Raw genomic sequence first — 72,089 nt, forward strand, 5'->3', positions numbered from 1 at the left:
TGGGAGTCACTAAATGATGCGTGAGCATCTTTCCTATCTTTTCCTAGTGAATTTGCATTTGAATTTGTAAGTTTAATCAAGATTTAAATACTTTTTAGCCACTATGAATGCTACTTTGAGTTGTGTGCAATTCTGTTTATTTCAGGTAGCATTTAGATGGATTTGACGGAGTTTTATAGAAGAAGAGAAGAAAGTGAATGATGCTGTCAACCCTGACCTTCTTGCACTCCAACGAGAATAACTTGAGTTACAGAGGTTCAGAGGTTCAATTGACTTGATTTTAGTGGCATTGAAAAGCTAACTTTCAGAGCTTTCAAACGATGTATAATAGTATATACTTCTTCTCCAACCTATACGGCTATATTGGCACCTAACTTGGAGAATCCCAAATTAGGCGCCGGAGGAAGACAAAAGCTTATAATGAGTGCTACCAAGGCAGCGCCTTCCCAAGTTAGGCGCCAGGAAGAACTTACGCATAATTTCATTCGGCCAAGGCAGCACCTAACTTCACTTTCTTGAAGTTAGGTGCTAGTTCAAAGACAAGCCATGGTCCCCACATCCATCAAGCATTGGCACGAGGATTTTAATTAATATTTTATTAAAACTTTTTTTATTATAAATAGAAAAAAATATTATTTGGTTTTAAAAAATTTATTTCACATTAATTAGGATTAGATACAAAAGGAGAAGAGATCTTGACCTAGGTTCTCTCTGAATTTTCATTCCACACTTTCATACTTTTCTCTACTAGGGTTTATTTTCTCCATGAAGAACCAAGCCTCCATTGTTAAGGTTAGGAGCTCTATTTACTTTGATGGATTAATAATTATTTGTTCATCTACTCTTGATTAATATTTTGATTATTGTTTAAGAATTAGTTTCGTTCTTCATCCCAAGAATTAGTGATTTTTGGGAAATAACTCTAATTCAACTTGAATTCTATTTGAATCTTGGAAAAGTTATATCATTAGAATTACATCTTGAAATAAATTTATCGCAACTCTCTATTTATCTAGATTTAACGCGATACATGACATATAATCGTCTTAATTTTGGGTATCTAGGGTTTGTGTGGCTCAAAAACTAGAATTAAACTTAATCTTCTAATTCAATCAAGTGACCAAGGAATTGGTGATTGATTGAGTTAGAGGAGATTAAATTACTAAGGAGTTAGGTTTAATCACCTAAGGTTTTCCATGAACATAATCTTTGCATGATCATGGTAGTTAACATTGAATATTGATCCCGAAATTTAAATATCTCTGACACCTTAACTATTTTTATCATATTATTTTCTTAACCAATTTTAGTTTGCTCTTATTTAATTTTCTGTTTTTATTTTATTTGCTATTGAAACCCTAAATTTTGATAAATTTTGATTGTCTGACTAGAATAATCAATTGACTATTGTTGCTTGATCTATTAATCCTCGTGGGATCGACCCTCACTCACCTGAGGTATTACTTGGTACGACCCAGTGCACTTGCCAGTTCAGTTGTGGTATTCTAATTCCACACCAAGTTTTTGGTGCCGTTACCGGGGATTAATTATGATTAACAACTACCAGTTGATTGATTACCTAGATTAGACTTTTTCTTTGTTTAATTCTCTTATTTTATTTTTACATTATATTTTTTTCTTTTTCGAAATTTTTTTATATTAAAAAATGATTTTTTTAAAAAAAGAAAAAAATTAATATCTTTTTTTGTTCTTTCTTCTTAGCTTTTATGTTTACCACATGGTGCGTTTAATTTTATTTGGTGTTTTGTGCTAAGGAAAAATAATGGAGAGAGATCACATGGTTTACCACTCACACCCAAGGAGTGATTCATATTACTGTGGATGGAGGAACTACTCGAATTTTGGTTGGAAAAGTCAAGACCAAAGGAACTTCAGTGCTCCATGTTCCAACTATCAAGAACCACCATCTCCATATTCATACCAAGAACCACCACCTCTCTATCCATATCAAGAACCATCATCTTTCTACTTATATCAAGAGCCACCATCTCCCTATTTATACCAAGAACCATCCTCTTTTTGCTCTTATCAAGAACCATCATCTCCTTTTTATTTATATCAAGAGCCACCATATCCTTATTCATATCAAGAACCATCAGCTCTTGAGCTTGTCATGAAAGAATGCATACATGATATAAGGATGAGTTTCAAAAATATAGAGAAATATGTGGTGTTGATTATCAAGCCCCAGGAAAAGAAACAAGCAAATTCCTTCCCAAGAGATACAATGCAAGCTCCTATGGAAGAAAGTGAGGAAATCAATAAAAGGAGTTCATACTCCAGTGAATTAGAGAACTCTCCACCCTCATACATGGAAGAAGAGGAAGATGCACAAACAAAGGAGGTTGTAAGGGTTGAAAACAATTATGGGAATCTACACTCCATTGAAGCAGAGAGTGGCATAGAGGGTGAGTTTATTAAACCACCAATTCAAGAAGTTCTTGACGAAGGGTACACTCCAACCATCACACAACACCCAACAACGTGGAGCAACACAACAATGTAGAGCAAAAGAAAAGAAACAAAAACTCACAACGCTAAAAGTAACAACCTTTAGTCATCTCCGGCATTGCCATCAACAACCATAGGGTTCACCACCGATCTACTCATCGTAACTTGTAAAGGATCTATTAATAATATCCACTACACTTGAACCTTGATTTTTGAAGATTCTATCATTTCTTTCTAGCCAAATTGTCCAGATGACCACAAAAAAGCCAACCAACCACCGCTTCCGTTCCATCTTTCTCGCTGATATATCCGTCCAACTTTTATAATGTTGCTTGAGCATACCTGGAATAGTCCATATCCTTCCAAGAGTGAACAATCCAGCACACTACACCTGCCAAGTGAGCTTACAACCAATGAACAAGTGAAAAGCAGTTTTAATAGACTTATGACATAAAACACACATGTTATCATTCTGGCCAATAACACCTAATCTACACAGTCTTTTCCTTGTATTCACCCTACCAACCAGTGCAAACCAAGTAAACAACTCAACCATTGGTGGGACGAATCATCTCCAAATAGTACTAGTGAAGCTATAGCTTGTGATATCCGCCAAAAGTACCTCTACCTGCAATACATGCACAAAGGAGTTAGTAGAATAAACATCTTTTTTTATCAAATTTCTAGACCACTATGTCCTCTTTCTCAGTTGTCAGCTTCACTGATTGTAGAACTGCATGAAGCTAGTTTACTAGTTCTAGCTCCCATTGAAATAACTCTCGTCGCCACTGGAAATTCCAAATCCACTCTAACCCATTCCAGAACCCACAATCCCCTATGACAGATCCTTGAAGATTTGAGACCGAGAAAAATCTTGGAAAAGTAACTTTCAGAGCACCACAAGGTAACCAGCTATCCTCCCAAAAATGGATTATCCTGCCATCCTCTAGTTCCATAGCCTAGCCTCTGATCATCTTCTCTCTCACTTGTGGCTCCTTGATTTGTAGTTGACAAATATCCTTCCAAGGACCCCCTCTTGTAGGTACAGGTTGATCACAAATCATCTCAGAAGGAATCATGTTATTATAGGAACATACAATTTTCTTCCAAAATGGACAATCCTCTTTCGAAAATCTTGACCACTACTTGAACAGGAGTGCTATATTCCGAATTACCGCGTCACCAACTCCCAAACCTCCTGCCTTTTTGGGGGCCCGTGCAACTTTTCATTTCACTAGAGGCATCCCGTCCCTCCCGTCTTCCTTACTCCAAAAAGCATCTCTGTAAGGATATTATTTTTTCTGCTACTGCCTTTGGCATTTTGTACAAGCTGAGATAGTAAATAGGCAGGCTATTAAAAATAGATTTAATGAGAACCAGCTTACCCGCTTTATTCAGAGACTTTGATTTTCACAAACTTAGCTTTTCCTCTACCTTGTCAATCACTAGTTTCCATGTCTTGACCAGCCTCGGATTTGCCCCCAGAGAAATGCCAAGATATTTGACAGTAAATATGCCTCTTTACACCCCAACAGTCGACACATCTGTCGTGCCGAACTCTGCTTACAATTAACCAGGATCAAGCTGGACTTGTCAAAATTAATACTCAGCCCTGACATCATCTCAAAGCAACGCAACAACCGCTTATAGTTTCTGATCGTCTCTTCTTCAGAAGGGCAAAAAAGTATAGTATCATCCGCAAACTGCAAATGTGACAACTTAATGTTATCCCTTCTAGCCAACAACCGAGTAATGCGTCCATTCCGCACCGCCTCTCTAATCATCCTATGTAGAACATCCACAACAAGCACAAATAGAAAAGGAGAAAGAGGATCCCCTTGTCATAGACCCCTTTCCATTTTGAAGGACTTAGAAGGAGAACCATTTATTAGGACCGATATAGACGCAGAACACACACACTCCTTCATCTACTCCCTCCATCTATGGCCAAATCCCATCTTCTGCAAAACAATATCCATAAAACTCCACTTGAATCAATCATAAGCCTTTTGGAAGTCTAGTTTAATAATTTTCGAGGTCGTTTTCCCCAACTTCAGCTACTGCACAGTTTCACACGCAATCAAAGCCCCATCATGTATCTTCCTACCCTGCACAAAAGTATTCTGTGTTTCTCCTACCAACCCTGGCTTTATCTTCTGCATCTTCTGAACTAGGATCTTTGATATAACCTTATAAACACAACCCACCATACTAATCGGCCTAAGGTCCTTGATTTCTTTAGCTCCGACAAACTTTGGCGCTAAAGCCACCCAAGTAACATTCGCATCCCTAGGTAAAACAACTGACTGAAAGAATTCCATCACAACTATAGTGAACTCCCCACCAACATCCTCCCAACACTTCTTAATGAAATTCATATTATATCTATCACTGCGTGGTGCCTTATTTGACTCACAATCCCAAACTGCATCCTTAATTTCCTCATTAGACGGCATCCATTCTAACTCTGCTGCCTCCTCCTCAGTTATCCAATTAACCAGCCCATCACGGAACCCTATCACCGGCAAGGTCTCCTGATGATATAAATTCTTATAAAAGTCTCTGATAGCAACCTTAATCCTTGCTTGATTTCTCACTATCCTCCCATGAATCAGTAAGGACTTAATCCGATTGTTTCTCCTTCGAGCTGAGGCTAGATTGTGAAAATAGTGGGTGTTCTTATCCATCTCCTTGGCATGCCTGGATCGCGACATCTGCTTCCAATGTAATTCTTTTCTGATATACCATTTCTTACAAGAGCTTACCAACGCCCTCCTTCTTGCTTCCACAGTTCCATCATCAACCCCATTGCTAACCATATCATCTACTTTCTTTATCCCTTCTTCAAACTTCATAATTTTCATATCCATATCCCTAAAATTCTCATTATGCCATTAACCCAGTGGGACCGTCAAAGCCTTTAGCTTGTTAATGAATTGTACATCGCCCAAATTCCTCTATTCCTCCTTCAACATCCTCAAGAAACCCTCATGAGTAAACCAAACATCCAAGCTCTGAAAAGGTCTCGGCCCCCCTCCCAATCATGTGATATCCACAATCAATGGACAGTGGTCTGATAAACCTCTCGGACCTCCTCTAAGCCTTGTTTTAGGAAACTCTTCCAACCACTCCAAGCTAACCAGAACTCTATCAATGCGGCTACACGACTGACCCTTAAACCATGTGAACATACGATCAGTAAGTGCAAGGTCCAAAAGCTCCATATCTTGAATCCAAGATTTGAACTCAGCTGCAGTCACTGTCAAAGTGGTAGCTCCTTTCCTCTCTTCCACTTGAACAACCTCGTTAAAGTCTCCCAAATAACAAAAAGGTACTTGACAAAACCCAGATAAAAAGGTCACCTCTTTCCACACGACAAGCTTCTCTTCCCTTTAGTATGCACCATACACTAAACAAAAAGCATACTTAAAATTATTTTTTAGCACCACGCCATCCACACACAACCATCTCTCCCCTTTATAACAGTTGCTCCTCTGAAAAATCGTTTCATCCCACATCAATAACAGCCCACCAGAAACACCTTTCGACCCCACATACTTCCATCCTAGCACATTTTTCCCCACAGTTGCACTATATCATATTTGGTTACTACCTCTTTCTTTGTCTCTATTAAACCTAACATATTCAACTGAAATTTTCTCCTAAAACTCTTCACCATACTCAATTTTTCAACTCCCCCCAAACCCCTAACATTCCAAGAACTAAAAATTATTTTAAACCAATTGTGCACACCTTTTTGCGATTTTTTGGCCGACTTCTTCTTGCCTTTTCTTTCTGTTTAGCTTGCTTTTTCTTCTGCGCAATTGCCTCATTCTGTGCTTAGAGTATAACCATAATACCATATTCCTTATTATACTGAACTGCTCCAGATTCCACTACCAACTTCCATGCCTTCCTGTTTTCCTGCATTCATTATCCCATTTAGTTTTAGAGGATTCAGTCTCAGCTTCGCTGCCTTCAGATATTCTTGCATCTTCCAAGTCTTCTGTAGCCCTCCCAGTTTCACCAGTCCCTCCCTCCTCCCTATCAAGCCGTCCTTATGTCGCATCTACCTCTTGGCCATCATCTTTTATCTCATTAGCCAATTCAACATTTTCTAAACAACAACCTGGACAACTTTCCTTCGAATGTTCATCCCCATTATTCCTTGCCTAAACTCCTGCACGATACCCCTTCTCCCATATGCCTTCCTTCAATCACATCACAAGCATCGTACTCAGCTACAGAACCCACTCCCAATCTGTCTTCTACCAAAGTTCCAGTTGTCCACAGAGAATTAGCGTCTACAACCCCACGTTTGCCCCTCCTACTATTGCTATTAATTTCCACCTCAACCACCATTCTGGTCTTACCATAATCCCAGGATTTAGTTCTATCCAAATTAGCATCCTCATTACTTGCTGCATTGATCAGCCCTCAACACACCAGAATTGATTGACCTAACTGTTGTTCTTGTTGTTTTCAAATTTAAAAAATCATTTTTCCACTCATTCAAATCCTCATGTTGAATTACAATTTTCCCTTGTTGTTGATCCTCCTCCCTAACCGTCATCGCCATCAAATCTGCTACTGCATCCCATTCTGACAGCTGCGTATTACTGCTATTACCTCCCTCGTGATTTCCAGGATCTCCTATAGCACATTTTCCTCCCATAGAGAACCCATCAGTGCCTTCCAACACATCCTTCATCACACAAGGCAGTAAGCCATCGACTTCAATTCTCGCTTTCTTTACGAAGACATCGAATCCAACCGTGCCTATAGTAATGTGTACGCATTCATGAATGGCCTCGAACATGCATGTGTCAATCTGCACTCGTCCAACACTAAAAGACTGACATGATTTTGTTGCATTGTCACAATTCACCACCTCACCCCCACTATTCACCAATTGTACGGAACGCAGCTTCTGACCAAGCATGTAACGGTACTCCGAAGCACTCGAGCCACACCCTTCTAGTTTTGCATCGTTCATTCTCCTCCCACCTCCACATCCTATGGAAAAACTTCAACAGGCCATTCCCATTAAGTGTGAGCGCCACTTCCATACTGCGAATGCTATCAAACGTCAGTAAGGCTTTGTATGCCCCCATCTCACAAACCTTGACCACGTGAGGCCACTCCTAACGAGCTGTCGCGTTCAAAAAAACGAAGCCTATAGCTGTCATCATGTGTAACCAGCTCAAATTAAGCTGTGCCATAGAGACGTCTATCATTTTCGTCCCACACTTTCCATGCATATCCTTACCAGTGTCCATGTTTTTCCGTTCTTTTATTTGTTCCCCTCCCAGAGCACTAGTTTTCCGACATTCCACAACCCCATCATCAGTCCGCTTAATCGTAGTGTCCACAACCACCACCTTCTTCCCCTGGCCAGTATCCCGTCTACACCTCTCCTATCCCACAAAAATTTCCTGACCTTGCAATCACGTTCAATTCATTTCTGAAGTTTCTTTCAAAGCTCCATGATAAACCACTATTTTATGATATATTTTGGACTGAATTGAGTGGGTTTTGTCAACTATTCTCACACTTATTCATGTAAATTGCATGTTTTTAAGTTTCCTTCCCAATTTTGTGCTATGATGAAAAACATGTTTTCTAGGCCTTAAAATTGTGAATTTTTAATTCTCCTTTATTACCATTGGATACCGTGATGTGTTTGTTAAGTGTTTTCAGGTTTACAGGGCATAAATGGCTTAAAGGATGAAGATGAAGCATGTTAAAGTGGAAGGAGGACAAGAAAATGTGAGAAGCAAGGAGCGACGCGCACGCATGGCTGACGCGTGCGTATGACCAGGAGCATCGTTCAGCGACGCATACACATGATTGACGCATACATGTGGCCAGGTGCAAGGTTCAGCGATGCGTACATGTGACCGACGCGTACGCGTGATAGAGCGTCATGTGCTACACTTAACAGAACTCGCTGGGGGCGATTTCTGGGCTGGTTTGGACCCAGATTCACGCCCGAAAACGCAGACTAGAGTCAGGGATGGAGCTAAGACTGAGGACACTTCACTTTCACTTTAGTTTTAGATTAGTTTTGAATTCTAGAGAGAAAAATACCTACTTTTCTCTAGGGTTTTTGATGTTCTTAATTTTGTTTGGATTTAGATCTTGATAGAGTTGCTGATATCTTCAATAGGAGTCATTTTTCTTATAACTTTCTTCTTTAATTTCATTCCCTTAATGCTCTTTTCTATTTGGTTATTGAATTATGTTTGGATATTGTTACTCCTAAATTTGATTAATGCATTAAATTATTTTTATGTTTATTTTTATTGCTTGTCTGGTTATTGTTAATCATTGTTAGTGGTAATTCTAATTTAATTACTCCCTTGTAATTATCATGTCTTTTATTTACGCCCACCATGTGTTTATGAAAATGGCATTCATGTTAATGGAGTAGATCTTCCAACTTGGTTTGGGGGTTGATTAATTGGAAACCCTTGAGTTGTGATACTCAAGAATTAATCTATAATTGGGAATTGCTGGCTAACTCAATTCTCACCAACTCTAGTCCTTCCCCATGAAGTGACTAAGACTTGTGAGCTAGAGTTAATGATACCCACTTGACTTTCCTTCAATTGCTAGAGGATAACTAAGTGGAAGCAAAGAATATTTACTATTATACTTGGGAAAGACAACAAGGATAGAAACTCCAATTCTCTCCCCTGACCAAGGCCTTTTATTTTGAATACATATCACCTCTTGTTATTCATTGCTTTAATTTCTAGCCATTTATTTTTCCGATCTCAATTTCAAAAATATTCAGGAAAATCCTAACCAATAATTTGCATCTTGTGTCAACTCTTAGGGAAACGACCCGGAATTCTACTCCTGGTTTTTTATTATTAATTGTGACACAATTTAAATTGATAGTGGAAATTTCATTGGTTAAGACTGTACTTGCAACGCTATTTTTATCAGAAATTATTAACCGGCATTTTTCCACCCATCCATTTTTGGCGCCGTTACCGGGGAGTTGCATATGTGTGCTGTTATTGGTTGGTGTAAATATATTTATATTTACATAATTGCATCTTTTGTTTGTGTTTTTTTATTAGTAGTAATTATTATTTATTTTGCTTAGTATATTTTGTTTCCATGAGCTCTATGTTTCTTTCATTGAATGACGCATTCATTACCGGATCCGAGCCTAGCCGCATTTGATCCTGAAATTAAAAAAACTATTTCACATATTAGGCGAGCTCGGCGTCGGTTAGCCTCCGAGGGTGGTGAAGGGGTTTCGCCCAATTCACCAACCTTACCCGAGGTTGAGTCTAAAGCGCCATTTGAGGAAGAAACTAACTCCTCTCCTACTCAGTCTATTGACATCTCTTCTGTTGATTTAGGTGCAGATACTATTGCAGCTCCTCGAAGGATTACTCTCAAGGAAGCGGGAGCCCCGGATTTTACTCTACAACCATTTCAAGTGCGTCATCCAAATTTGACTGCTAATTTTAAACTGAAGACCAGTTTACCTGCTCAAGAGCCTATCAAGCACCTTAGAGACTTTCAAACAGCTTGTTCAACTACTAAGCGGCATGGTGCGGATGGGATTGCTGTTTGGCTATATGCCTTCCCATTTTCTCTTGAGGAAAAGGCAAAGGAGTGGTTCTACACTCAACCCAAAGCTATTGTTACTAATTGGAATTTGCTTAGAAGGAAATTCTTGGACAAGTTCTTTCCACCGGAGGTCACAGATAGATTGAGGAAGGAAATTTCCTGCGTCATTCAAGGTGAATCAGATACTCTCTATGAGTATTGGGAATGCTTTAGGAATATCCTTGACTCGTGCGCCTATCACATGATTAACCAGTTGGTGTTAATTAGCTACTTCTGCCAAGGCATGAAGCCTCGAGACAAGACCCTCTTGGATGCTGCGAGTAATAGCTCTCTGACAAAGTACAAGACGGCGACAGAAGCATGGCAACTGATCACCGATTTAGCCGAGTCTACTCAACATGCAAGGCAAAGGAATAATCATCCCAAGGCTATTACGGAAATTTCTTCTGGTAGTGAGACCGCCGCTCTCACCAAGACTTTGGGAGAGATGACCAATATACTCAAGCAACTCCAACTCAATCAATAACAACTTCCACCTCCTCCACAACAACACTGTCAACAGTTAGTCCCTCAGAGAGTATGTGGAATTTTCACTTGATATTCTCACTATACTGATGAATGTCTACAACTCCAAGAGAACAACACCTTGGCGACTACCAATACTTATTACAACCGTCCGAATCAAGGGTACTATCAACAAGGCGGTAACTATAATCAAGGTGGTAACTACAATCAAGGTTGGCAAGACAATCCCAACCAAGGATGGAGAGACAACTACAACCAAGGAGGCAGAGACAATGGTGGAAATCAAAGGTGGAATAATAACTACCAACAAAACCGGTATCAACAAAACCCTCGGTACCAACAACAAAATCAAGGCCAAAGATACCAACCACCTCACCAAAGGTAAGCTCAAGCACCTCAACTCAACCAACCACAAGCCCCCCAAATTACATACCATCCCTCTTCCTCCAACGATGAGATACTTCACTCTCTTATGCAAGGACAAAAAGAGCTTCAAGCCACAGTTGCCTCTAGCATCACCAGTCTTATCTCTACCATCCAAGCTCTTCTATCTTGTATGGACCCGCCCTCTACCTCCAAACTCAATCTTCAAGCTCTAGTGCACTCCCTTCTCAACCTTTATCCAGTCCCAAGGGTGGAATCAATGCCATCACTTTAAGGTCCGGCACTACATTACAAGAGAGGAGTCCCGAAGAGCCAAGCTCAAGAAAAGACATTCAAAATGAAGAAGTTGTTGAGGTAGAAAATATTGAAAACGAGGATGAGGTATAAGAGACAGTTGAAGAAGAAGTTGCTCAACCAAGGGGTGGAGTATCTAAGGAAGACAATGTTTTGAAAGAAGCCATTCCCATTTCTTTTCCACACCTAGCTAGAAGGACTAAAAAGTAAGTAGAGCTAGACCCTAAGATGGTGGATATCTTCAAAAAGGTTGAGGTAACTATTTTCCTTTTTGATGTTATTCGCCAGGTTCCTAAGTATGCTAAGTTTCTAAAGGATTTGTGCATGAATAAGGAAAAGATTTATGATTTAGAAACTATTCCTTTGGGTAGCTCAATTTCTGCTCTGATGGGTGCTATACCAGAGAAATGTGGTGATCCCGGTCCGTGTATGGTTACTTGCACTATAGGTGGTGTACAGTTTGTTGATTGCATGTGTGACTTAGGTGCATGTGTTAGCATTATGCCATTATCTGTATATGATGCTTTGAAGCTTCCACCATTGAGAAGGTCGGCAGCCCGTTTTGTGTTGGCAGATAAAAGCATAATCTCAGTGGTTGGCATAGCGGAAGACGTCTTGGTGAGCATTAAGGGGTTGATTTTTTCTATTGATTTCTACATTCTAGAGATGTCCCCCTAATGACTCAGGAAGACCATCATCTATCTTGCTTGAAAGGCTATTCTTGAAGACCTCTCGGTTTAAATTACATGCCTTCTCGGATACTACTCCTTTGAGATAGATGGAAGAGTAGTGAGCTTCAACCTTGATGAAGCTATGAAGCATCCACCAGAAGACCACTCTATCTTCCAGTGTGATATTATTGATGAAACTGTGGCTAAAGTTCACCAAGAGATAGTTGATAAGAAGAACATGGTTCAAGGTTCAAGTGTGGAAAAGCCCCTTGAGTATACTAAAGACACCTTGCCACTTCCAATGGTTCCAAATGATTAAGTGCCAAGCCATGAGCTGAAGATGGAGTTTAAGCCTCTTCCACCTCACTTCAAGTATGCTTATCTTGAAGACAATCAGAAGCTCACAGTGATTATTGCAAAGGAGCTTACTTCCCAACAAGAGGAGCGTCTGCTTAATGTAATGAGAAGACACAAGAAAGATATTAGGTGGAGTTTGGCTGACATAGTAGGTATAAGTCCTCGAGTTTGTGAGCACCGCATTTTTCTAGAAGAGGGAACCAAGCCTATCCATCAACCTCAAAGGTGGTTGAACCCACAATTCTGGAAGTTGTGAAGAAGGAAGTGACCCGACTGCTTGAAGCCGATATTATCTATCCAATCTCAGATAGTGAGTAGGTTAGTCTAGTACAAGTGGTTTCGAAGAAGTCCAGAGTCACAATAGTGAAGAATGAGAATGGGGAACTCATGACTACAAGGGTGCAGAATTCCTGGAGAGTGTGCATCGACTACAGGCGCTTGAACTTGGCCACTCGCAAGGATCACTATCCACTACCTTTCATCGATCAAATGCTCGATCACCTGTCAGGTAAGTCACACTATTGCTTTCTAGATGGTTATACTAGTTATTTTCAGATCCATATTGCTCCAGAAGATCAGAAGAAAACAACTTTTACATGTCCCTTTGGAACGTATGCATATAAGAGAATGCATTTTGGTTTATGTAATGCATCGGCTACATTCAAAGGTGCATGATGAGTATCTTCTCAGATCTTCTTGAGCATTGTATGGAAGTGTTTATGGATGACTTTAGTGTCTATGGTGATTCTTTCAATCTTTGTTTGGATAATCTTGCTAGAGTATTAGAAAGATGTGCTAGTTCAAACCTTGTGCTTAATTTTGAAAAGTGTCATTTTATGGTAAAGCAAGGTATTGTTTGAGGCCGTGTTGTTTTTAATACTAGTATATCTGTTGATCCTGCAAAGGTTGATGTTATTTCTGGGTTACCTTATCCCTCCTCTGTGAGGAAAGTCTATTCTTTTCTTGGTCATGCAGGTTTCTACCAGCGTTTTATCAAGGACTTCAGTAAGGTTGCACTATCCCTTTCCCGTCTACTGCAGAAAGACGTAGAGTTTGACTTGAGTGAAGACTGCATGGAAGCATTTGACAAGCTGAAGATTGCCTTGATCCAAGCTCCTATTGTGAGAGGGCCTGACTGGAGTAGGTTATTCGAAATCATGTGCGATGAATCTAACTATGCGGTAGGAGCGGCGTTGGCTCAGCACGAAGGTAAGGATCCATATATTATTGCTTATGCTTCTAAAACTTTAGATGGTGCCCAGTCTAATTCTACTACCACTGAAAAGGAACTGTTAGCCATTGTTTTTGCTTTGGATAAATTACGGGATTATTTACTTGGAACAAAAGTGGTAGTATATTCAGACCATGCGGCTTTGAAATACTTGTTAGCTAAGAAAGAGTCTAAACCAAGGTTAATCCATTGGATATTGTTATTGCAAGAGTTTGATTTAGAAATCAAAGATAGGAGTGGTTCCCAAAATTTAGTGGCGGATCACTTGAGTCGCCTAAAACATATTAAAAGTGACTCCACTCCTATCAATGATGCATTTCCACTTGATAGCTTGCAAGCAATATTTGAGGTGGTTCCTTGGTATGCACCCATAGCTAATTACTTGGTTAGTCGAACCTTTCCTCCAAATTTTTCTAAACATCAAAAGGACAAGCTCAAGAGTGAGTCTAAGTATTACATATGGGATGACCCATATTTGTGGAGATGTGGTGCTGACCAAATAATTAGAAGGTGTGTTCCACAATCCGAAATCCAGTCTATTTTAAAGGCATGCCACTCTTCTGAGAGTGGTGGACACTTTGGTTCTCAAAGAACTGCAAGAAAAATTTTAGACTGCGGATTTTGGTGGCCCACACTTTTTAAGGATGCCAATATTTTCTGTGACTCTTGCCACCAATGCCAAAGGTTTGAAAACATATCCAAGAGGGATGAAATGCCCCAACAACTCATGTTGTTTTGTGAAATTTTTTATGTTTGGGGTATTGACTTCATGGGTCCATTTCCAAACTCCAATGGTTTCTTATATATTTTGTTAGCTGTTGATTATGTTTCTAAGTGGGTGGAAGCAATTCCTACCCGTACTGATGATGCTAACGTGGTTGTTTCTTTTGTTAGTAATAATATTATTTTTCACTTTGGATCACCACGAGTAATCGTGAGTGATCAAGGCACTCATTTTTGTAACAGAAGAATGACATGTTTGTTGAAGAAACATGGCATCATTCACAAGGTGGCGACGGCTTACCATCGCCAAACAAATGGCCAAGCTAAGGTGTCAAATAGAGAGATTAAGCGCATACTCGAGAAGATTGTTAAACCTCATCGAAGGGACTGGAGCTCTAGGCTTGGAGATATGCTATGGGCTTATCGGACAGCTTACAAGACACCCATCGGTATGAGTCCGTTCTGCCTAGTCTACAGAAAGGCTTGTCACCTTCCGGTAGAGGTAGAACACAAAGCTTACTGGGTTGTGAAGGAATGCAACTCAGGATTGGGAGGAGATGGAATTGAGAGAAAATTACAGCTGGAGGAATTGGAGTGCCTTCGGCTAGAAGCGTATGAAAACTCAAGGCTCTACAAAGAAAAGGTGAAGGCGGTGCATGATAAGAACATCAAGAGGAGAAAGTTTAGAGCTGGGGATCAAGTCTTTCTCTACAACTCAAGGTTGAGGTTAATATCGGGAAAATTGAGGTCAAGGTGGGATGGACCCTACATGGTGGAGAAGGTGGAACCGGATGGAGTTGTCCACCTAAGTCACCCCTCAAGCCCTACCTTCTTCAAGGTTAATGGCCACCGTTTAAAGCTGTATCATGGTGCGAAAGTGAAGAACAACAAGGATCTAGAGATCTTCCCCTTGAAGGATCCAGCAAAGGAAGAGGACTAAGCCTATGGATCGTCCAACTTAAATACGTTAAAGAAAAGTGTTAGGTGGGAGGCAGCCCACCATGGTATGATCTTTCTTTTTATAGTTCTATTTTATTTATTTGCTTATGTTTGTTTCATTAGTTGTATTTGTTAATTTTCAATTTAGCATGTTTCCCTTTTGTTCTGAGTATTATAAAAAAATAAAAAATAAAAAATAAAAAGAGAAAGCATCCCATGCGTAAGTGTCAGCGACGCGCACGCGTCGCAGGAATGCTGGCACTCTCCGGTACATTTTCCCGAGAGTTGGGCTGGAACTGTGCGCGTGGGGTGCCTAGCACACAACCCACCCCACGTGTACACGTGCCCCACGCGTACGCGTGCCCCGCGTCGCCAGCAATTTCATCATCTCAAGCGTGTATGTGAGCGACGCGTACGCGTCGTATGTAATTTCGGCGCACTCTGGTACAAAAACCCAAGACTTGTGCCGGCACTATGCTAGAATCATGCGTCTAGCACGACAAGTGATCACGCATACACGTGACCGACACTTATGCGTCACTGAGATCTCTGTTTACCCACGCATACGCGTAAGCGATGCGCACGTGTCACAGCAATCCAATTGAATCCGCGCGGCACTTAGACCCCTTTCTTCTTTAATCCCTGTTTTCTTTTTCTAATCCTAATTCTTTTCTCTTCTTCCTTCCTTCTTACATCTTTCTTCTTCCCCCCCCCCCCCCCTTCCACCACCACCGTCGGACCATCACCTCCGGCAGCCACAATTTCCTTTCCTTTTCTTTTTCTCTTCCTACCCTTCTTCTCTCATTCTTACTCCTATTTATTTCCCCCTTTCTATCTTCTTTCAAGGTTTCTTTTCTTACTTTCGCCTACTCTTTAATTCTTCTTTTGTTTCTTGCATTCAAATATTTTAATTATTTTCAATTGCATCTTAATTTTGTTATTTGTAATTTCTTTTTATTTCTTTTCTCCTCTTGCATTTTTATTTTGGTGTTGGAATTTTATTTGGTGGATTGTTTTGATATTTCTTAACATGTTTGTGTTATAAGGTGTGCTTTGACGATTGACATTCTATTTTTGGACTACTATACACTTGGATTGATTACCTTACATCCTATTTTTACTGGCAGGATTTTACCCCTCTTATATCTAGTGTTAGTGATATGCCTTCATGCTTTAATGTATGTCTTATGTGCATGTTGTAGCTACCATGTATTTAAGATACTTTCTTTCTCTCTGGCATACATTATCACTTGCACTTTCTTACTTCTGGTGTTTATTTTTCTAAGTTTCATGTTCCTTCTTTTTCTTCCTTTTTCAGGATGGCCATCAAGAGAGGAAAAGAGAAGGCTTCTACCAAGACACCGGCGAAGAAGGGAACTAAAAGAGCACCGGTTAAGGCACAACCATCTTCAAAGGTCAAGCCACCTACTAAGTGGGTGAAGAGGACCATCCGAGTTGATAAAGCGGAGAAGGAATTTTTCATCTGGGACTCCGCAAAATTCACTAACCGCTATTGTGAGCGGATGTTTCCCGTCTTAGTAGAGCGAAACTACCACAATGAGCACCTCCTCATTCTTCCAGAGCACTTCGTTGATTTTGTGGTGCCCCGTATTGAAAGAAGACAGTGGGGACTCTTAAAGAGTCAGCCGCGGAAAACTAATCTCTCTTGGGTAAGTGAATTCTACGCCAACTATCACTCGCCTACCCTTTAGTCAGTCTTTGTGCACCAAAAGCAAGTCCCTATCTCAGAAGGTGCTATTCAGAAAGCACTTAATCTTTTACCTAGTTCAGATGGGTTGGATGCTTATCAAGAGGCACAGCTTGAGTGCCAGACATTCCAGTTTGACTGGAACCTCGTCCATAGATTCATCGCCCAGCCCGAAAACGACTGCATCTATGGGCAATACTGGACTCAACCCAAGAGCATCTCCGCCAAGACCTTACTATGGAGGCTCGAGTGTAGGCACAGATCATGTCTCACTACATCTTTTCGAGCACTCATGTGTCCACTTTTACTGCCAACATGGTCGTTCTTGTCTGGTGCATCATCACAGAGAAACCTTTCAACTTGCCACGAATGATCCGACAAGCTATGGGCCGAGTGCAGATAGCGGGCAACCTATCTTTTCCCGCATTGGTCACAGACTTAGTGTCTACGGCGGGAGTTTTATCTCTGGCCGGGGATGTGAAGACCATGATTCCTAGGGATGACGAAAATGTCCCGAATGGGAAATATATTAGGCCTCCAGCATCACCTATGGGCCGAAATGAAGACCCGTAGTTTGATGTCCCTTCATCCTCTGCAACACCATCATCGACACCACATGCACCACCATTATCCACCCACCAGTTGTTACTTGAGCTCATCGAGAAGGTAGACCAACAATTCCAGAGAATTGAGCAGATGGAGTGACGCAACAGACGCCGCTATGACTACTTGAAGGAATTCATTGGGTGTTCTAACCCACCTATGGAGGAACCTGACACCTCGGCCTCTACTTCCGTTGATGGCAAGGCGACCGATCCAGATATTGGAAGTGGCAATCCCAGACCCACCTTGCGGATCACTGATGGCACGGAGGACCTTGCCAAGCATTAAGTGTGGGGAGGTCGGTAACTGACTCCCGAAGGTAATAACTCTCTCTCAACACCAATATTTTAATTTTCTTGTTTTACATAGGATAACTTGCATGAGTAGTTAGTTTCTTGCATTTAGGTACTACTTGGTTGAAGTGATAAATTCTTTTACAAGACACTGCTTTACAGCATTTCACTAATTTGAAAAAACTTTGTGTTGAACTTGTTTGAAAGAATTTATATTTGGAACATGGTTTTAGAGCTCGAACACACAAAACCAGTGAGATTTTGAACCTATTTGATTAGTTGCATGTTATCAACCAATGTTTTATTTTGGTGTGTGTTGTTCTCTCTAAAATTGTGATCTTTGTCTTGCTTGATTTTATATTTCCATTTTTTGATGTATGCATGCACTTACGTGATTGAGACCTTGTTTCACTATAGCTCACATATCCATATGGCCTTACCCTCTCATTTTCCTTTGCAACCTAATATTGAGCCTATTTTACCCCATTTATTCATCATTTTAGCACATCATTAACTCTAAGCAGAAAATAATAAATGTCCCTAATTTGAATCCTTGGTTAGTTTAGACTAGTGAGTGTGCATATGAACTAAGTGTGGGGAATTTGGATTTGGGAATTACTTGGTTAGAAAATTGGGTATTTTATATTCTTATATGAAATTGTGAAAATAGTTTGGGCACTTGTTCATGCATCTAGCACATTAATCACATGCATTAACTCACTAAAAAAAAAAAGAAAAAAATATATGAATAATAAGGAAAAGAAAAGAAAAAGAGAAGCAATAAAAAGGGGACAAAATGCCCCAAGCCTAATAAGTGAATTAATGCATATGATTTATACTCAAAAGATATCAAGGTTCATGGATTTGTGAAAAAATAGTTAATGCCTTAATGGGTGGCTAGGCTTTGCATTATGATAACATGGAATGTCTTAAGCTAGGTGGAAAGTTTAGGTTAATCAAAAATTTGGATTTTAGTCCACTTAACCAAATACATTCCTACCTTGACCCTAACCCCATTATAACCCTTGAAAAGACCTCTTGATATGTGTATTTGTGCATTAAATTTTTGTTGATTGTTAGAAGAAGAGCAAGTCTTAGAAAGCCAGCTTAGTAGAGAACCGAGAGAATCGACCCTTAAACACTAGAGTGATTAGAGTGTATACACTTCCAGTGAGGGTTCGATGCTCGATTCTTTGTTCCTGATTTTTATGAGCTTTCTTCTTACAAGTTTACTTGTCCTTTATTGTGTGATTTGAATTAGTGGAATCCAATTATATTTGTCTTGGAGAATTTGTTTACTTTTACCCAAGTAGGTAGAAGCATTTAGCATGTAGTTGCATTCTTATAGATAAATTGCATTGCATAAGTCTCACCATTTTTCGTTCACTCCTTTGTCTCACCTGAGCTTAGCATGAGGACATGCTAATGTTTAAGTGTGGGGAGATTTGATAAACCACTATTTTATGATATATTTTGGACTGAATTGAGTGGGTTTTGTCAACTATTCTCACACTTATTCATGTAAATCGCATGTTTTTAAGTTTCCTTCCCAATTTTGTGCTATGATTGAAAACATGTTTCCTAGGCCTTAAAATTGTTAATTTTTAATTCTCCTTCTTTACCATTCAATGATGTGATGTGTTTGTTAAGTGTTTTCAGGTTTACAGGGCATAAATGGCTTAAAGGATGAACATGAAGCATGTTAAAGTAGAAGGAGCACAAGAAATTGAAGACTTGAGAAGCGAGGAGCGATGCGCATGCATGGCCGATGCGTGCGCATGACCAGGAGCGTCGTTTAGTGATGCGTACGCGTGGCCAGGTGCAAGGTTCAGCGACGTGTACGCGTGACCGACACGTACGCGTGACAGAGCATCACGTGCTGCACTTAACAAAACTCGCTGGGGGCGATTTCTGGGCTGATTTGGACCCAGATTCAAGCCCGAAAATGCATACTAGAGTCAAGGATGGAGCTGAGACTGAGGACACTTCACTTTCACTTTAGTTTTAGATTAGTTTTTATTCTAAAGAAAAAAACACCTACTATCTCTAGGGTTTTCGATGTTCTTAGTTTTGCTTGGATTTGGATCTTGAGAGAGTTACTGATATCTTCAATAGGAGTCATTTTTCTTATAACTTTCTTTTTTAATTTCATTCCCTTAATGCTCTTTTCCATTTGGTTATTGAATTTATGTTTGGATATTGTTACTCTTGAATTTCATTAATGCATTGAATTATTTTTATGTTTATTTTTATTGCTTGTCTGGTTATTGTTAATCATTGTTAGTGGTAATTCTGATTTAATTACTCCCTTATAATTATCATGTCTTTTATTTACGCCCACCATGTGTTTATGAAAATGGCATTCATATTAATGGAGTAGATCTTCCAACTTGGCTTGGGGGTTGATTAATTGGAAACCCTTGAGTTGTGATACTCAAGTATTAATTTGTAATTGGGAATTGCTGGCTAACTCATTTCTCACCAACTCTAGTCCTTCCCATGAAGTGACTAGGACTTGTGAGCTAGAGTTAGTGATACCCACTTGACTTTCCTTCAATTGCAAGAGAATAACTAAGTGGAAACAATGAACATTTACTATTATACTTGGGAAAGACAACAAGGATAGAAACTCCAATTCTCTCCCCTGACCAAGGCCTTTTATTTTGAATACATATCACCTCTTGTTATTTATTTATTGCTTTAATTTCTAGCCATTTATTTTTCCGTTCTCAATTTCAAAAATATTCAGGAAAATTCTAACCAATAATTTGCATCTTGTGTCAACTCTTAGGGAAACGACCCGGAATTCTACTCCTGGCTTTTTATTATTAATTGTGACACAATTTAAATTGATAGTAGAAATTTCGTTGGTTAGGACTGTACTTGCAACGCTATTTTTATCAGAAATTCTTAATTGGCATTTTTCAACCCATCACTCCTCCCTTTGTGGTGTATCGTACGAAAGCAAAAAGGTATACTGCACCATTTCTCATATTCCTTGATAGATATATGTCAATGATCTGCCCTGTCCACGAAAACAAGCCAAACAATTCACGTTTCGATATATCTTCTGGTAACCCATCCACAAAAATGCTAAAGGATTCCTCCTCCAAACGGATGTACTCTTGTCGGTTCCAAAGCCTTGGATCTTTGACTTTGGATCGTGACGACCTAGACCTACCCCAACTTGTGTTTCCCCAACCCACTCTCTCTTGCTCTCTCATGATCAGAGTACCTAAAGAGTATCTAACCCTATTTTTCAAAAATCACAATAAACAATTATTTGCAGAAGTAAAGAATTATCCCCTCCACCCCCCTCCACCCCCACATACTAGATAAAATAAAAAAAAGAAAAAATCACACACGGTCCCTGACAATTATTTTGAAAGACAATGAGACCTCAACAGAAAAATGCTTTTTTCAGCCCTGATCTTTAGTCCCTCTGTTAATATTTTTTATTTGTATTAACAGAATAAACCTGCATGGCATGTTAAACTGTTAATTTATCCATTACAAACCAATTAGGATTAACTAATTCTTTTTTTTTTTGTTGGAAATCTCCTTGTCTTTTAAGGATAATTATCAAAACTGTTTAGTTTTATTATCTTTTTTAAATACATTAACTAAATTTACTGTATAAAACTAAAAAATATTAGTAATTTTTAAATTACTTTTACTTATAAAAATTAAATAAAAGATATATTAATAATTAATATGTCACATAAATATATTTTGAAGAGAGATTATTAAAACAAAGACTATCCAACCTCACAAAGTTAAAAATTAAAAACCAAAAAAGATATTTTTGTTTGAAAACTTCGTAGTCATTCAAAAAAATTATAAGGAGCCGAATCGGGTATTCACTCGTAAAAACAATGAAAGTCATTTGCTATACTAATAACATGGGCAATTTACCCATTTAAATAAACAAGGAACCAATATTACCAGAATACACATTATGCAAACTAGAGAGAATTTGAACCCAGAGAGAATCATTAGTACATAGAGAATCGATAAACAACTACAACTTCACTTAACAGTAAACACGACTAAAACAAAAGAAGAACACAAACAAGGAGAGAAAAATGCAACTTAATCCTGACGACCTAAAGACAACTATGCCTCGGCACTGGAGGCGGATCCTCGCTGAGGGCAAGTCCTACGAGTGTGTCCTGTCTGTCTGCATAGCCCACATCGCTTCGGCCAACCAGTATCAGCCTCATCCATGGTGTTACGAATTCTTGTTGACCTTGGTCGCCCTTCTCTGGCACGTCTTATGTTAGGATCAGGGATGATAGTAGGACCGGCGTATGGTGGCCAGAGACCCTCCGGAATAGGTGGCAAAAATCCCATCCGGTATACGCTGAACACCTTACTCATGGTATAAACCTCATGGACGTACGTAGCCTAGTCTAACCGGAACTGAGCACAGCATGCAATCGCATGGCAGCAAGGGTAATGGAGAGCTTGAAAGTACCTGCATTCACAAGTGCGATTTCTGAGGGAAACCCGATACGTCCCAAGCGAGAAGTTCCCGTAGGAGTCGTCTCAGCCATGGTATACTCAGACTGATGTCTGTCGAACAGAGTAACCGTGAAGCACCTCGCATCTTTCAGGTTGCGCTCAATCGCCTTGACCAGGGCCTGGCAAAACCGTTGGCCTGATCCCAACTGTGCCTCTGCTGTTTGTCCTCAGATAACAAAAAGCTCTGCTAATCTCCCATATGTGGATTTCACAAGTGCAGTTACCGGAAGATTCCGTGTCCCCTTCAGTACAGAGTTAACACACTCGGATATGTTCGTCGTCATGTGGCCGAACCATCTGCCTCCATCCTGGTGTTGGGTCCACTTATCGTACTCCAGCCGGTTGGCCCATTCACACATGCCCGGATTCTCAATCCTCATAATATCAAACCAGTAGTCAAACTCGGCTTCAGTCTTCGCATACGCCGCATTCACGAGCATCCGCCTCGCATCCTAACCCATGAAATTGAGAGCAAAATTGGCTGCAACGTGTCGAATGCAATACGCTCGATATGTATGAGGCGGTTTCCAACCACTGTCCGGTGCCTCCAGTGCAGCCTTAATGCCGTTGTGTCTGTCAGAAATCACCAGAATCCCTTCCTGTGGGGTCACATGTTGACGCAAGTGGGATAAGAAAAAAGCCCACGACTCAGCATTCTCCCCCTCAACAAGTGCAAACGCAACTGGCAATTTATTGGAGTTTCCATCTTGGGCAATAGCCATTTCCAAACTCCTTGCATCTCCCAACATACTTCAGATGATCAGATTCCATAACCCGATACTGAACTCCACGACGAATGCTATAATCCTTAACACTCATCACAGCTTCCTCCTTAGTCTGGAAAGATTGACCAATCACAAATTTGGCAGAAGCATTGCCCTCGTGTAATCCTTGGTAGCCGAAGGTGTGTCGATCATCTGGTTGTTGGCTCACTGCTTCCAGATTGAGCGTCGAGAAATGCGGCGGTTGTTGGTGCGACCCAGAACTGGATGGCCCCTGAGGTGCAAGTGGGGGCACTGGAGTCTCGTCCTCACTATCCCCTGATATGTGATCGGGCTCATCGTCCGAATCATAGTCCCGCATCGCGTCCTCATAGTGATCCGGCTCACCACTCCCAACAAGACCAGTAATCAAACTAGGAGACCTATCTGCCGGTGCTAGAACAGGTGGAGGTGCAGGTAGGAGACACCTGGGTGCAACGACAGGCATCAAAGTAGAAGCACCCCCCACCGTCGTCGACTGAGGATTTGGCGCTAAAGCCCAGGAACTGTCCACTCGGTCTTCCAACTTGGCAAACAACTCGTGTATTCTCACCTCCGAAAAACTCTGCCAACAATGAAACAACAACCCCATGTCTTCATCTGACCCTATGCAAATGTTTCATACTGCACACCACTCGACACGACCGCCATCGGAATCTTGTAGAACACCTTATTCACCGACTTGGCCCCAGCTAACCCTGCCTTCTGCAATATGTTCCTCTTCAGATCCGACAAAGTATCAGTCAAATGGATAAAAATGCTCAGCGGTTCTTTATCCGTGAACTTAACACCATGCCTGTTACTTTTTTTAATTTTACCAGAACAGTGGACTAGAATCATCAAACTTTCCTCTCTATCCATTTGTAAAAGTATGAAAATGACTCTCTTCAAATAACTCACTCCCTGTAGCGGTTTATGCACGTATCACAAACACACATAAACCGCGACACTCCTGTAACGGTTTATGTGATGGTTTAACGCCAACGTAATCCGCGGCACTCCTGTAACAGATTACGTTCATATTGTAAACCACAATACCTATCGCAGTTTACATAATTTTGGAAAAAAATACATTTCAGTATCCAGTTTGCATATGTGTAATCTAGTAATATTGGTTACCTGTTTATTTAAATGGGTAAATTGCCCTAATAACATCTTTGAAAACACTCATAGCAAACGCAAAAGATTGTGTTTAGATTACCAAAATTTGCTATAACGTGAAATCACATTGATGCACAGATTAGCTTTTGTGCTCTAAACAATTGATAATCATATATGTTGCAAGTCATCTCGATCTCGTTTGATTGACCAAACATGATTACTTTTTCTTGGAAATCGTGTTCAGACTTTTAACGCAAATGCGGAGTATTCGTTCGAACCGTGCAGCTACTTGACCAGCTGTATATCAATTATGAACGAATTAAACACTAAACCACGATTAATGGAACTCAACCTATTATGATTCCACTAAGTTTCCAGCAAAACGTCACAAAGAATAACCCTCTTGTAGTTTGAACAAAATTATTATACTTTAAGTTTGGCATCACAACATCCACCAATGATAAGTTTCAAGCATAACACACCCCACAAAATTCGTGAAGCATGCACAAATTTAAGTAACAAAACCTAATCGGCATATATTTCAGTTTCATCACAATTTCACCAATATATTGCCTCTAATTATAAGTTCATAACAAATCTTAACTAAAATCAAGCCACACAAATTTATCCTCAAAAACCTAATTCGCAGAAATTCTTCAGTTCCACTAAACCAGTATTAAGTTCAAACATAAGATAACATTACTTTTCCCCCAAATTAAAAACCCTAATATCGATAATACAATTCCAAAACAGAGAAAAACTGTCTGTTTTCTCAGTACCTCCTCTGAGCACCACCGAATCCAGCGCCAGGGCGACCAAACGGGATCTGCTGAACAGGAACGGGATCGACCTGAGTGATTCCAGGGATGTCAGACATACCTAGAGACTGAAGCATGTCAATGGTTTCCTTGTCGACCTCGATGTGTTGAGTGTCAATGGCGGACACATCAGGAACGAAGTCCATGCGACGCTCCCTCTCCTCCTCTTGAAGCTTGAGGGAGATGCCTCTGACGGGTCCCTTCTGGATCCGCTTCATGAGGTGAGTGGAGAAGCCTGCGATCTTGTTGCGGAGCCTCTTGGAAGGGATGAGGGCAACTTCTTCTAGAACCTTCTTGTTGGTGTGGAAGTCAAGAGTCATGCGAGAGTAGTACCTCTCAATCACTTGGCGTGAAGATTTCTTCACTGTCTTGGTTCTCACGCGGCCCATTCTCTCTCTGTTTTTTCTTTCTTTCTTCTTCTTCTTCTTCTGCTCAACACGAGAGCGGAGAGTCGGGGGAGGCAGGGTATCATATGGGGCATTAGGGTTTTGCTAAGTTTGATCATGCTGGGCCGGGTTTAGGCCAACCCGGCTCGAATTACCTTAGTTCAGCAAAATGGAACCATTAATAGGAATAAAAAATAATCATGACAAAAAAACCCAAAAACATAATCTACATAGTTTGGATACAAAAACAAAATCTACATGGTTTGTGTATCCAAAAAACACAAAAAAAAAAAAAACAGCTACATTTCTAGTTTTCTACCAAATAATAATAATAATAATAATCTATATCTATACTATATATATGAGAATATCTATGTCTATATTTCTATATACTTACTATATATAATGAGAATACCGGAATAATTATATGCAAAGAGTAATACTAGGTAGACAAAAAAAAAAACAGCCAGAACTTGCCTTATTTAGCATTAATTAATTGTCGCAACAATTAATGAATGCTAAATAAGACAAGTTATGGCTGTTCGATTTTCTTTGGTTACCAAACATTTTCGATATGCAAATATGATCATATGTCTAAAATAAGTCCAACTATTTTGTGTGCATTAAATACGCCATCTTTTATGAACCATTAGATTTTACTATATAAAAATTAAAAGATATTATGAAAGAAGAGTATTAATTGACTTTATAAATATAGAATATATTAATATATACATACATAAATATATTTTAATATAGAATATTTTAAAAATAATAAATACAATCTTTTACTTTAAAATAAATAAATATAAAATATATAAATACATACAAAAATATTTTTTATTCATTAAGATTAATTATTATATAGTACTATTTTTAATTACATTTATATTACTAAAAAATAATTAGTTTATTCTAAAAAAAATTAAAAAACATGGTAATAGTTAATTTTGTTAAAACACGTTATTGTATAATACAATTTTTTTATCTAAATATTTGTAAACATGTATTTTATTTAAAATATTATATATAATATATGAAAATGTTATTTTTTTTATTTTTTCACACTTTTGAGCGAACATTTTTTAATTTCTTTATTTACACTCTTAAAAAATAGAAATAGAAAATAAACACAATTTTTACTTTTTTAAATAAAGATAAAAATTTATTTCTACACAACAAACAAAATCTATAAAATGACATGAAAATTATATAATTATAATTTACATTTTTATATAATTAAAACATGTTCACTTATTTTTTTATTTGTTATAAATATTATTCATTGTTACTCATTTGAGATTTAACAGATACATACAATTATTATACATGAACCTATGAAAATCATAAATTAGTGTATATATATGTATAAAAGTTCCTATCGATAAGTGCATTATATATGTAATCTTTAAAAATAAATTTTTGCTTATATTTAAAAAAATAATGTTGTTTATTTTTTTTATTTTTTAAGAATATAAATAAAAAATTAAAAAATGTTTGTTTCAAAAGTGTGAAAAATAAAAAAAAAATCAACATTTTTACATATTATATATAATATTTTAAAACATATATTAATATTAAAGGTATAAATTTTCTTTTTCTAACAACGTTGTCGTGGTTGTGGTGCCAATTATTACAAGAACATGGAGCAAAAAAAGTAGAATAGACTATAAACTTTAAAAGTGTCAATTGTTGAAGGAGTCAAATGCTTTGATTTCAGAGGTATATAAAATTGTGGCGTTATACAGTACTATTTTTAATTACATATTATAAAAAATTAAATTATTTTATATTACTTGAAAATAATTAAAAGATTTTATATTATTTAAAAATAATTAGATTATTCATTAAAAATATTTATTAATAGTTAATTTTATTAAAAATATATTATTATATAACATAAATTTTTATTCAGATATTTGTAAATATATATTTTATTCAAAATAGTAGATATAATATTATTTTAACAAAATTAGTTATTATATAATAATATATTTTTTAATATCACTGGATAATTTTAAAGCAAAAAAAAAGAGACAAAGACACCATTTTCTGTATAATTTATGTCAAGTTGCTTCTTATACAGTATTATTTTTAGTTACATATTATAAAAAATTAAATTATTTTATATTACTTGAAAATAATTAAAATATTTTATATTATTTAAAAATAATTAGATTATTCATTAAAAAATATTTGTTAATAGTTAATTTTATTAAAAATATATTATTATATAACATAAATTTTTATTCAAATATTTGTAAATACATATTTTCTCCAAAATAGTATATATAATATTATTTTAACAAAATTAATTATTATATAATAATATATTTTCTAATATTATTGGATAATTTTAAAGCAAAAAAGAGAAAAGACAAAGCGGCCATTTTAATTTATGTCAAATTGTTTCACCACACTGCAATTTTATATACCTCTAAAACCATAGCATTTGGCTCCTTCAACAATTGACACCTTCAAAGTCTATAGTCTGTTCTACTTTTTTGCTCCTTATAGAGTTAATAGTCAAAATCGTCCCTGAAAGATACCTCGATCTCCATTTTTGTCCCCGAAAGATAAAATTAATCAAAATTGTCCTTCAAAGATACCGTACCTGGTCACATTCGTCCTTCCGTTATCTCCGTAGCTGAGTTGGCAAACGTCCGCTGACGTGGACCGTTAACTGCCAAAGTGGCAAACGCCAAGCTGTAGCATGTTGTTGATGACAAGATAAGTCTTGTTTAAGACGTCAAATTAGTCTTTGGAGTAGATAAACCCTAATCCCAATTTCAACGATAAATACAACGTCGTGAACACTTTCGGTGGCAGTAGAGCTAAGTAGGAGCTGTAATTCTTGGCTGGCTAACTGGATGGAGATAGGAAATGGTAGTTGTGGTGGCGGTTTGTCGCATGCATCGCACGACAGTCATGGATCTAGTGCTTCGATGCGAAGGAGGAGGCTGAATTCTCATGACGGATCATGTTTCTGTGGGCTGAAGACTGTGATTAAGAAATATGGGACAGCAGAGAATCCGAATAGATTGTTCCATGCATGTCTAAGGTACCGGGTGAGTGATGTTAAAAGAAGTTAAAGTTTTTTTATCTTGTTCTATGCTGTTGGGTGTTCTTTGATTTTTTTTGTTTACTCCTTTCTGAAATTGTAGAAGGGCAGTCACTGCAATTATTTTAAGTGGGTTGATGATGATGAATTTGAAGCAGTGGATGTATGTGGTACAAAGAAAGATGCAGGAACTAATATGGAGGTTGAAGGTGACTATGATGAATGGAGGGTGAAAGTGGCATGGAAGTTGGGCAGCTTTAAAGCTGAAGTTAGAGTTCTAAAACTACTAATGATTTTGATGTTTGGAGTAGTTGTTATCCTCTGTGAACATGTAATGGTGTATTGAATTTTTTGACTTGAATGGGAGTAGTTATTTGAAGTTGGAAGCAATTCCCAGTTAATTGTGGATAATTTTATAAAATTTGGCGAAAAATTCTCTGTCGCTGTTCATATAAATTATGTTGAGGCATAAACAAAATCATTGTTCATATGAATTATGTTGAGCCATAAACAAAATAAGCAACAAAGTAAGTAATCTTAGTAATAACTTATCATTGAAGGCTAATTGTCACATTGTCTTAACAGAGAAATTCCACAACAAAGTTATAAAGTTCTGATGTCACCACAATACATTGTCTTTAGACTTAAATACCATACAAAAAAATAACAAACAGAATGTTGTCTCATACACAAAAAGAGTCAACCACAACACATTCCTAACAAATCAAATTTTGTCATCATTCTTTCTTGGAGCCTTGAAGCCTGGAGTAGGCACAAAAGTCATGAAGTTGGCCAGCCTCTTAGCAGTTTCAGAACTTGTCCCTTTAATGGTCTCAGCAGAAACAACCACAGATCCAGTTGCAGTAGGCTTAGGGGAGGACGTTAACCTTGCTTTTCTTTTAATCACTTGTAACTTAGGTGGCCTAGCTACCAATTGATCCTGTATAATCCAGTACCAAATGAATTTGTTAGATGATTAGGCGAATGTAAAATTTTTTAGGAGTGAGGAGTGATGATACTACTTTTCTTGCCATTGTTTGAAGGTTCCACAACTTCAGAAGATTCTAATACCTTCATAATTAACACTTAACAGAGTTACTACTTGCTAAGAATCATATAGCAGCATTCAATTTTCCTTAATTCTTTCAGGCATTATTGAGGCATACTAGATGGATTTTCTAACTCACCTCATCTACCTGTTGATTTATAAACTTCCTATATGGATCAAGAGCAAATTTATCAAGTTGAAGATCTTCCTCCAATAGCCGACGAAGAACAGCCATTGTAATAATCCTGCAATTAGCAAGTGAAAAGTGCCCAACGTCATATCTTATTAAAGGTCCCTAGTGTTCATTGTAACCAAGAGAGATCAAAATGCTAAGTTTATCGAAAGAGTCAGCAGCATACTCAAAATTAGCCTTGATGAAGGAAGACCTTTCGGTAATAGCTTTCTTAATCAATGCTTCCCTTTGAACTACCTTCCCTCCATAGTCCTTAGCTTCCTTGTTCTTAGCTTCCTTTACTTCAGTTGCAAATTTAACTCGTTGTTGCAAGTTTTTCGCTTTCTTGCCACCTGCAGGGTAAATATCCTCTACATCTTTTGATTGACATTCTCTGTTTGGTTCTTCTGTTTCTTGTGTACTTGCAACTTTATCCCCCAACCTTCGCTGATGACTTTGGGGCATCATAATCATAACCAGCCTCTTCTAAGCACTACCAGTTGTGCAGGATAAAAATACACATCAATAAATTTACAAGGACATGTCATAAAATACAAGCTTTCTTCATCACATAAAGCTTCACAAATCAACATATGCAAATATATTGTAAAGAAAATGGTTGTGATCACAAGTCACAATAAGCAATTATTGCATAGTTTAATTTCTAAAAGCCAAAACCTCCATGCATGGCACAATTTGGATACTATATTAGTTCAACAATCAACACCATACACTAATGTGATCAACAATCAGAAAGTGGAAGTGTAGCCGTAAGAAACAATTATATTGCATGCTAGGAAGAGATTAAAACTATGATTGCGAAGCGAGATTTGGTTTTGGAGGGAAATGGAAGTCAAAACTCGCAAACAAACAGTAAAAGCATCTTAACAAATAAAATAAAATAAAAAAGGAGGTACCTTGACCAAATAATTGTTAATAAAAGTCTTATGAGGGTCCAATAAAAATTGCTGTAAGACCAAACTTTTCTCAAGCAATCTACGAACCCCTTCAAAAGTCAAAGAACTGCATGCAAAAGAAAAACATATGTAGTGAGTAGTGAGTAGTGAGAGTAATGCAGAGAGCAGAGAGAGTGATTCAGTGTACTGACTCAGAATGTTGCTTGAAATGAGAAAGGCGAGAGCGGATAGCATTCTGAATCTCGGAATTTTTTCTCCCATGAATCCCTCTTCTGAAGACAAAACAGTGACGTTTCAAGGCTAGGAGAGCCTTCTACTGAAACGGCGTCGTTTTTGTTCTCTGCCACCTTGGCAGTTAACAGCCCAGCCACATCAGTGGACGTTTGCCAACTCAGCTACAGAGATGACGGAAGGACGAACGTGATCAGTTATGATATCTTTGGAGGACGATTTTGATTAATTTTATCTTTTGGGGACAAAAATAGAGATCGAAATATATTTCAAGGACGAAATTGACTATTAACTCATTCTTGTAATAATTGGCACTACAACCACCACGACGTTGTTAGAAAAAGAAAATCCATATCCTTTGATATTAATATATGTTTTAAAATATTATATATAATATGTAAAAATGTTGATTTTTATTATTTTTCACATTTTGAAACAAACATTTTTTTTATTTATATTCTTAAAAAATAAAATAAAAAATAAACAACATTGTTTTTTTAAATATAAGTAAAACTCTATTTTTAAAGATTACATATATAATGCACTTATCGTTAGGAACTTTTATACATACATATATATATATATATATATATATATATACTAATTTATGATTTTCATAGGTTCATGTATAATAATTTTATGTATTTGTTAAATTTCAAATGAGTAACAATAAATAATATTTATAACAAATAAAAAAAAATAAGTGAACACGTTTTAATTATATAAAAATGTTAATTATAATTATATAATTTTCATGTCATTTTATAGATTTTGTTTGTTGTGTAGAAATAAATTTTTATCTTTATTTAAAAAATTAAAAATGTATTTATTTCTATTTCTATTTTTTAAGAGTGTAAATAAAGAAATTCAAAAATGTTTGCTTAAAAGTGTGAAAAAATAAAAAAAATAATATTTTCATATATTATATATAATATTTTAAATAAAATACATGTTTACAAATATTTAGATAAAAAATTGTATTATACAATAACATGTTTTTAACAAAATTAACTATTAAAATATTTTTTAATTTTTTTATGAATAAACTAATTATTTTTTAGTAATATAAAATAAATTATTTTATATTATATAATTAAAAATAGTACTGTATAATAATTAATCTTAATAAATTAAAAATATTTTTGTATGTATTTATATATTTTAGATTTATTTATTTCAAAATAAAAAATTGTACTTGTTATTTTTAAAATATTCTGTATTAAAATGTATTTATGTATGTATATATTAATATATTCTATATTTATAAAGTTTATCAATACTCCTCTTTCATAATATCCTTTGATTTTCAATTAATAAAATCTAATGGTTCATAAAAGGTGACGCATCTAATACACACAAAATAGTTAGGCTCATTTTAGACATACCCGTCATTGCCTGCCACGACGAAATTACTTTGGCAACCACTTTTGTATATTTTGCTTTAATTATGTTGCACTTAAACATTTTATACAATCGGGTAATCACATTTGTCTTTTGAGATAATCATATATATAATCAATAAAAATAGTAATTATTTTATGATATAATGTTATATAATTTAATACACGTATAAAATTAATTTATATTAATAATGCATCAAAATTAAATTCAATTTGTATTTACAACCATACGTTTTTTAGATTAGGATATTCATTATAATATAATTTTTGTAACACCCTATTACCCCTAAACTTTACCTCATGCCGTAAAACAAAAGATAACAAAGTGTCACGACAGTTCTAAAGCTCGTACAATAATATATAGAAGAAAATAATAATACTAGAAGTCCGATGAAGAATTAAAACTCAAAACAAAAATACAAGAGCGCGAAGCATTCACACGAACTAACTAAAAGCGCGCGTAATGGCACAAGATACAACAGGATAAAGATATAAGATCACAAGGTGTGTGTGTGTGTGTGTGTGTGTTGTGTGTGTAATAGCCAAAAGAATACTAGCCGCAGCCTGTGGAGTTTAGGCCGATTAGTTAATACAGACATAGAAGAGTTTTTCAAATAAAATGGCAGCATCCTAACTCTCAAAGTAAGCCTCTAAGGCAACAAAGTACAATAACAAAAGTGAGAGTATCTACATCAAAATAATCCAAAATACAAAATAAGATAACAAGAGATCCTCCACTCTTTCAATATCGATGATGTAATGGTAAAATCGATTTCTGTGGGTCAGTACATAGACCATTTAAGAAAGGCATTCCTTACTATGAGGAAGAAAGGATTAAAAATGAATCCTTTGAAATGTACTTTCGGGGTATCAACTGGAAACTTTTTAGGCTTTGTTGTTCATAAAAAGGGGATAGCTATTGATAAAAATAAAGCAGATGTGATATTAGCATTATCTGCACCCAAATCGAAGAAGGAAGTACAATCGTTTTTGGAAAAAGTAAATTATGTTAGGAGATTCATCTCGAATCTTTCGGATCGAACTAGGGTATTCGCGCCTTTGGTGAAATTAAAGAATGGTTCGAAATTCAAATGGACCACAGAACATCAATCGACGTTTGATTCGATTAAGTCATATTTATCAAAAGCTCCAATTATGGCGAATGTGCGTCTATCTGAACCTTTTATATATTGCAGCATCTGAAAACACTATAGGGTGTAAGTTAGCCCAGGATGATGAAAATGGGCATGAACGAGCGGTTTATTACCTTAGTCGAGTTCTAACTGATATCGAGACAAGGTATTCTCCGATTGAAAAATTATGCTTGTCGCTATATCATGCTTGTATGAAGTTAAAATGTTATATGGTGGCTAAATCGGTGAAAGTAATAGCACAAACCAATCTTATTAAATATATGCTAAGTTTTCCTATGTTAAGAGGACGTTTGGAAAAATGGATACTGGCATTAACAGAATTTGATTTACAATATGTCCCGGCTAAGACTGTGAAAGGATAGGTCATTGCAGATTTTCTTGTAGACAATTCGAAAGATCTGAATGACCAGGGGACAAATATATTCGATGTAGAAGTTAATTATTGGAAATTGTATTTCAATGGATCCAAACATAAAGATGGCGCCGGGGTTAGAATCCTTATTATCTCACCAGAGGGTATTCCATCAGAATTCTTGTTCGAATTAAAGTATCCTTGTTCCAATAATGTAGCCGAATATGAGGATTTGATTCTGGGTCTAGAAATTTTAATCGACAAAGGAGCTTTAGAAGTTCAAATTCTGGGGGATTCACAGTTAGTTTTAAAGCAGTTGTCGAAGGAGTTTAAGTGTAATAATGAGACGTTACAAAAATATTTAGTAACTGCTTGGGAGTTATTGACGTCTTTTCGAAAAGTTTCTTTGGTGTATATCCCTCGAATTCATAATGAGATTTCTAATGAGTTAGCCCAAATTGCTTCGAAGTATTGGATTGGTCCGGAAACTATTAAGAAATTATCTACTATCCATCAAATTTTGGTACCAGCAAATGAGAGAGAGGTGCTATGCATGAGCGAATGGGATGATTCCAATTGGAGAAAACCTATTGCTCGATATTTGAAAGATTCCAATATTACAATTGATAGAAAACTAAAGTTAAAAGCAATGAACTTCGTTTTATTGGCCGGTGAGTTATACAAAAAAGGGATCGATGGAAGTTTGTTGAGATGCTTGAGTCGAGAATATCAAAATATTGCTTTGGGGGAAGTTTATAATGGAATATGTGGTGCTCATCAGGCAGGAAAGAAAATGAGATGGGTGTTATATCGTAATCATGTATTTTGGCCATCTATGATAAAAACATTGTATTGATTATGCAAAGGCATATCAAGAATGTCAAAAATATGGTTCGATACAACAGATTCCAGCGGCTAAATTACATTCGATAATAAAGCCATGGCTATTTAGAGGTTGGACTTTAGATTTAGTTGGATTAATTCACCCCCTTCATCGAAGCAGCATAAATTTATTTTAGTGGTCATTGATTATTTCACGAAATGGGTTGAAGCAGTTCCTTTGATAGAAGTTGGTCAAACAGAGATAATTAATTTGTCGAGGAAAATATTATTCATCGATTTGAAATTCCTCAGACGCTAAGTACTGACCAAGGAACTATGTTTACTGGCCAGCGAATTAAAAATTTTGCGGCTTCAAGAAACATTAGTATGGTTACTTCAACTCCTTATTATGCACAGGAAAATGGGCAAGTGAAGGCAGCAAATAAGATATTGATTGGCTTGATTAAAAAGCATATCAGGAATAGGCCTCGAACATGGCATGAGACTTTAAGTCAAGTGTTATGGGCTTATCGGAATTCACCAAGAGGTTCGATAGGAACTTCACCTTATAAGTTGGTGTATGGTCATGCTGCAGTACTACCATTGGAAATTAATTTGAATACCCTAAGAGTATCAAAACAGAGTGAGTTGCCAGTCGATGACTATTGGAATGCCATGTTTGATGAATTATATGAGTTAGATTCAGAGCGAATTCTAGCACTTGATAATGTAATTCGACAAAAAGAAAGTATTGCTCGAAGTTATAATCGTCGAATTAAGGAGAAATCTTTCAAGATAGGTGAGTTAGTTTTGAAAGTTATTTTACCAATGGAAAAGAAATCAAAATTTCTTGGTAAATGGTCTCATAACTGGGAAGGTCCCTTTCAACTGATAGGGGTATTTTCTGGAAATGCCTATCAGATTAAAGACATTGAGTCAGGAAAAGTGGTTAATTCGATTAATGGGAAATATCTGAAATATTTCTATTGCTGGGAAATATAGAAATTCAACAGGAATAAGTTCAGAAAAGGAAATAGTCATTACAAAAGTAAAAAAAAAAAAAAGAGTTCAAGATGCCAATAGCTTCGCCAAATCAGAGCGCAACTTTGTCCTTTTATTTTCCAGAATCATAAGCATTTCAATTTGCTTGAACTTATCAGTTTGAATCTTCTCAAGTTGTTTTTCATACTCTCCCCGCTCGGTGTCGATTGAGACAAGTTTCTGGATAAGGAGATGTTGCTCTTGTTGGACTGCAGCCAGAGGTTTAGCTAGGGTGGCTCTATCTTGGCGTATAGTGGCAAGTTATTTTTGAAGTTGAGCCAATTCTGCTTCGAGTCTTGCTTCTTCTTGATCATGAAACGCCTGAACGGAAATAGCATGAGAGATTCTCACATCAAATTTCTCACGAGAGGATTGGATTGGTTGAGCAGTTGCAAGACAGTTTTCTATTTTAGATTTGGCTGTAGCTTCTTCATTTTCAGTTTTTTGAAGTTGAAACTGAGATGCAACGCTATCATTAAGAAGTTGTTTGAATTCTTGGATTGAAGCAGAATATGGTGTGTTGTTTGGGAATTCAAAAGAAGAATTCAAGCAGTCCTCCAGGAGTTTGTTGAGGATTAGATCATTAACCCATGAAGTAGGTGGATGATCCAAAAGTTTGATGAGTAATCGAAGTTGTTCCCGAGTGTCAGGCTTTAATTCGATTGGAGGTCTTGGTGTGGCAGACCTTGAGATTTTTGGAACAGGGACTGGTACTTTCTTTTCTTTGAAAATTTTATTCAAAACAGAAATCAGGTCATCCAAGGTAGCACTACTTGGAGTGGTAGGAATATTCGATGTCCCTGGTCTTGGTCCTAGAGGGGTTTGGAGTGAAGGATCAGGTTGTAACTCTGGAGGGGTCTCAGAAATCTTGGATCGAAAGGAATCTGAATTAGTGGTGTCAGCGGCTTTAGAAGCAGAATTGGAGTCTGGAACCGTTTGGTTCTCTTCAATTAGTGCAGCTTAATTGTTGAGTGAGGTTGATTCAAGTTGATGGGTTCCTTCTGGAGATTGCTGCAGAGGATTTTCTGTCAGATTGATCACTTGTGTTGTGTGAAGAAGAGGTGGACGAGCAGCAGAAATTGATTATAGAGATCCTGTGAATTGAATTGAATCATGCGATGTAGAGTGCTCTGGGTCATTTTGTTGCTGAGGGATTAGTTGATCGAGAGCTCCAGTGAAAAAAGTAGCCTGGGCAACATTAATGGGCTAATATAAAAGGTACACAATTATGAGTTTAGGATTTATTTTAAACTAAGTAAGAAGTGTATAGTGATGGGTGTGTTAGCTGAGGAATTCTGGATCTTAGTATTAGCTGAGTGCTAGGATCAGAATCGGCTGCATCTTCTGATTGAGAGAAAGCAGCAAGAGAATCTTTGTTGGTTGGTTCACTCTCATCCTCACTTTCGCTTGATGATTGCAAAATTAGCTGTTAAAAGTCCAAGATCAATTATGTTTTGAAAAAATACATAAGAGTAGTATTCGAAGGATATTTTGAATTTGAAAGTAGAGTTATGAATAGAAGAATTACTCTACGAGAAGTTCTGGTAGGAGTCCTTCTGATCTTATGTGGTGGTGGTCGAGCAGCCTCAGCTCTCCTTTTGTGTGTTCTTTTTGGAGAGTTTTCAGTAACAGTTGTTCGAATAGCAGTTTGCTAGATGTCTTCAAAGGTACGGGTGTACCTCGAGTAATAAGCAGTCCACCATTCAAGACAGGATTTGGTGATAAATGAACTATGTTCATAAATCAAGAAGTTGAAGCGGTCTCTTCGTTTTTGATTTTTTAAGAGACAAGTGTTGAAATCCTCTTGAGAGGTCAGAGTAATTTGACAAAATGGTTCACTGTGTCGAGGTTGAAGAGTTGGGATAGCCTGAGAGAATCCCAATTGTCTTGCGATTAAATGGGGAGCATACAAGGTTATTTTGAACCTTTCCTTCTTATACTGTGGTAGCCCTATTGGTATTACTTGAACTGCCAATAGATGTGCCCAAGTTCGATTTGCAATTTTGCTTTTCTCATTAGTGTTTGGAAAGAGCAAATGATTGAGCCAGGCAGGACTGCAGTTGCGGTACAAAAAGGGAGTGAAATTGAGTTGATCATTATCAGAATTTCTGCAAGAATGAAAAAGAGAAAAAACAGACCAAAATTTGTCTTCATCCGATTGGGTGTTGCCCCCTACAGGTTTTATCATGTAGTTTTCAAAAATGGCATTCAGCCATAATTGAAGAAGCCAAAGTGGGCCTCCTGTGTTGTTTATTTTGTTGTCCTGGAGGTCACAGACAAGTAAGCCAAGTTCTTTGAAAATGTGTCCGAGAAGAAGCTTGGCCAAGTTGAGATTTTTCCACTCATGTAAAAGAGCAGCTAGGGGAAGGAAGAGTTTTGACATCTGAACACTTCGAGAATAGAACAAAATTGTATTTAGCCAGTAGAATAAAAAGGCTACATGTTCATCATTAGTGATTTATGTACCATCTTCGCCCATATTATGAGCGATGAAGTCACTATAAGGGGTGTTGAAAGTGACATTGTATTGATGCTGAGGTTGCATGTCAGGAGTGCAGTCTGGAGAATTTATCGGGAGCCCTATAATAGCAGCTACATCTAGGAGAGACATTCCGATCATTCCACAAGGAAGGTGAAAATTATTGGTAGTTCTGTTCCAGAAACAGGCCACTGCTCCAATCATCCAAGGATGTGTGGTGAGTGAAAAGTGAGAAAGCCTTAACAGTTCTTGTATTCCTAAGGTTCCCTAGGAAGCACCCTTTGTGGGTTCAAGGTGTTGATACTAAGTTGTAAAATCAAACCCTCGAGGTTTAATTTTTGGGTTGTTTCGAAAAGGTTTCTGGTTGATGAAGTTAGAAATGTTGAAAGCTTGGTTTATCAGTAAATCTTCTCCTTCAGCATTTAGGAAGAACGAAAGCTTTTTGTTTGCCTTTTCAAGAGTTTCAATCGGCCTGAGGAAGCAATGTGTATCTGCACCGATTATAAAGGGGATGAGAATCCTGTTATCGTTGATTTGAAGATGGGGTCATCAATGATTTCATCATTGATTTGATTAAGGATGTGAAGAGCTGGCGGAGATGGTGGTGCTGTTGCATGGCCTTTACCTTTATCTTGAGTAGTGGCACGAGAGGAAGAACCAGCCATTGTCAAGGAGAATTGAAGGTTGGAGATTTTGTGAGAAAGTTTTGATGCGAAGGAAGTTCAGAGAATAATGAATTCAAGAGATGCGAATAAAGAAGGAAGGGTGAAATTTAAAAGTATCACTGTAGCCGTTACTGTGGAAGAGATACAGATAGAGGTAACTTTGTGAAGAAGATGAAGTGGTACAAAGAGAAAGTGCAAGTCTCGGAAGACGTGTCGAATGGATTAGTAATAATGGGGAGTTTTAATGACAATTATTATTAGTTTGAAAACTGACGTCTTTTAGATTAAGTGTTTTTTTTATTCGATAATAATATCAAAGCCAACCACATTAATCCAAGGGGGCAATTTATTGATCGAAAAAGTATTTTCGATAAAAGTGGGTCAAATCGAAATAAGCTAAGTGTGGTGTTTCAAGAAGACGCATGCGCGCGAGCTTAAAGTTGGAAGTAATCGGTGCTAATGTGGATTTCGATTGTGTTGTCAATCGAATAAGCTAAATCGAAGAGAAGATTTGATTCGAAGGGTTAAATAAGGCCTTCGAAAGAACTAATCGATTAGTAGTAAAAGTGGGAAGTTAATGACTTTTATTGCATGAGGAGTTCATGGAGAATAGCTACAATCATGCGGCGGGAACGGTTACCAAGAGAGACTGCGCTTCAAATTTGAAATGTCATATTTAATTGTAATTAATTATAAATTAATAGGCAGTTATGTAGGATTAGCCTATAAATACTAGGAAATCTTAGTGAATAAGGGTTGGAACTTTTATGCAGAAAAAATACTCTAACACTCTCACATCCCAATGAATCCCTGAGTTTGCAATCGAGTTACATTTTCTGTAGGGTTTCTTCCATCCTCTTCTTTCTTTCAGTTTATTTTTCCTGTAAACTTAACATTTCAATCAAGTTTATTTATCAATTATTCTTTACTTTCATGGTTCAATTTATTTTTCTGCCTTTAAGTTTTTCATGATTAAAGTCCTTGAATTAAATCGAAGGCATCTTATTGATTTTCCTTTAATTTCTTTATAAACCTTTCTATTTTATTACCTATTTGGATTTCAAAACTTCAATTTATAAGTTCTTTTAATTAATTTACAGATTTATCTTGTGGAATCTATTTTGTTAGAGAAAATAAATTATAAATAAATATCTTATATGATGTTTTAAGACACAATAAAACATCAATTAAATTAAATTAAATAATTACATTATAAATTTTGGATTTATCAATTACTTATTAACCAATCAAGTATTGACTAACCAGCCTTATATCTTTATTTTTACTGCATATTCAGAGTTCAGGATTATTGAAATTCAGACCAACAAGATGCAATAGATATAGCCATTTAGGTCTTTTTACTAGCATGCCACATTTAGTCATTTAGTTCATTTCCCAATCACATTTCGATATCAATGCATCACAGCTGAAATCATGTTCAGAAAAATAAAAAATTGCAGTTCCAATAATTGCACTATGCTGGATCTCTAATCTTCCACTGAAAAGATAATAATTCATCTTCTTTTGGGCTATGTTTAGTTGGAAGGAAGTGGAAGAAAAATAAAAAGGAGAAAAGTGTGGTAAGTTTTATGAAAAAAAAAAAATTTACATGCGTGGGCGCATGGCTGAAGAAAAATATTTGCATATTTTTATAATATATTTAATTAGTATTTTCGGAATAATTATATATACTTGCTTAATGTTTGTAGATATTAGTTATTTAGTTACTCATAATATATAAATATAAATGTGCTCTAAGATAAGGAAAATATATAAATAAAATTTCATACCAAGATAAATAGATAATGCATTTCAGTTCTACTATGTATTCAACTGTAATATATAAATACAAAAAAAAATGGTCGCTCATACAGAGATACATATAGGAATATAAATAACTACATATTTAGATTCACATTTATAATCAAACTTTATAAGAAATATAACAAAAAAATAATAAATAATATAATTAAACTTAATTCACACTCAAAATAAAAATTTATATATAATCGATACTAGAATTATACTTATAATAAAAATACGAAAATAATAATAATAATAATAATTAAATTTTTGTATTCACTAAAAGTTTGATTATACTTTGAAAAAATTTGATTTTTTTTGTCATAAAAAATTGATTAATTTTACAATTAATTATTTTACTAAAAAATCTACAAAATAATATACATAAATATATAATAATTAATTTGATGACTAATTATTAATAGTTATGGAGCATTTTTGTTTTTTATATCTTCTCATTTCAATGCAACTAAATACATTTGTACCCTATCCCCAAACACAACTTTATTGAACATAATCTTCAGATTGCTTCAATAAAAAGGTCACATGGGAAGAGGGACAATCCTCACATGTTAGAAACATGGGCCTTCATTGCTGTGCTTCCTGAATTCGAAGCAATCCCACTTTAGTTTTTCCTACAATTCTTCCAATCACATTTTCTTCTCCTTGTCCTCTTCTTGGTCTATATTGGCCAAGGCTATTTTATCCTTCAATTTTTTCCTTATTTCTTTTAGTCTCTCCTTAATTAGTAGTTGATAGCCCCCATATATGGGGCCAGCCTTTTGCATAACTGAAATCCAATGTGCAAGCATTTGTTTGTCCCAATAATAAAAAGCAAGAGAGGACCATTAATCTTCCTTGCAAATGGGCCCTTCCATAGAGGGTAGGGTATTGTAGGTTCCACAGATTTCACATGGATGGGTATAATACTTGAGTTGTTATCTCACTTATTTACTTGAACAATTATCCAAAGATTTGAATTCTTCATTGTGTAAGTAGTATTAACCCATTTTTTAGCGGCAAGCTCTTGAATAGAATTTAAATACGTGATAGATTAATTTTTAACCTATCGAATAGAATAATACTGTAAAAATCTAAAAATAAAAAATCACATGATACAATTAAAATTTTGTATTACCATAATTTTAAGAATCAGACCAAATCGACCAAATCAACCGTTTCAATCAGAACTTAGAACCTATCATCCAACTGGTTCGATTTAGATAAAAAAATCGATTGACAACAAATTGGTTAAAGAACTAGTTAACCTGTTTAAAATAATAAAACATAAAAATAATTACTTTTTGAAAATATATATATTATTTATATATAAATATAACCTTTTGGATGACTTCCACAATAATTTGTGTAAACTTTGTTATATTTTTTCCAGTTATATTTAATTTTTTTTATCCAAATTAAAGAGTATTCAATGTTGAAAAGGCCATGGCTAATCTCCTATTATATTCTCCTCAGAATGCAAGTAGAGATTTTTCATAGAGAGGATAATGGACGTACTAGCATACCACACACCTGATTGTTGTCTTGTGTTTTATTACCAAATGAATAATTGCCAAAAGCCCAAAACAGTGACCCACACTCCCACATTGTTGTTTTCTCTTGTTATCCAAATAATGATAGAGGCAATTCCATGATTGGCATTTACCACCTAAACAAACTTACAATTGTACCATCACCCATGAGGCCATTGTAGTTAATTCATTGCTTTTGGATATATACTTCAAATTTGAAATATCTATATATTGATCAATATAATAGATTATCCTAACTAATTCTCAGTCATTGGATTCCCTATTATTGTTTATTCTTGGTCCGAATGAACATTATTTTTATTTTAATAATTTAATCTAACTTCACAGTGGAATCTCTCAGATGCAAAATCTATTTTGCAATAATTTCATTCTGATCAAGAACAGAAAGGACTAATCCATCACATGGTTGATTTCCTCACATTTATTGAAAATTCAATTAGGATTAGAACTAACACTTTATGTAAAATGCTCCTAGTTCAGCTCTTAGAATGATATATAATTTGAAAACCATGCGATTGAGAATATGTGTGATATCAGGTTAGTTCCTAAATAAAAAACATCTATATGATATTAATTTAATTCTCAAAAGATACACAGGGTATATATTTAGTTCTTAAAAGATGAATGTGAAAACTATCTAAATCTCTTTTTCTTCAAATTACTTGATATCGTACATATTTTTTAAAAATTAAATAAATAACACATATTACATAGGGGCTAAATTAATGACATATTTCTTTTAGGAATTAAGTAGATGCAACGTATTTTCTTTTACAAATTAAATTAATGTCACATTTTTTTAATTATATGCATCTTTAAGTAGAAATAAGTTAGTTTTTACCAAAAACGAATATTTCGTTACATTATTGCATTATATCTACTACTTATCGGTCACATTTTAAATATGATATTTAATTAGCATTTGTTCTATTCACGTATTTTTTTGTATTCAACTATGTCTTAATAAAAATAAAAAATATATTTTTTTAAATACATATGTCTTATCAAATTCAGACAGAATCGATCGGTTCGACCAAAAAACTGATAAATCAAATCCTAAATTGATCTTGGCTAACATTTTAACCGGACTAGTAAACAAATCAGTCAAATTCGGAAAATCCGGTTAAATTCGGTCTAAACCGAAACTCGAATCGGACCGGTTGACCCGCTGATGTCAGCATCACTCAATTTCAAAAATTCAGAATATATACTAAGTGCTGCTGGAGTTCGAACTGGGACAAGTTATATCTTTGTATTATATAATATCTTTTACTAAATATATTACTAACTATTAGACATATCCTAATTAATAATTTGTATATTAATTCTTTTAGTAATGTAAATTTAAGATATTTTTTATCATTTTATTCTAATGAATAATATTCATATTAATTTAATTTATTTTTTATTTTATACTTATTTTTTTAAAAATGAATTATTTTTTAATTATATATAATTATTAAAATAAAAATTAAACTTTTTTAAATATCTTTAAATTAAAAAAAATAAGCAAAAAATTTTTATTTAATCAATGACATATTGAACATCTATTAATATTAATATTTTTAACATATATTTAAATAATGTAATAGATACTAATTAATTAATGAATTAGAAAATAAGTTAATTTGATATAAAAAAAATAAATTTTATATAATTATTTAATTATGACCGGGTTAACCGGTTGAACCTATGACTCACCGGTTGAACCAGTGACCCAATGACTTGGACGAATCGATTGCCGGGTCGGTTCTGATAACTATGAAGACACAACTAAATACAATTTACGGATCAATGTGTCAAATTTTATTCTTAATCTATATATTGTTAATAAAAAAATATTATCTAAAATATACTTAATTTAATTTGTATTTTAATATCAATAAAAAATTTAAAAAACTATCTAAAAAATTCTTTATATTATATTATATATATATATATATATATGCACATGTTGGTTTGTTTATTCGTCTTTCATTTATCATTTTGAGGATTGGCATCTAAACCTAGGTAGGATGGTACCAAATGTTTCAACTTGAAAACATTTTATGGATTGTGGAGACATTATTTTCTTCAACTATACTTAAAGTGAAATATCATGACACAAGCTAGGAATAACGAGTTGCATATTCAAAAAAAATTATGTTATCTTAGGAAAAGAGTAAAATTTACTATTGTGTACACTTTCATCAATATCCCCATAGTGTTTCAACCAAAGTGATAGCTTGCTTGTGGAACAATCCTCCCTTAATAATATAGTAGTACTAGTCATAATATACAAAATTGAAATTAAAAAAAAAATGTTCCAACAAAAACTTGAGTTGTTAATGGCGTAATTCAACCTTGTCCTCTAACCCTTCTTCCCACCTAATAAGCTAATTTGATCAACAAATTATTAATTCAACCGCCACATTATTGCTATTAATGAAAAAGACTCATTCACTTCCTTTAACCCATTTTGCCTTGCCCCTTTTGTATATATAATTGTATAATACAAAGTACAATTCACATGTGATTTTGACCAATTAACTAACTCTTTGTATATATATTCATCAACCCATTCTTCATTCCTACTATTTTATTTTCTTTTTTTTTTTCCCTAAAATAAAGAAATCGTATCGCCTACTAAACTCAAATAAATAATTGACAAACTCATTATTCCGACTTCAAAATGAAGATAACCATAATAATGATAATTAGCAAAATTAAATGGCTCTTCTTCTCTGGCATTTGATTGTGCAAGCTACTCTGGCATATTCTAAAGCTTGGTCCACTATGAATTTTCTTTTCATAAATAAAGAAAAAAGGAGGCTTTCTTTCCATGCCTCTCTTAATCTGTAAAGTATATTTATTAAGCTTAAATCCTAATAATGTTGTAGTCAATTAATTAAACAAAATGTAAGAGTTGATCGTCCACTGGGTTTATAGTATGATGAGTTTTTCGCTGGAGTGTACAAAATTGCTTCAACAACACATTCTATATACTTTTTCTATATTTATGAGTTTAATATTAGCATGGGCTGAGTGCATAATTATTTTATAATGTTTGCCAATCAAATTCAAGAATTCAACTAATGAATAAGAGAATTGAGTGTAGTAATTATTGTTGTAGCAGTATATAATTAATTGCCCATCACTACTAAAAAACGATAGATTAGTTACAAATTTTATTGTAAATTTTGATCAAAATTGGTAAATGTTCGGTAGGTCGGTTACCGGGCGGTTCGGGTCAGGACCCAGGGTGAAGAAAAGGGTTCGTCTGGTCACGGTCTTCCAGTCCGGATTGGGGAGGTCCCGAGCACGTCGTGAGAGAGAGAGGGGGGTGCCACCTGCAAAGACACTCCGACGCTCTTGTCAGAATATGTGCAGGCGAAATGAGGGTGGTGTAGGGATGTGACGTACCTCGGGGGAAGAGCCATTCTTCCCCTTATATACATGTCAGCCCTGGATCCCTCTGGAGGCCAGGCCCATATTTTCAGGGACGCTGTCCCATAGCTGTGTGTGAGCTGTATGGGACGCGTGTCCGGGTCGGTTGAAGGGCGCGTAGCCGAACCGGGTGGAGCTCGGGTCGGGTTGACCCGCAGGAGTCCTGGGCTGGGCCGTAACAGTAAATAAGTTTGTTTCTTGTAATTTTTACTGCGAATTTAAATCTGCAGTATATAAATTCGTGGATAACTATTATGTTAGGCTGCTTTTGTTTATAAAGATAGGAGACTGAGATAGGAATACATAGACACAAAATTGTATTTGACAGAGAAAATATGGACATAAATATTGTATATTTTGTGTCCATTCTGATAGAAAGGACACAGAGATACTAACAAATGACACAACTTATTTTTTATTTTTTCTTTTATTATTTTTATTAATTTTTTATAATTATATTTTTTATTATTATATTTTTGTCTCAAATTGTTTGAATGAAAAAAAAATGAGAATAAATTAAATTTTTATAATTTATTCTAATTTATCACTAAATAGACTAAAATACAAGAACACAAAATTTTGTGTCTCTATCTTTTATATCTTATTTTTAGTATCTTGTCTTTGTCTTGACTTATTCTCAAAAACAAACTAAGCCTTATATCTTGTCTTTTATATCTATTTTGTATTGAATTTTGTCAATATAGTTAAGACCTAAACTCAACAACATTAGTTAAGAAATTAAAATAATTATTATATATCTTATGTTGAATCCCGTAATTATGACTAAATATAACGCACTAAACAAAGAAAATAGTGGTAGGAATGGTTAGTAATATATAATGCGCCTCCCCCTTAGCCACATATAGTAGATACCAAGTGCATAGAGTTGTGAAACATATAGACACAACTAATTATTGTTATTATTATTAGGATTAGTACACCAACTTTTGAAGAATAATGATAATATCATTATGTAGTTGTTAGAGTTCAGTAGTTGTTATATTACAACCACCCAATAATCGGATAATAAAAATTATAGCTAAATCGATAATGTAATCTCGTTCTTGAAGTCCGAATCATAGTCCAATCTGTTTAGTTAAGCAATTACAATCAATACTTCATGTTTCTACACCTTTTCCTTTTGATTTATTTATTTTGCATGTGTCTAAGAAGCAGCCAACCAACGGGGAAAATAAGGGAAAAGAAGGAAAGCTACCCATCAACTTATTTTTACTTGTTAATATAGATAACAACTCTCCATATAATATAAAAAATATTTTTACATGACATCATTGCATGCTTATATTATATATTTATTATTGAATTTAATTTTTATTGAAATTAATTTTGATATAAACCAAAATATAAAAGTATTTTATATTGTCCTTCTTTAATCACATGCTAATTTATTAACATAGGTGAAACTCAACTAGATTCGCTAATCTACAAATCTATAAACGTAATGTATGTTTATTTTACAACAGGCTAGTTAAAAACTATTAATTAGGCTTGTTCATTAAAAAACCAGGGCTAAAAAACTTTAACCAAATTTTAAATAATCGATTTTTTAAAATCTTTGTAAATTATAACATATTTAAAAATGCGGTTAACAAACGGAAATGTTTGGTAATCAAAGAAAATTAGCCAAAAACAACCATAACTTACCTTATTTAGCATTCATTAATTGTTGCGACAATTAATTAATGATAAATAAGATAAATTCTGGCTGTTTTTTTTTTTTGTCTACCTAACATTACCCTTAACAAAATGGGTAAAAACTGATTTGTAAACTAGTTAACCAAACCAAAACTAGTTTGATGGTTTGGAGTCTTAATTGTATTATAAATTTAAATTGATTTTATAATAGGAAAAAAGCTAAATTATTTTTTTAAGTGTTAAAAATTAGTTTATAAATTAAAATTGATTTTATGTAAAATTGGGTTTTAAATGGAGAAATGATTTTAAAGGGAAAAATCAGTTTTTAAAAGAAAAACTAATTTTAAATAAATTTTTTTAAAAATTTGTTTATTATTTTTATAATCAATTTTTTCATTTAAAACAAATTTAATTTACTAATCTAAACTAAATTTTTAATTAACTAAAATTAAGTTTGATTTTCTGGTTAACCTTAACCATCTCCACTTTTACTATTAATAAGTTATTGTAGTTGAAAACTTGAGTTGAGAACCTCTTTTCACATAAACAAAATTTAAGTAGTAATACATAGAAAAGTTATTATTGTTCAACTAAACTCCTAATAAGTTATTATTATATTTATTCATAAGATTTTTAAAATGCTAGTTGTAAAATTTTTGTATTTTTGTTATTAAAAAGTATACTTTTTTAGAGAATTGGTTAGAACTTAATTATAAAGATATTTGTTTATCAGATATTTTAATAGTAAATCATAACAAATAAAATAAGTAAGAAACCTATACAACCAAGTGAAATATTTTAAATGTTGTTTTGTGCGATTTATATTCATGTTGTGCAAATTAAGTAGATATGTTTAAACAACATAGAGAATTAAACATGTCTGTATGTCACACAATTGAGAATAATAATAAAGTTGGTATTAAATCAAATAAGACATATCAAAATATTTGTTATAATAGCTGGAAGTCATTGTGAATTAAATTTTATTAAAAAAGATATTAGAAACTACATTACGAGAAAAGCTTGTAATGTCTTTTAAATAAGATGATACCAAAAAATTTGAAAAATACTTATTGAGAATGAGTTTGAACAATCATAACTTCTTTTATGAATTTAAACTTGAGGCTAATCACTTAATTAAAAATATTTTTTGAATTGATGCAAGAAGTTAGGCTACTTTTGAGTATTTTGGTGATTTTAGTTCTTTTGATACTATTTATAATACAAATAGATAATGTGCTGTGTTGATATGAAAATGTCTGGTGACAAATTGAAAATAGTTGTTGTGCTTTTTAATTTCATGTGATTTCATTTAAATTATTGTCCTTTTATTATATTTGCTGTACTTTTTGAAATATATTTCTATGTTGAATTTATTGTTGTGTTGTTGACTCTAGGTATAATTTGGTTTTTGGTTCTTTTGTTGGTATGAATCACCATGGATATTTTATACTTTTTGGATGTACTTTAATAAAAAATGAAGGCATTTAATCATTCAAATGGTTATTTGAATGTTGGCTTCGTTGGATAGAAAGAAAGGCTCCAAAAGTCATTCTTACCCATCAATGTGAATCAATGCAAAGGACTATTAAACTTTGTGTGCCAACAACAATTTACAGGTGGTGTATTTGGCATATTATGAAGAAGATTCCATAGAAATCAAATAGCTACAAGAGACATGAAGAAATTGAATAAGAGATGAGTTATGTTATTTGGGTTAATACTCAAATTCGTCCCCGAAAGATTACGCGATCTTCATTTTCGTCCCCGAATGATTTTTTTAATCAAATTAGTCCCTGAAAGATAAAAAATAAGTCAAATTAGTCCTTCTGTCAGATGGGCGATGACGTGGCACGTTAAGTGCCACGTGGCATGATAACGTGGCACGCCACGTGGCAGGTCAACGCTACGGTCAACGCCACGTGACAGGTCAGTGACACGTGGGATACCCGTGACATGCCACGTGTCACTTGACATGTACAAAAGATTTTTATAGTAAAAATAGTCCTTGAAAGTCCACATGTAAGTCATTTTCATCCCTCAAATTTTAAAAATTAGTCAAACTAGTCCTTATATAATTTTTTTTATTTTTTCTTCATAATATTAAATTTAAAATATTTTTTGATACTACTAATTTTAATAGAAATGTAATTGACAAACAAAACATTAGTAATTGTATATTTTCTTCTTAAAAAATTTTTCAATAAAATTATCTCTCTCCTTTAATTCTTCTCAAAATCTCTCTTATTCTTTTCTATTCTAAAACCTTCAGACAAGCGGCAGTTCCATCTGCGCTTCCTTCCCGTAGTTCCGTCTGCACCCGTTTTATCAGTTTATGCAGTTTTTTTTCTCTTTATTTCGTTGTTTTAAATAAGTTTCAAACTCAAGTTGTCACTTGAGTTTGAGGGGAATGTTAGAATATAATTAGGATCAATTAGAATTATTTAGTATATCTGAATATTTATTATAAAATATTACGTCTTTATTATTTCGATTCTCTTAGCACCTATAAATATCATTCTATATTGTATTATTCTAGACAACTTGCATAGACAACTTGAATACACTCAATAATATACCATCCTTTCTCCAGTTTAGTCTCTTGTTTCTAACATATACTATGTACTCTTTATATACTCCCATTAAAAAAATTATAACAAATAAGCCTACATCTACTATTGATAAAAAAAAATCTAGGTAACACCCTCCCGCAAGCTAGAATTGTATAAATCTAACAATCCTAGCTTGGAAACATTAGTAAGAAAAGGACCCGGTTAGAAAATCAGTAAGTTAGTTTTTGGAACGAACTGGCATCAGATGAATGAGACCAGACAAATGCTTTTCACGACAATGTGACAGTCCACTTCAATGTGTTTGGTTCTTTTATAAAAGATGGGATTATTGGCAATGTGAATGGCTGACTGGTTGTCACAGAATAGAGTGATAGACTTTTGAAGTGGCAAACCATTGAAATCCATTAAGAAAGATAACCAACTAGCTTCACAAGTGGCAACAACAAGAGACCTATATTCACCTTCTGCAGAGGACTTGGCAACTGTAGTTTGCTTCTTACTCTTCCAGCTAACGAGAGAGTTCCCAAGCATGAAATAATAATCGGAAACGGAACGACTAGTATCGGCACAGGTAGCCCAGTCAGCATCGGCAAGTCCGGTGAGATGCAGATTAGAAGTGGAGGAGAAGAATAGACCAGTTGCAGGTCTGCCCTTTAAATATTGGAAGACGCGGAAAGCAGGTGAGAAGTGGTTGCACAGTCCAAAAACTGGCTCAAATGTCCCACAGCATAAGAGATATCGGGTCTAGTGTTTGTGAGGTAAAGGAGTCGGCCGATGAGTTGTCTATAAGCAATCTTGTCCGTTAAAATGGTATCGGATTCCTTCGAGAATTTCTGACTATAATCAAAAGAAGTGGAGAGAGACTTGCGATCTAGATAACCAAAATCCTTGAGAAATTCCATGATGTACTTTCGCTAATAAATGTGAATTCCAGAGTTAGAGCGTGCTACTTCCATTCCCAAGAAGTACTTGAGATCACCAAGATCCTTTATTTTGAATTTGTCATCCAAAATTTGCTTAATGGTATTGATTTTGCCAATGACATTCCTGGTTAAAACCAAGTCATCAACATATACTAGAATGGCAATGAAGCTTTTGGATTGTTTCTTGATGAAGAGTGAGTGATCATAAAAAAATTGCTTATAACCAGCATCCACAAGAGTCTGAGTGAGCTTAATGTTTCATTGTCTGCTTTCTTGTTTAAGCCCATATAGAGATTTTTGCAATTTACAAACCAAACCTGGTTGTGACACAGCCAAACCGGGTGGTATCTTCATATAAATTTCCTTGTCTAAATCTCTGTGAAGGAAGACAATATTGACGTCCAGCTGTTTCAAATGCCATTTCTTTGCTACTGCTAATGCTAACATTACTCGTAGGGTAGTCATTTTGACAATTGGACTAAAAGTATCACCATAATCTACTCCTTGCACTTGAGTGAATCCTTTTGCAACTAGCCTCGCTTTGTGCCTCTCTATGGTTCCATCAGAATTGAATTTTACCCGAAAAATCCATTTGCAACCCACAGCCTTCTTGTCTTTTGGGAGTTCAATGAGACACCAAGTTCTGTTCTGATCTAGAGCTGTCAATTCAGCTTGTATTGCCTTTCTCCAACATTCATGTGCAGCCGCTTCCTCATAAGTGCTAGGTTCTGGATTTAAGGTCATGGCTAGAGAAAGTGACTTATATTTTGGGGTTTGTTTATCATATGACAAGTGTTGTGAGATAGGATATAAAGAGTTAGAGTTGACAAAGTTGCTAGAGTGAGCTACGTGAGTTATCATACAATGATAGTCCTTCAAATAAGTAGGCGATTTCTTGACTCTTTCAAATTTTCTAATGATACAGTCATATGTGATATCGTAGTTTGTGATGCAGGTGCATTGTTGGTGTGTGGTGTGGTAATGGGTGCAATGGTGTGTGAGAAAATTGGTGAGTGCATTGAACTTGACAAATGTTCATTTGAATCTGTGAGTGTGGTAGGTGCGGGTGATTGCAAATGATATGTGGATAGTGTATCATATTGAAAAAGATCAATGCATTCTGGAGTACAAGTGGGTACCGCATGAATGTCAGTGCTAGTGAGATGTGAAAATGGAAAATAAGTTTCACAGAAAGTTACAATTCTAGATATGAAAATTTCCTTTGATTTTAAATCAATCAGTCGAAAACCCTTTGTTTCTAATTTAAAACCGAGAAAAGCTGTTTTCCTAGCTCTTAGGTCTAATTTTTTTTTTCTTAAATTTGTTAATGTGGAGGCATATGCAGGAGAACCAAACACTTTTAAATATGAAAGGTTAGGTAAATTACCGTACAAAAGCTTATAAGGACTAGCATTATCCAGTTTAGTGTTGGGCAACCTATTAATTAGGTGAATAGCGTGAGCAACTGCATATTGCCAAAAATAATATGGAATTCCTTATTGAAATAACAGTGCTCTAGCAACACCTAAAATGTGCTGGTGTTTTCGCTCTACAATCCCATTTTGCTCTGGTGTTTCTACACAAGAGGTTTGGTGTAAAATGCCAGTTGATGCAAAAAAGGATTTTAGAGTGAATTCTGGCCCATTGTCAATCCTTATACACTTAACTTGTTTTTTAAATTGTACTTTGACAAAATTCACAACATTAATAACCAATTGTGATACCTCATATTTGGTTTTCATAAAAAAAATCCAAGTGAATATGCTCTTGCCATCCACCACAGTAAAAAAAAATACATTTGTCCTTCATTGGAAGGGACAGAAATAGGACCCCAGATATCCATATGAACTAAGTCAAAACAGTCTTTTATTTCAGTGGTACTAAGATCAAAAGATAATTTTTTTTGTTTTGCAAAATGACATGAGTCACAAGGAAGTTTTGAAGTAATACAATCTATAAAAGGATAATACTTCTTCAGTAAAATGAATTTATGCATGGGTATGTGTCCTAATCTAAGATGCCAAATATTGTTGTGCTCATTGTGTGAAGGTGTTGTGGGATGAGTAGTAGTCATAGTTGCCACCAATGAAGCTTGCTTTGTTGGAGGAGGGAGAAAGTGAGAGAATTCTGGTTCTATACTCATTGTATATAACCCTTCTATACACTCAGCCATGCCAATCATCTTTGATGTGGATCGATCTTGTATCTCACAATACTTATCATTGATTAACAGTTGACAATATAAGTTTGAGGTTAATTTTGACACAGAGATCAGTTTAAAATTAAAAGAAGGAATGTATAAAATATTTTTGAGAAAAAAATTTTTAGAGGTGCTAACAGTTTTGGTCCCATTTGGCAATATCACATTGATTGGAGTAATATTTTGAAAGCTTGCAAAATCTTTTAAGTCAAAAATTACATGATCTGTTGCACCAGAGTCAAAGACCTATAGTACAGATTTTGGAGTGATAATACTCATAATTCTTGCATTAAAATGTAATGCAATGGTTTTACCTGGATTGGAAGTCTGAATGAAATTAGTCAAAATTTGATTTGCATTATGAGGTTGTTGCTGTACACTTTTGTCTTTGGTCAACTCTAACAAAGCAAATCTTTGCTCTGGAGTGAACCCAGATCTTGATATTCCAGTGTTCTCTTGAAGACAATTGAGTTGGGATTGCTTGTCACTGAGTATATCATCATGCCCTTCCGTGATCACGTGATTGATGGTGGTGTTATGTTGCTGCCGTTGATAGAAATGAGAGGAGTACTCATACTTCTTATAGCACACATCTTCTGTGTGGCTTTGCTTGTTACAATGAGAGCATGCCAATGTAGCTCCAAGACTTCTACTACCTAGATTTTCTCTAGGGGGGAAGAAAATAGGGGTTTGATTGATATTGAATCGGACTTGTGGTGTTCTTCAAAATTTGAGATTGAAGATTTGTGAGTTGATGGAGGAGATTTGCATTGCTCTAGTTGTCAAAATTACCACTCGAGGATCTGTTTACCATGTTCGCCATTTTGAGAAATCAATGAATCACAAAGTAATAAGGATTCAAATCTTCTTCCTTCCAACTCGTTGATCGGAACAGCTATGTTCACCAAGAAAGAATCTTGTGAAATAGCTTCTCATCAAACTCTATTGAATGAGTTTGAAGGAAGAGGTAAGAAAGGGGGAAAGAAAAGTTAGGGAAAGAAAAAAAATGGTAAAATTGGCAAAAATTGGATCTCAATTCACAACTTTTTCAATTTGATTCATAGCTTTATTGCTCTCCACGCTCACCGCACCATGAAGAAAATCTCATGCTCTAAGATGTTCAAGTTGTGATGTTAATAGTTTGATGAACCAAAAGGGATTAAGAGAGGGAGAAAAATAAGTTATTCTCATTGTTGAAAAGAATGAAAAATCTCCTTAAAAATATCTGTTGAGTTATTACACTTTATATACTATGTACTCTTTATGTACTCCCATTAAAAAAAATTATAACAAATAAGCCTACATCTACTATAGTAACACTCACTTCACTAGAATTAATGTATGTTATTAATTTTAGTATTTAGATGTTTATGTGTTTTTGTTTTATAATAAACTACAAAAGTAAATACATTTCGGTGTTAAGGTTTCTGATTTACTTTTTTATTTTTTTTAGAGCTTGATTACCACTTTTGAGCTGGGATGAGAAGCATACAAAGAGTGAGTGCATGCATATTTTTTTTAACAAGTTTATTACGCGCAATAGCTCATTGATCCAATTTGTGAAACAATATGATAATTGCCTAAGAAGTAAAAAGCAAAACCGTGAGGCCTTGTGTGCCAAAGCGGACAATATCGTGCTAGCGGGTGGTCTGGGTTGTTACAGATGGTATCAGAGTCAGAACCCGGATCAATGTACCAGCGAGGGCGCTGGGCTCCCTTAGGGAGTGGATTGTAAGGTCCCACATCGGTTGGAGAGGGGAACGAAGCATGCCTTATAAGGATGTGGATACCTTTCCCTAGTATGACGCGTTTTGACGAGTGAGTGTGGGGGGCTTCGGCTAGCATCCCTATTGTCAAAGACAAAACCGTGAAACCTTGTGTGCCAAAGCGGACAATATCATGTTAGCGGGTGGTCTGGACTGTTACATTATGAAAGATTGGAGGTAGAACCGTAGAAGTAATACCTGGATGGTCTGGACTGTTACATTATGAAAGATTGGAGGTAGAACCGTAGAAGTAATACCTGCTTGCATTCCTTTTTATTGATAATTTTTTGGAGGAATGATTGCTTGAAGTGATACTCTAACAAAGACAAACAATAAAAAATTACTATTGAGTAAACAAATTTATTAAAATAAAAAAATAAATTACAAAATTCACATATTTAGAGATTCACATTGAGTTTGTTTTTTTATTAGGGTCAATTTCTATCTCAAAATTAACAGTTGGATTATTCATTCAAAGTATAAAAATATTTTTCTAAAAAATATATTAATAGAATCTAAATGACATGGAAATTGTGCAATATCAATTCAAAAATTCAATGTAATAAAAATATAAATTTTGGATTTGTGTCTCTTGATGATAACATTTAGATAGAATACTAAATATATTTCAATGTCAATTATGAGAGTTATTATTTTTTTTTTTATATCAATTAGCAAGATTTCAATTTAAAATATCATTAACTCAATAATGTAACACTAAATAAAATATGAAGATTCATTATTAAGTAAAAGAATAATTTTGGATGACATCAAAAACACTAAATGCTGATAATATACAAACTTACAGTAAAACAAGCACACAAATATGATTCAACCATAAAACATATTTAAATTAATTTTAAATAAAGAAAATTAATTAATATATTTTAAATGACACTAAAATTACTACATCTATCTTATACGGTCTAATTATAACAAATCAAGTTCAATAGTGTACCACATTTGACTTAAAAAGAATGATATTGAAAACACTTAATGATGACAATACACAATTCACAATAAAACAAGTCTATAAACATGACTCAATCAACCACAAAAGACACATACATGTCAATTTTAAATCCATAAAACTCATCAACATGCATTAGATGACACTGAATTTACACAATTATCACAAAAACAATATTATAAAGAGAACGACTATTTGTAATTTTTATTTTATTGCAAGAACACAAATTGAATCTACTAAATATACAAATATATGAGAATTTAGTATTTTGCGAAAAAAAATGCAAGAGAGAAGACAAAAAATAAAAAGAAATGGACGATTTAGATTGTCATTACTTTAATGATGCTTCTTTATTTTTTTGTTTTGATATTTGTTGTTGAAGATTTAAATCCTAGTACAGAGAATTTTTGTGAACTTTAAAAGAAATTTTGAAAGTGTTTTTGAAATTTTTGTGTTAAAATGAGAGTGATTTTAGAAATTATTTTTTTAAAATGTATTCGTATTAAAGAGTGCGATATGCAAAATGTTTATGTTAACAGGGGGTTAGAGTGTGTTTAAACATATTCACTAATAAAATTAATTTTTGTTGAGTTTAGAATAACTTAATTAAATTTAATTATTAAAAAAAAGTAATTTTTCAAATCAGTTCTTAAGGATTTTAGAATTGGACATTTTAGTCCTTAAGAAAAATTAATACACAGATTAATTCTCAAGGTTTTACTCCGACAGACAAATCAGTTTTCAGTTCATTTTCCGGCACAATAATTACTCAGATCAGTCCCCAAAGATTTTAAAAACGGACATTTTAATCTCCAAAAAAAATTAATGTACAAATCAATCCCCAACGTTTTTCTCTATTAGGCGTAATAGTCCTCTGTCCAAAAATAAAATAAAATAAAATTATTATTATTATTAATTGTACAATAATATTGTACTTTATTTTTTGTATTTTTTGGACAAAAATAATGATAAATTTATTTATTAAATATATATATATATATATATATAGTCACTCATAATAATAATAATAATAATAATAATAATAATAATAATAATAAATTTATTAGAGATTAATTTACAAGAAATTTAAAGTTAAAATTATTTAATATTTTTGTATTTAATATAATCAAAAGATATCCTATGTAAAAAAAATATATGTTTGTATTAAAAAATATGTATTAAAAGAAAATATTTTAATTTTAATTTATATTAAATACATATTTTTTTTAATACAAACATATTTTTTAAAATAGTACATCTTTTAATTATAGTAAATACAAAAATATCAAATAGTTTTAACCTTAAATTTTTTGTAAAATAATCTCTAATAATTTTATTGATTATTATTATTATTATTATTATTATTATTATTATTATTAATTACATAATAATATTGTACCATAATTTTTTGTATTTTTTAAATAAAAATAATAATAAATTTATTCATTAGATTCTTTTATATATATATATATATATATATATAGTCACTCAATAATAATAATAATAATAATGATAATAATAATAATCAATAAAATTATTAGAGATTATTTTACAAGAAATTCAAGATTAAAATTATTTGATATTTTTGTATTTAATATAATTAAAATATGTACTATTTTAAAAAATATGTTTGTATTAAAAAAATATATTTAATATAAATCTAAATTAAAATATTTTTTTAATACATATTTTTTAATACAAATATTATATATATATATATCTAATGAATAAATTTATTATTATTTTTGTTCAAAGAATGTAAAAAAAATATAATACAATATTATTGTACAATTAATAATAATAATAATAATTATTATTATTATTATTATTTTATTTTATTTTTAGACGGAAGACTGTTCTGTCTAACAGAGAGAAACGTTGGGAATTGATTTGTACATTAATTTTTTTGGGACTAAAATGTTCATTTTTAAAATTTTTGGGACTGATCTGGATATTTACTTTGTCGAAAAATGTACTGGAGACTGATTTATTTGTCGGAGTAAAACTTTGAGATTGATCTGTGTATTAATTTTTTTTAGACTAAAATGTTCAATTTTAAATTTTTTAGGGACTAACTTGAGTAATTACTCTTAAAAAATTTGAATGTATAAGAAGACTATAAAATAAAGCCCTGACTACTGATATAATTATGAAATGTTTAAAGTAATTGCAGCTTATATGATTAAAGCGTACGTCTAAAAAAAGGGGAGGTTTCTTGTGATAAACTAAACAAATAATCGTGACCTTTATAAAATGATTTTTCCCAATTTTATAATAAACTTAATAAGAGATCATGCGCCAGACATGTGATTCAAAGTAATGGGGGTGATTGTGTTGTAATTTGTAAAGTCTTAAAAAATTAGGAATGAGAGATATAACTCATATAATTGATACTATGATCCTTACATGTCAACTGCCTCATTTGCGCATGTATATTTGATAATTGCAATTTACAATTTTCTTTTCGTTTTTATTTTTGGGTATAATTACAATTAAATTTGATACATACAAATGCACGCGATTTCTTTATTTTTTTTTTAAAGTTAATTATTATGGAGGTTAGAATTGAAATATAAAGAAGCCATGGAACGAAGACTTTGATGATGAATGGAATCAAGGGATTCAGTGTCACGGATCAAAAAAGGCTACGAAAAAAAGGAAAAGAAGAAAGGGAATTTATTAAAAGGAAAAAAAAGTGTAAAATATTGTGTTATTTCATCCTATTTTTGTTATTTGGTCAAAATATATTTTTATTCAAATAATAATAATAATAGGATAAAATGCACAATTAATTAAATAGAGATCTAAATTACACAATTCTACTAAATTGAAAAAACGTTACCTGAATCTCTTAAGAGCACATTCTTATGTAATTTGAATGAGCCCCATTCGAATTAGACAAACTAACGCTAATTCGAACGAGGCCAATTCGAATTATGCATGCATGTAGTCTTAGGATATCTTGATTCGAATTATACATGCAAGAGACGTCCCTAGTAATTCGAATGAGTCTGTTTTAATTTACTAACAAATTAAATTTTATCTATAAATCAAATTTAAACTATTAAATTTAATGTGAAATTAACCTATATAAATATTAATAAAAATTTTATTATAAAAAAGAATCATTAACTTATCAATTTTTATACGCTATTTTTAAGTTAATAAATAAATAAATATTAATTTTTATTATAATAATAAAAAATTATAACATACTAAAATAAAATACTAAAAAAAATATTTTATAATATAAAAAAAATACTAAAAAAATATAAAAAATAATATTATAATTTAATATTATATTTTTTTAATAATTATCTATCTAAAAATAATTTTAACTAATATTATCCGACTAATATTCATTATAGACTACAAGTTGTTAGAGCAATAACCTCAATATATGCCTTATTTATATATGTTGCATGTCTTGATACACAAGGATGGGTTTACGATTTTATGTTAAATAGTATCAATTTAGTACATATTGTCAAATGGTGTCAATTTCGTGTGAAAGGAGTACTTAAAAGAATCTCTGCGCTAATAATTAGTAAATAATTGAGCAATATACGCAAGGATGGGAACGAAACCTAAACATGTTGTTTCATGAGTGTCTTAGTTGACTAGTTGAGGTAATTAGTTAGCTAGTCCATGCTCTAGTCATCCCAATTCGTATTGGCTTCTAGCCTTTTTAAATAATATCTAGGTTACAATTAATTAATAACTTAAAATTTGAGCCCACTTGATTTTTATTGACAAACAAAGACTACCCTGCTACTTGATTTGTTTTCAAATATTGGAAGTATTCATTTTTCCAGTTTCTTTTCTTAATATCTTTTAATAATTTCTTTTGGATGGTAATATCTTCTAACTATAATCCTAATCACAATCATAATAACTAATTTAAGTTAGTCGAGTAGTCAATTTACTCGTCTTAAACAAGCGTCGAAAATTAAATTTTTGTCCTATATAAACAATAATTTATTAACCAACAACAAATCTTTAAATGAATTTTTTATCCACAACGAATTAGTGGTTATTATTTAAGAAGCTAATAATAATAATAATAATAATAATAATAATAATAATAATAATAATAATAATTTCTATCTAATTTCAAAACCACACGAAAGCTTGAGAAACTATCGAACATTCTACAGCTGGAGTATGGTGTATTTGAGTGTAACGTAAATAGGACGTTATTATTGGATATAAGCAGATTCTAAAAAGAGAGGAATTGAAGAAACAACCAATGTCACCCTCATATAATAATGTCATTATTATTATGAACTTGCCTTTCTATCCACTTCAGACTAGTCACTAACAAAGGAATGTAATTTTTCCTTTTTTGGCTTCATCTTTATTTGTCATTCCCTTAGTTTAGGCTCATCTAATTACAATCATACATTTTTAAAAAGATATATTTTTATGTTTATTATCTTCTTCTTTTTCTTTTTTTTTTTCGTTCTTAACGCTTTCCTCTTGCCTACGCAAATCTTTATTATGAGTTATGACTTCTCGCACAAGCAACAACATATATCATGCAAGGCCAAATATAAGAGACTCGCGACTTTAAACGTTAGTAAATTGATTGGCTAACTAATTTCCCTTAGCTTCCACATGATATTATTATAGGTCTTTAAATTTTAGCTCGCTCTTAATTTCTCGCTCTTTCTTTAGGTCCTTTTGTAATCTTTCTACAAATACATTTATCTTTTCATTTATTATTATAAATTACAAAATTAACCTATCCCTTCAGTTATATTAATTTATTAACTAATAATGAATTAAGTTCTTTGTTAAAATTGTATAAAAAGATGAATACTAAGACAACGAAAATTAAAGGTTGTGGTGTGTAAGATATTATTATTATTATTATTATTATTATTATTATTATTATTATTATTATTATTATTATTATTATTATTATTATAGAAAGTCAATTATTAGTTTAGTACAATAATTTTACTTGTTTCTATGTTTTATATTTTTATGTATTTTAAAAAAAAAATAGCTTATCTTTAACGTTTTATATCACTCTTATTTCAATATTCTTAAAGTCCTTATTGAAATTATATCAATTTTGTTTCCATTAGTATCTATTCCTTTTTTTTAGTATTTGAGAAAAATTATAACCAAAGAAAAGGGGCAAAACCCGATCTACTACTATTATTCTTTATTCGAAATTGTAATAAAGGATTATATTTAAAATAATTTATATTAAACAAATATTCTAATTCTTTTTACTAAATTAAATTAACATTTATAATTATCCTATATATTAGAATATTTTGCACGATTCTTTTACTGTAGAATTCTTAAAATAAAATATTTATATGCAATATATTGCCATAAGAAAAGAAATAATATTATGTTAACGTACATGCAGTTTCATTAGTTTTAAAGAATAAATTACTTAAATAAATTAACTGAGTATAAAAACTATTAGATTATTCTAAATAAAAAAAGATAATATTTTTGTCTTTTTTTTTTTTTTTGGACCAGACCTTTTTATTTTCTATATAAATCATGGACCTGCTATTGATTTAAAAAAATATATATATATGAAATCATGATGATTAGTACAATTTATGTACTGATATTTTAAAGTGTTTAAATTCTCCTGGTGATCATAAATCGTGGCCCCAAGTTTAGTTTTATACCAAAAAGTGTAAAACATGAGTGATCTCCATGAACCATGATATAGGAAGTCATAGATCAAAACCAAAGGAATTTTCATGATTTATATATGTACTTCTACTACAAAATATCTACTACAAATATATAATATTTTGACTTTAAATAAAAAATAGGTATCCCTGTAAATTTACTATCAATTAACTAAAAAAATATGTCCTATTGCAATTTAAGACTTACTTTATATTTATATTTTTAAATAGCTAAGCTTCACTATTTAAAATAAATAAAAATAGAATATATGCGTAAATAATGTTGAATAAAAAAATTGGTTTGTTGATTAATTTTTGTTTGTTTATTTAGCTAAAAAACCCTAGCTTATTATATATAATATAGTTTTTTCCCCTCAAATATTAGTAAATATGTATTTTATTTAAAACATTATATATATCTAAATGCATGAAATGGTTAATCTTTTTCTCAAATTTTTAAAGTTTTTTGAATTATTTTATTTATACTTTAAAAAAATAAAAATAAAAAAGTATTATTTGTTTAAGTTTAGAGTAGTTATTTTGTAAAAATTAGAGGTACTTATTTAAAAATATAGAAATACTTATTTAAAAATTAGTGTTAAATATTAGAGATATTTTATTAATTATTTAAATTAGTGAATTAAATAAGTGTAATTTAAATTATTAGAGAAATTAGTATATTTTAGAAAATATGCATTGAACATAAGTTAGTGTAAATTTCAATTATTAGAGAAATTAGTGTAGATTTAATATGCTTTAGTTTTTGTATTTTTTAATTTTAATTATTTAGAGTTATCGATATTACTTATTTAATTATTTGTGATACATTTTTGTAGTTTTTATTGTTAATTATTTAAAATTATTGATATTAATTTATATAATGTTTTTGTAGTAAATGTACATAAATGACAGAAATTTTTTTGTTTTTGGTTTATGACTTTGTAAATTATGAAAATCACTCATGTTTTATGTTTTTTTTTTTTTTTGTGTAAAACCAAGTTTAGGACTACATTTATGATCATCAAACAAATTTAAATGCTCCAAAACGTCAGTGTATGAATCGTGGTAATCATCATAATTTTATATAATTTTTTAAGATTAGTAACAAACTCACAATTTATAAGATAAAAATATTGTCCTTTTTCACTTAAGACAATGTGATAATTTTTATACTCAGATAATTTATTTATTTAATTTACACGATTTTAAATGTTGGAATCGCCTATAAATAGTTAATATGAAACTCATAAATGTTATAATATCAACCATTACTGATTGTTTTGACAAGTTCAAATATTGCATTGATTTGAATTTTGATTCCAAATTCGAGGAGTATAGGAATTAATTTGTATTTTAACTGTACATTTCATTTATCATCGTAAAAATTTAGTATATATATATTAGGTCATAAGTGTTAAAATTTGAAGGATTTTGTTAATAAGTATTCTGAAATACTTGTTAAGAGTTCGAACTTGTAAGTTTGAATGAAAAACAGGTTTTAACAATTTTCAATTATATTAAATATATGAAATTTATTGAATATATAAATATTTTTAATTTTTAACGAGTATCTTAACAAAATTGGTGAGTAAAATGTCAAAATCAAAAGAAAAAAAATTGTTAATAAATTATTAAATACAAAAGTATCTTTCTAGATAGCAAAACGTTTAAAATTTTAAATTAATTATTATATATAAAATATATAAGAATAATTAAAATTTTTTAACATAAATAACCTTAAAAATACTTAGTAAAACCTAATATAAGACTATTATAGATAAAGATTGAAGGGAGAGAATAGAAATAATCAAATAGTTAATTGGTTTTTGAAATGTTTGGTAGGTGTTTGTGGGCTAAAATTTTTATATATGGATAATTTTAATGTGAAATGCAAAAATATTTGATGATTTTGGTGTTCTACAGGGTTGTGGTAGTAGTACAAAACGTCACTGACGTTTTGCAATAAAATTTTTTTTTTAATCATCAAAGAACAAAACGTCACTAACGTTTTGTAATAAAAAATATTATTTTAATTATTAAAACACAAAACATTACTGACGTTTTGTTAGAAAAATATTATTTTAATTGAAGAAACACAAAACGTCATTGACGTTTTGTAAATGGCCATAGTTGTGTTCAACACACAGTTTAATTCATGATGAAGGATTTCACCTCTAATAATACAATATTAAAAAGAAAAAGTTCGGTGTTTGTGTTCCCAAAACTTTGGTCCTATCTACCTCGGACCAAGTAAAAGGAGAGGAAAGTGGAGCCCATACAACCAGATAAGCAATATCCCATGTGGCATGTGGCAGTGTTGGATGTGTCACTTTCATCTACGTGGCACTTTTTGACAGCAATACTTGATGAGGTTCCAGCTGTCAAGTTGGTACTAGTGCCCAACAATTTCTCAGCTTACAAGTCAGAACCGCTTTTAACTTTTAACATTAAAATAACAATTTTATTTTTAATTTGGATTAGGATTTTTAAGAGTTTGATATTAGTAAATGGTTAAGAAAAACATAAAAAAGTATTTTAAATTTTTTATATTTGTTTACGTGAATATATAAATTTATTATTTAACTAATTTAAATTAGTTGAAAAATATCACTTTTGATATAAGTAGTATAATAAATATTTTACATGTTTATTCTACTATGTATTATTAAATTAATAAAAGTAATTATTTAATAATAATTATTACATAAATAATTATTTTAAAAAATATATAATTATACGATTATGTAAAATAATTTATATTATTAGTATATTAAAAATAAATTTATTAAATTAAAATTAATTTTAATAAATACAAGCTAAAAAAATGTGTTTGATAAAATTGATTTTAGTATTTAAAATTACTTTTATATAATGGACATAAATATATAGATATAGATATTTATTAATATATAAAATTATATTAAATTTTTTTATTTTTAAAAACTCAAATTAATTTTAAAAATTATTTTCAAAGTGTTTTGAAAAAATGTCTCTAATTTTTCAAAACTAAAGCCATAGATTTTTTTTTTTAAAATTTTACCAAATTTGATCTCAATGTGTCTTTGAAAGTTCATTTTTTTTATACGAAGATTGTGTGTGTTGTATCTTGTTATAGAATTTGGGTGTGTTAAATATTAATGTGATGGCTGCGTTTTTTAAATTTATGTAGGAGAAATTATATTATCCAAATTTTTTGTTGGTGAAAGTTGGCATACAAATCAGAAGGATTGATTTGTATGAGAAAGAAATTTTAAAATCTGTATGGAGCTAGTCGGTAGCTCCGATTTTAGTATTATTAATTTTTTTATTTTCAAAAAGAGTAAATTGAACCGTTCAATTTGTCTTAAAAAAAGTTTATAAATGAAAATCGGACCAACCAATTTATATGCCTATATATATACAATGTATATTTCAGTTGGTAAATTCTTTTTTTTTTCTTTCCTTAACTCTGGAGAACTTTTCTCCTTTCGTTATATTTTTTTATGTTTCAAAAAAATTACAGTGAAGTTCATTTTGAGGTGAGTAAAAAAAATAGATAATAGAACTGTATTAAAAATATATTATTATGATCAGATTTTGTTACAAACATTTTAAAAAGTAATATTTGTATGTGAAAATTCGTTAAATATTATTATTCCATTCACATTTTCATTTGAAGAACTAAAAAGTGTGATTGTGAGAAAATAGATTCTCAAATGTCAAGGAGAGCGTCATGTATTTTATATAGGTATCTTATATCGGTATTTGGTAGATTTATTCAATTTCAAACTAAATATATAAACGATGAAGCGAGCATGTAAGAGATGTTTTTAATTTATATTGAAAGTCGCTCTTAGATATCATTCATTGAGTTGTATATTGAGTTCGTACAATTTGAAGTCGACTGAAATATTGAACGGAAAAATTACAATAGTGACAATAAAAAAGAATTTGAAAGCAACTACAAAGTCGTTGGTCCAGATGGAGACGAAGATCAAGCTTACGGCACTACTCAATGACGGACCCAAAAAATTATAATAGTGGGAACAAAAATAATATATAAAAATAATAATAAAAATAATATATGATATTTAAATTTTGGAGTATGTTAGTTAGTCAAATTTTTAATAAATATAATTAACACATTAAAAAATATATTAATTTATATTAAAAGTATTTTTTTCATCTCAATGTTCATGTATTATTAATACCAAGTGCTTTGTTAAATATCTCATATCCGTTAAATTATATTTTTATTGAATATTTTTTATATAATACAACAAAAAATTATAATTCAATAATTAAAGAATCTATAAAGAATATAATTCAAATTAAATTATTTTAAATTTTTACAAAAATTGTGTGAGAGACAAAAAAAATATGGAAAAAATAAAAATTTAAATCAAATATTCACAATTTTTTTTATATATAAGTATAGATAAGATAATGTCTCTTTTTATATTATGTAAATATTCAAATAATTTCTTAGTATTTAATTACAAAATTGACATTTTTTATATTTATGGTAAAAACTTTTCGACAAAAATAATTATTATATGTAAGACTGAAACTAACTTAAATAAAATAATAAAAAATAAATAAGTAGCTAATATATATTATATCAAAAAAGCTACTAAATACTAATAATCTTATTTATATTTAAAAAATTAAATTTGATTTTAGGTAATTAGAAAATTAAATTATTATTATTTTTGTTATTATTTGTTTTAAATATATATAATATAATAATTTTGTCATTGTATTAATATTTAATAACAATTTTTTTTACACACAACTTATTTTTTTAGTTTAGAGGGCAAATGAATTATAATTATGGGGTAATTATTTATATACATATATATTTATTATTGTTTTTTTATAAACTTAATGGGGTAATTGTCCCCACACACATCAACGTGGGTCCGTTCCTGGACACTATGAAGGTAGATGTGGTAGAAGTGGCAAATGCATTGACAAACTAAAATTTATTTGAGGAGCTATCTTTTATGCTCGCATTAGATTTAATTTGGAGGCAATGCATGCATTGGATTGAATATATGAATGTATGTGCATAATTTAAATATTTGTACAAGAGATTACAATTTCGTTATTTTTTATATTGTCAATCGATGAATTAGTTATGTAACATATAGAAATATAATTAATTAGTATTTATTTATCTATTTATTTGGTTAAATTTAAGATAATAACCTTATATTATGTATTTATATATTTTATTTGGTTAAATTTAGTTAGCATTTATTATGTATTTATTTGGTTAAGATTGAGATAATTACTAGAAATAAATATACGTATATATTTATATTAATTTAGTGAATATTTATTTATTATGTATTAAATTTAAATTCTAATGATTTATTTAAGATTTATAATTTATAGATAGATTTCACTTTTAATTTTATTTATTTAATATTTTTTTATTAAATATTTATTGTATGGTGTCATTGTAGTAGAATTTCCTGTTGTGGCAGATAGTGAATTTGCTATGGGAATGAAATTCAGTTTCAGAAAAATTGCCTTTATGGCGATGAAAGATTATATCATCCGCAGAAGTGTAGACTATCGGGTGTATAAGTCGGAACCGATGACGTTTTATGCCAAGTGTACATATTATGGGTCATATTGTTATTGGCTGATCAGGGTTAGCATGATCCATAGAAAATATTGGATTATAAGGAGGTATAATAATAGTCACACTTGTACCAGAGCCATCATTTCTTAGGAGTTAGGACCACTCGAAACTGGATTTTAGCACAATTACAGAAGCAATAAAGTCGTTGGTAGAGGAGGCTGACCCCTCTATAAAAAGGTGAAATTAGTTATTGTGGAAGTACAGTCGAAGCTCAATTACACTATCATTTATCGCAAAATATGGTTGGTAAAGCAAAAGTCGATGAAAAATTTTTTTGGAGATTGGGAATAATTGTACTAAATTTTGCCCATATAGTGTGAGACCATGTGTCACAATGAGCTATCAGCTACTATTCATTTTAAAACTATGCCTGCATATCAGGGCGATGACTTGGTTACTAATATCTAGGTATTACATAGAGTCTTTTGGAGTTATTACCCTTACATTAGAGCATTCAGACATTGCGAACCAGTTGTTCAGATAGATGAGATTCATTTATATAAAAAATATAAGGATTGTCTGTTGGTTGCAGTTAACAATATCGTGCTTATTGCATTTGTAATTGTAGAGTAAAAAAATTATGATGCATGACACTTTTTTCTTAGTAACTTGCGACAACATATGATGACTCAGGATAGTATGGGACTTATCTCTGATCGACACGAATCCATCAATTCAGCTATTGCCCGGAGCAATAAAACTTGGTTGCCTCCTAAAATTTTTCACATGTTTTACATTAAGCATATAGAGCCAAACTTCTTGAAAAAATTCGACGCATCATACTTGCAAAAACTATATCTGAATAACTCTAATATCACTATAATAAATTAATTAACAAAATTTAAAAACTAACTAATTATATAACTAAAAATATTAAAAGCTATCTAAATAACTCTAATATCACTATAATAAATTTATTATTATTAATAAATAACTTATTCAAAAAATTTTAAATTTAGTGTTAATAACTATTAATTAACTAAATAATTTATTTACACTAAATTTAATTATTTCTTAACAGCACACGTACATAGACCAATAATATATATTAATTACTTCATTACTATTATTATAATGATAACAATAATTATTATATCCAAAAATTAAAAAAATTTAATTATAATATAATAAATATATTAATTAAATATCTAAAAATAATTAATTAATTATTAAAATATAAAATATCTAAAAATAATAAAAATTATCTAAATAACTCTAATAATAAATAACTTATTAAAAATACCAAATTTAGTGTTAATAATTATTAATTAACTCAATAATTTACACTAAATTCAATTATTAACACACTTACGGCTACAAATAACATATATTAACTACTTAACTACTATTATTATAATGATAACAATAATTATTATGTCCAAAAATTTAAAAACATATTTACAATTACAATACCATAAATATATTAATAAACTATCTAACAATAATTAATTACTTACTAATTAAATATCTAATAATAATTAACTAATATTATTAAAATACCTAACTAATATATTCATAATAACAATTAACATATTAATTACCATAAAATATTCAAAATTTATTGTACAAAAAATTCACATAACACTAACTAACTAATAAATATATTTCTTAACCGATAAGTGTTCTATCTACATCATTCATTAACTAAATAAACAAATACATTTTTAACAATTTTATATATCACATTATTAACAATATTAACTATTATTTAATTATTGTAAATAATATTAATTTATAATATTATTTTTATTAAATTAAAAAATTAATAATAATAACTTACATAATTAAAAAAACTGAGATAATTAACAATGTGAAATTTTTGACAATTAACTTCCTTTATTTTGAGCCTTCTAGACATTATTAAAAATTTTGAATTGATGATGGAAATAACTTGATGATTTAAAACTTATGAACATCTGAAGAAGAGAGGAGAGAATTGTGTTGTGTGGGTGCGGTTTCTGATGAAAGAGATGAGTGAAAGAGAGAGAAAAAGTGTGCCGAGGAATATATATCACGGGGAGATTTCGGAGAGGAATCAAGTGCGAGAACATAAGATGAGAAGACACCACATCCAACTCAAAACCTTAAGGTATCAAGTTAATGGGTCTCTCATCTTATAAACTCCTCACTCTTCCTTGCTTTCTTTGATGTGGGACTAACTTCAACACTCCTCACACTTGCCAACACTAACAATCTCCCCCTCAAGTGTGAACCTCCACATCAAACATCAACTCCCATCTAGCTCCTCCACCACCACGAGTATTCGTCCATCACACCGCCGCAAAACATCGCGGGACACGCCGCCCGGACCACCTTTGCCGAGAAGACTTTCGATACTTCACCTTAAATACCCCTTAAAATCACTAGACCGATTAACCATCGGCTCTGATACCACTTCGGTAGCTTCACCAACTCATAGGTATCATTCTCAAGGACTTTATTTCTTCTTGTATAGCTTCAATCCATTGAGCTTTGTTTTCATCTTCAACAGCCTCTCCAAAGCATTCAGGTTCTCCCCCATCAGTCAACAAAATAAACTCATGTGGAGAATACCTTGACGAAGGCTTTCTCTCTCTTATAGACCTTCTAAGTACATTTGCAGGAATTTCTAAAGCTGGTTCTTCATCTTGATCATCATCACCAACTTCATCAAGTATCGGATCAACTGTTCCATCTTCACCTGCACTTGTATCATGCTTATTATTTTGAGCTTCAACTTTACCATCTTCTACCATAGGCATAGAGGGAGTAATATCCAAGTCAGAAAAATCATCACTAGGCTGAACCATTGGCTTCTCCACATTATCAACATCCTTCAATGTTTGGTCTTCAACAAAGACAACATCTCTACTCCGAATCACCTTCTTGCTAACAAGATCATAAAACCTGTAACCAAATTCATCCATGCCATAGCCAATATAAATACACTGCCTAGTCTTTATATCAAGCTTAGATCTCTCATCTTTAGGAATATGAACAAAAGCTTTACATCCAAAGACTCTTAAATGATCATAAGAAACATCTTTACCTGACCATACCTTCTCTGGCACTTCAAATTGCAAGGGAACACATGGTGTCCGGTTCGAGACATGAACAACAGTGCTCAAAGCTTCACCCCAAAAATATTTTGCCAATTCAGATTGTGACAATAAGCACCTAACTCTTTCAACTAATGTTCTGTTCATCCTTTCAGCCAAGCCATTCAACTGAGGAGTCTTCTGATGTCTTATACCATACTCTTTACAATAAGCATTAAATGGACCTGAGTACTCATCATCATTGTCAGTACAAATGCATTTCAACTTCTTCCCAGTTTCTCTTTTAACAGAAGTTTGAAATTGCTTGAACACATTCAAAACTTGATCTTTAATCTTCAAAGTGTAAACCCATAATTTTCTAGAATGATCATCAATAAAGGTTATAAAATAGATAGACCCTCCAAGTGTTCTTGTCTTTATCGGCCCACATACATCAGAATGCACCAAGTCAAGTATCTCCGGCTTTCTTGAAGGTGGATGACTCTTAAAAGAAACCCTGTTTTGTTTTCTAGCAAAACAATGGTTGCACTTTTGCAAAGCAACCTTACAACCAGATAAAAAATTCCTCTTGGATAACATATTCATACCCTTCTCACTCATATGACATAATCTCTTATGCCATAAATCAGTTTCATCAACAAACTCAGCAGCATTAACAACATCTTTCACAATCTTTGCTTGAGTTAAATAAAGAGTAGAGTGTTGAGTACCTCTAGCAACAAGCCAACAACCATGGAGCCCTTGATGAGCTTCCAGCTATCACGAGAAAATGAGCTATCTAAGTTTTCATCACACAACTTACCAATAGAAAGTAAGTTCAACCAAATATCTCGAACATGCTTCACACGCTTCAAAGTCAACTTGGTACCATTGGAGGTTTCTAAGCAAACCTGTCCAACACCAGTACATTTTGCAACACCTTGATGAGCCATTTTCACATCACCAAAATCACCAGGAGTATAAGATGTAAACAAATCCCTCCTAGATGTAACATGAATAGAAGCACCGCTATCAATCACCCAACTAGTGCTATTATTAACAAGGTTAACAGATTCAAACTCCTCAACAACAAGAAAATCATCATGAGTTACATTAACCTTGTCTTCCTTGCTACCATCATCTTTATTTGTGCTCTTGTCTTTACTTGCCTTGGCTTTCTCCTTCTTTAGCTGCCAACAAAATTTTTTCACATGTCCCTTTTGACCACAGTGCTGACACTCAATATTCTTATACTTTTCTCGAGACTTGCTTCTGCTTTGATCTCTACTTTTGGGACCTCGACTTTTGTTTCTTCCCCTAGACTCAGAAACAAGAACATCTGAATGTGTAGTCGATGTACCTTGTGACTTTCTTCTCATTTCTTCATTCAAAACACTGCTCTTGGCAAGATCCATAGAGATTACACCATCAGGAGCAGAATTAGACAATGACATTCTGAAAATTTCCCACGAGTCTGGTAAGGAGCCAAGAAGTAACAATCCTTGAACATCTTTATCAAACTTGATACCCATGAAAGATAACTGATTCATAATTCCTTAAAAATTATTCAAGTGATCTGTCATTGATGTCCCATCTGTATACTTCAAAGCCAACAACTGCTTGATTAAAAAGATCTTATTATTTCCAGTTTTTCGAGCATACAACTGCTCAAGCTTAATCTAAAGGGTCCGAGTATGTGTCTCTCCAATAATATGGTTCAACACATTATCGTCAACCCACTGCCTAATATATCCATAGACTTGTCTATGCAACAAAGTCCAATCATCATCGGACTTATCATTAGGCTTCTCTGTACCAAAAACTGGTTGATAAAATTTTTTGACATAAAGTAAATCTTCCATCTTTAACTTTCACAAATCATAATTAGGACCATTAAGAGTGATCATCCTACTAGTATTAGTATTAGCTTCCTTTCGGGGAAAAATCAAGTGCGAGAACATAAGATGAGAAGACACCACATCCAACTCAAAACCTTAAGATGTCAAATTAATGGGTCTCTCATCTTATAAACTCCTCACTCTTCCTTGCTTTCTTTGATGTGGGACTAACTTCAACACTCCTCATACTTGCCAACACTAACAAATAATGCTATAATACATCAATGTTACTCCTATTTTAAAATTAAAAAGTGTGTCTTAAAGAGTTAGGGGAGAAAGAA

At 32.9% G+C, this 72,089-nt stretch overlaps 2 protein-coding genes across 2 annotated transcripts; one reads left to right on the forward strand and one right to left on the reverse strand.

Annotated features, from left to right (window-relative positions):
- Positions 1-24,590: 24,590 nt before the first annotated feature.
- Positions 24,591-25,464, reverse strand: LOC107613803 (small ribosomal subunit protein eS17z). The gene has a single exon (XM_016315958.3). It carries the CDS (start codon positions 25,384-25,386, stop codon positions 24,952-24,954), a length of 435 nt encoding a protein of 144 aa, XP_016171444.1. The 5' UTR covers positions 25,387-25,464; the 3' UTR covers positions 24,591-24,951.
- A 7,588-nt stretch (positions 25,465-33,052) lies between these two features.
- LOC148549370 (uncharacterized) lies at positions 33,053-35,542 on the forward strand. Its single transcript, XM_088495728.1, has 4 exons — positions 33,053-33,290; positions 33,409-33,555; positions 33,739-34,538; positions 34,958-35,542. Exons 1-4 carry the CDS (start codon positions 33,053-33,055, stop codon positions 35,540-35,542), a joined length of 1,770 nt encoding a protein of 589 aa, XP_088351854.1.
- Positions 35,543-72,089: the final 36,547 nt, after the last annotated feature.

Source organism: Arachis ipaensis, chromosome B8 (genome assembly GCF_059453495.1).
Source record: "Arachis ipaensis isolate K30076 ecotype BB chromosome B8, ASM5945349v1, whole genome shotgun sequence".
Lineage (NCBI taxonomy): Eukaryota > Viridiplantae > Streptophyta > Magnoliopsida > Fabales > Fabaceae > Arachis > Arachis ipaensis.

Coding starts and splice junctions, on each gene's coding strand:
- LOC107613803 (XM_016315958.3), bottom strand. CDS start 25,386: ATGGGCCGCGTGAGAACCAAGACAGTGAAGAAATCTTCACGCCAAGTG.
- LOC148549370 (XM_088495728.1), top strand. CDS start 33,053: ATGAATCCTTTGAAATGTACTTTCGGGGTATCAACTGGAAACTTTTTA. Junction 33,556..33,738: donor CTTGTCGCTATATCATGCTT/GTATGAAGTTAA, acceptor AGGTCATTGCAG/ATTTTCTTGTAGACAATTCG. Junction 34,539..34,957: donor GGGTGTTATATCGTAATCAT/GTATTTTGGCCA, acceptor TATTATGCACAG/GAAAATGGGCAAGTGAAGGC.